This window comes from Dipteris shenzhenensis, chromosome 33, assembly GCF_047967505.1.
Source record: "Dipteris shenzhenensis isolate YYH24624 ecotype China chromosome 33, Dip_SZ_1.0, whole genome shotgun sequence".
Lineage (NCBI taxonomy): Eukaryota > Viridiplantae > Streptophyta > Polypodiopsida > Gleicheniales > Dipteridaceae > Dipteris > Dipteris shenzhenensis.
The window spans coordinates 36,839,308-36,911,396 of NC_141628.1; the positions used below are offsets into that span (position 1 = coordinate 36,839,308).

At 41.4% G+C, this 72,089-nt stretch overlaps 2 protein-coding genes across 2 annotated transcripts; both read right to left on the minus strand.

Moving 5' to 3' along the window:
• Nucleotides 1-30,307: 30,307 nt before the first annotated feature.
• On the minus strand, nucleotides 30,308-31,764 carry LOC147880058 (serine/threonine-protein kinase UCNL-like). Its single transcript, XM_087371648.1, has 2 exons — nucleotides 31,379-31,764; nucleotides 30,308-31,245 (listed from the first exon to the last, which is right to left on the minus strand). Exons 1-2 carry the CDS (start codon nucleotides 31,762-31,764, stop codon nucleotides 30,396-30,398), a joined length of 1,236 nt encoding a protein of 411 aa, XP_087227774.1. The 3' UTR covers nucleotides 30,308-30,395.
• A 9,917-nt stretch (nucleotides 31,765-41,681) lies between these two features.
• Nucleotides 41,682-44,099, minus strand: LOC147880059 (uncharacterized). The gene is made up of 6 exons (XM_087371649.1): nucleotides 43,918-44,099; nucleotides 43,708-43,815; nucleotides 43,473-43,522; nucleotides 42,460-42,649; nucleotides 42,156-42,318; nucleotides 41,682-42,068 (listed from the first exon to the last, which is right to left on the minus strand). The coding sequence occupies exons 1-6, from the start codon at nucleotides 44,097-44,099 to the stop codon at nucleotides 41,682-41,684; spliced, it is 1,080 nt and encodes a 359-aa protein (XP_087227775.1).
• Between the last annotated feature and the right edge of the window lie 27,990 nt (nucleotides 44,100-72,089).

Consider the following 72,089-nt stretch of genomic DNA (forward strand, 5'->3'; position numbering starts at 1 on the left):
TATGACTTGGAACACGGTAGTGAAATGTTGGTTCAGGTTTGTATCACATATTTCATATACATTGTAATTTATACTTATTTTCTTGTGAATTTGTTTATAAGAATTATGTAATCTTTGTTAGGTAGGAGAAGGTGTTTATTGCCCAGAAATGCCACAAGAGTTAGCAACGACTGAAGATCATCATTTTTCAGCATCTAAATCTTTCATGGAGTTATTGCAAGAGACAGAACAGGTTGGAAAATTGATTATCGTTGCCATTTTATATTATATCAGTTGAGTTTAATATGGATATCGAATTAGTATTTTTTAATGATTTAGGTTGAGGATTTGAATCAAACTTGCATTCATGAGACTTCGCTAAATCCTGAGGATATGTCAATTGCAAGAAAGAGCAAGCGCACACCAAAGGTATACATTATACCTCTTTATAACGGGTTTAATGTTAATTCTTATGCATCGTTTTTTTTCATTTGTCTCACATGGGAATCTAGAACTTAATATTTATTCTTCTTTAAAGTGGAGTGAGAAGATGAAAAAAAACATGCAAAAAATGAAGGCAAGTAAAGCTGCTAAAAAGCAACAAAGACTGAAGGTATTTATTATTTTAGTTTTTCTACTTTAAATCATATATCTTACATGTAAAATCATGCATACATATTTGGTAGTTGATTTCCATTTTACGTTATATAAAAGATTACTCTTTACTACTTGTTTTCCTTTCATAGGAGCTTAATGCCATCCATGTCGAGAAGGACCTCGATTTTTGTGTTGATATGTCTTCTCAAGTAAGCTCTTTTTTTAAATATGATGCATTTTTCTTTTTATAAATTAGTAAACAAGGATTATAATATATTTTTATTGCTTCTTTCAGGTTGATGAATTTTGTGAAGAGGATCAAGAGACAATTCTCTTGAAGTTTTTAGAGATACATACTATTAATGAAATGTATGCGTCTCTAAAGACTAACTACAACATTATCAAAAGAGACCCTACTTTCCATGGACACAAAACTGAGCATAGCTTGCCTGCAATGAGGAAAGCTATAGTGGATTGGCTAGTTTTAGAAAAAAAAGTTATTGTAAAGAAGCATGAAGACTACATTTTGAGTCTTGATGATGTACATGTATCGGAATGACATGTGTGCATTTAGAACAATTGGATGAACTCTATTTTTGGATGAACAATTGGATGCATTTTGAACAATTGGATGAATAATTCAGTCTTCATGATGTACATGTATCGGAATGATACATGTGCATTTTGAACAATTGGATGAACTCTATTTTTGTTTCTTGATGTCCAATAAGTATGCAAGTATTCATGTTGTTTAATATTTTTATAAAGTTTCTTAGTAACTAGTTGTTTCTTTCTTTCTTTGAAGATGAGTTTGCATTCTACATCTTGATTATGCAGTTATCTTTAATTCATTCTAAATGTCACTTTACATTTTTTAATACGATGTATATGGAAATTTAATTGTGTGAGTAAAAATTGATTTTGTAATATATAAAATTTATCAATCTCAGCTTTTACTACATAGATAGAGTTACTATAGTGAATCTATTATATAGTAACATTCTAAAGTAAATTTGCTAGTCTATATGAAAAATGCTCAGTTTTACTATATTGCTAAATTTACTAGAATTAGTCTTACTAGTAAACTTAGGATATAGATTTGCTATATAGTAAAAACTTAACTATATAGTAAATTCTTGTCTATATGGAAAATGCTTGGTTTTACTATATTGCTAAATTTACTAGAATTAGTCTTACTAGTAAACTTATAATATAGATTCGCCATATAGTAAAATCTTATCTACATAGATACTCCTTGGTTTTCCTATATGCAAATTTACTAGATATAGTATATCTAGCAAATTAATGTTAATCATTTGCTATATAATAAATTACTTACTATATAGACAATCTAGTAAATGTTCAGAATTTACTATTCCGGAATTTTGCTAGATACGTTCATTTGTATCTAGCAAAATACCTTTTTTTTACTAAATAGACAAAGGTTTAGAGTTCCTTGTGTTAAACCGCAGTGTCAAACATGCGGTCGATCAAAACAACACCCAGGATTGCTGGTTCAATAAGCAGAACAAAGGAAAAGAAAAATCGTGATCTGTGAACTATGCGTCTGATTCTGAGAGTCACGTAAGCACACCGCAGGACGATTTCCCATCAAACGTCTCCGACACATCCAGTATTGAGGATGTCTACCTTGCCTACATAGCCGTTCATCATCCTCCCCTATCCACGCAATCAACCTGGATCTTGGACACCGGTGCAACATGCCATCTAACCTCTCGATTAGATTGTCTTACTAATTACAAAACTCTAGATAAACCTATTGATATACGCTTCGGTGACAACAAAACTCAACAAGCGATTGGTGTTAGTCGCGCTAACATTGAACTTTCTAACGGAAATGTGGTGACAATTGATCAAATCTTCTTTGTCCCTATTAACATTGCAAAGAACTTAATATCCGTTAGCAAAGTCACTAGCGCCGACACGTCTGTTGCATTTCATCACACCCATAGCACAATACATCAGCGCTTACCAGATGGTCGACATTATTCTGTCACCTGCCCAAAGATTGGCCGACTATATTTTCTAGGTCGCACGACCGTACCTGTGATTCATGAAGTCAACAGTGCTGAGGCAGAACCGTCCCATTCCTATAGGACACTTCTCTGGAACTATACACTTGCACACCTGAATCATCAACACATGCAATACATCGTGAATCATCACTTGGCCCTAAACTATGATCTACCGAAACACAGCAATCTCACCATTGGTGAAGGCTGTATATTCGGCAAACTAGCCTGTACTAAGTTCCCCAAGCATACCGCTTCCACAACTCAACCACTACAGTTAGTTCACATTGACCTCTGCGTTCTACCAACACGGTCCTTGACAAAGAGCAGATACTTTATAACGTTCATCGACGACTACAGTCGATTTACAATCTTGACCTTCCTCAAAGATAAAACATCTAAGAGTCCCTAATTCATTCAAAGATTACCGGCAACTCGTTGAAAACCAGTTACTTTACCGGATAAAAGCGTTACAATCTGATAATGGCGGCGAGAATGTCTCCCACCAATTCCACAACTACTGTCTTGTACAGGGTATTCGGCAACGACTAACCGTTCCAGACACACCTGCACAAAACCGTATTACTGAAAGACGAGATCGATCTCTGATGGATTCCGCTAGAAGCATGCTTAAAGTTGCAAACCTTCTCAATTCTTACTTGGAAGACGTGTCTAGACCGCGTGTTACGTACAAAATAGGGTCTACACTCGAATTGTAAAAGCCATACCCTTCACTTTGTGGTTCGGCACTGAGCCAAACTACAAGAACCTTCGTGTTTTCGGTGCGTCCACCTATGCATACGTACCTCCTTCCCACCATAATAAATTAGCCGATCGGGCTCTCAAAACCATTTTTGTTGGTTATGGCGAACCCCATGGCATCAAGGGTTATCGATTATATGACCCAATTCGTCGATGGTTTCTCTACTCTAGAACACTCATCTTCGATAAAGACTCGCTCATCTGCGTTCCTGCACATGCAAACTCGTCGTCCACCCTGGCGTAGTGCTGGAGTTTACACCCACACACACACGCCTTGATCATCCCATAATGGATAACCCTGAACACGTGTCTCCTACTCTATCCATGGATACCCAGCCATCCTGCGACACCATTCCTCCATTGATTCGCCCACTTCTTCTCCCTTTCATTAGGCGAGAATCGGGTTAAAAAGGTCTCATAAGGAATGGATTAAGAAATAGACTAGTCCTAATGAAAGGGCCAAGGTAGGTCTCAAAAAGCCCAAAAGTGACCCCACCTCTTACACAACTCTTACTCCTAGGTGAATTTTGAATTCCCTCCTTTCTCTCTCCTCCCTCCCTCCCTCCCCCTCCTCCCTCCCCCTCCCTCACTCCCTCCTCCCCCTTCCTACTCCTCCCCCTCCCTCCCTCCCTACTCCCCCTCCCCTCTCCTCCCCTCCCCCTCCTCACTCCCTCCTCCCCCTTCTCACTCCCTCCTCCCACAACAAGACAAAGCGCCCACAAACGCGCACACAGATACATTTACTGAACTTAAAAAAAAACTTATGGATGCATCTATTTGCATGTCTAGAGACCTGCGTCTAAAAGCGCGTCTATATAGCAGACAAATGCACATATAGACGCGCATCTAGACTCCTAAATAGATGGTTTGCTAAAAATTTTAAAAAATAAATAGACGCATCCTTAAACGCGTGTATAGACGCATTTATAAACGGTCTTATAGACGCTTTTATAGACGTGCAAATAGATGCTTCCCGAATAGACAGATGCATATATAGATGCGCTTATAGACACACTGATAGATGCACTACCTAATATCCCTTTTTTAATTTACAGAATACTGTGTATGTTGTGTATGCTATATAGTTACAGGAATCCCATTTCCACACTACTGTGTAATTCAATTCTTACAGCTAGCTGCATTTTAATTACAATTCCAAATAAAACATTACAACTGCTCCTCCTTCCCCCTCCCTCCTGCTCCTCCCTCCTCGCTCCCTTCTCCTCCATGCCTACTCCTCACCCTCCACACCTACTGAAGGCTAAGGTTAGCTGGGCACACAAAGCTAACTGGAAGTTTTTCAAGAAGCAATACAGGGACCATCCCAAAATGCTCGAGGATCAGAGGAGGGCTGCGAGGAGATGGTTGGACTCTGTAGGTACTTCACACTTTGGTGCAGGCGGACGGTTGATGTTCGAGGCAACCATTGTAAGTCTACTTCTTGTCATTTAATGTATTGTTCTATTTTATTTTACTACATATTGCATGCACTTTGTATAACTCTCATAAATTGGACCCACAATAAGCTACGATGGGTCATCTTCTGATAGACATAGAGGCGAGACGCGTGTTTCACATAGGAACAAAGCCATGGTTTATTGAGATGGAGGGCATGGGAGCAATGGTTGATTGGGCTAAGGTGGCTGCTTCTGCGGTATAAGTCTACTCCTACTTTTCAAACTGTTTTGTTCTTTAAGTTCCAATCTAATTTCCAATTAATATGGTTTCACTCTTAGAATCAAAGCTCGAATGTCCCATCAGTGGAGGTGAGTGGTGATGACAAGGGATTAGGATTACATGGATTCGACAAGGGCCAGGGATTAGGCACAGCTCATGAGGGCCAAGGATTAGGCCAACGTCATGAGAACGAGGACAAGGATGACAATTCGGTTGAGCAGTAGTAGTAGTATTAGTAGTAGTTTGAATGTACTTTGCCATGTATATGCTTCTGTATGTCGGCTCGTTTGAGCGATTTTGTATCACCCTTTTCAAAAGGGTAATTTTGTAACAAACAATGTTGTATATCTTCGACATGTATATGCTTCTGTCACTCAGCTCATTTGAGCAATTTTGTATCACCCTTTTCCCAAGGGAAATTTTGTAACAAAAAACATTCTTTTGTAATACTAAAAAAAAAACATCTGTGGGGCAAAACAAGGCTTGCTAGTATGGCCCTATTTAGCCCCACTAATGTTTTTTTAAAGCTTCTGTTAATCGTCTCTATATAGCAACATTTACCAGTGTCGCTATATAGCAATGTTTACCAGTGTCGCTATATAGTGACATTTATTAATGTCGCTATATAGCGATGCTTATATAGCGACTGTTCTTTTTTGATGCTTAAAGCGACGTAAATACCGACCTTTATGCCCATTAAAAAAAAACTTTTTAGTGTAAAAAAGATCGGTATTTCCATCAGAAAAGGGCATGTAACTTGTAGTGGTTGCACATGGTTTTAGTCAAGTTGAAGGCCTTCGTTACCATGAAACATTTTCTCCCACCCTTCGAATGGCTTCATTCCGTATTCTCCTTGTACTTGATATGATGCTTGATTTGGTGCTCCATCATCTTGATGTTTAGATAGCATTTCTACATGGGCCATCTACTCGAAGAAATCTACATGCAACAACCTCCCTACTTTGTTGATGCACAACCAGCTTGCCATGTGTGACGACTTCATTGATCTTTCTATGGTTTGAAGTAAAAACCGACGACTCTGGTTTCAAAGGTTCAACAACTTCATTCTTCAAAATGGGTATTATCATCTCCTTTCTGAAGCTAATATTTATATACATCACACATTAAAAACTTTTTTAGTTGTTGCACTCTATGTTGATGACATTCCTCTCATAGGTTCTTCACTAGAAGTTATTCACTAAGCAAAATCTGAAATATCTTCTGCTTTTGCCATCACTGATTTAGGACCACTCACATATTTCCTTGGTCTTCAAGTAACCCGTAATAGACACAATGGCACAATGAGTCTACACCAAACTAAATTTCTTAATGAAATCCTTCATGAGTTTGTTATCATTAATATAAAAACCATCTCCGCACCCATTCCTATCATAAGTAAATTATCATTAGCTGATTCTCCAAGTCATATAGTGATATACAATACATGGCACAATTTCCATATAAACAACTTATAGGAAAACTTCACTATCTTGTTACAAGCACTTACAAGCACACACTTAGATATTTGTCATATTATCAACTATTTATCCAAGTTCATGCATAATCCTGGATATAAACACTGGAAAGCTTTTGCTACTTGAAACACACATGTTATATGGGTCTTACTTATACTCGTACTTCAACTCCATGTCAACTCACCTCAGTTGTTGGTTGGTCTGACTCGGATTGAGGGGGTGAAATTATAGATACTCAAAGATCTTCTACTGGGTTTACTTTTATTCTTGTAGGTGAAGTAGTAACATGGAAATCAAAGAAACATAATTTTGTTACTCTACCATCTACTGAATCTAAATTTGTTGTAGTGGCATTAGCGACTAAAGAAGGTCTTTGGATACAAATGCTAATTGAAGAACTGAAGCTCATTCCAAAGATGACCTTGAATATATATTGTGATAATTTTTCTTGCATATATCTAGCAAGAAATCCAAAGCACTCGGAAAAGACGAAACGTGTAGACCTCAAATATCATTTCATAAGAGAAATGATTGAGGAACATAAGCTACATCTGAAGCACACTCCAATTGAGCTTATGTGGGTAGACTTTCTCACAAAGCCGTTGTCTACATCAAAACATGAATTATGTTGTACAAATTAAGGATTAAAGAGAATTAAACAATTAGAGTATTAGCATTAAGGGGGTGTATAGGAATTAATACTAAAACAATTATTTAATTCAACAAATGTAAAGTAACGAACCGATGTGATCTCAATAGACACACTTGTTCATACAAAGACTATGTATATTCACATTCATTCAATATGACGTAATGAAGGTTTACCCTCTACAAAATTTCTATAATGTAGCCTTTAGTAAGATCACAGGGACTCAATTGGACCCTCACTCTATCCCCTATTAGTATTCTTATGTAGTTACATCAAATTCTTCCCAATATATGAGTTAAGACTTGGCATCCATTATCCGAACATGCTCAAGACATGGCATTAGGCAGTGATTCTGTGACTCTACCTTCCATGTCAATTAGGTTTTTTTCACCACCATTTGGAAGAGATACCCCACCTGTATCACTAATGGATTCTATCAAGAATAATACTAGTTTATTCCCTCTCCTAGTAATTTTAGGAAGAAGAGGTAGAAAATTTATGTAGTAACTGCATGAACTACGAAATGCAACATAGATTTTCCCCCCCAATCTTCCTTCTTTGAGACTCTCAATCCGTCAAAGTCCTTGAGATGTTGGTAGAATTACAATTCCCATGCCGCATAATACTTTCAAAACTCCTCGATGGTCAAAATAGATTCTCAAGTCACGTTTGCTGATATGTTTGAGAATTGAGGCACATGGTTTTCTCCCTCTGCCTTAATATTTCAAGGTCACATCCAGAAAATCCGTCATTTTTTCTCTATGTTCCATAGTATCTTTCACATACCCTCCTGCAATAAGATTTGTGCAATACCTCTAGTAATACCAATAGAAGGTAGTTGTATTGTCGCCTTTCTTCTTACATTCACATTTTATAGGGGAGCAATCATGGTAGAAATGGTATCATTACTCATGACATATCAGTCATCAGTTATTGAGCTAAGGATGAATCTTGATCTTTCTGCTATAACTACCTCACTACTGACCCCATCGTGGGTATATTATTTGTGTCAATATCCTACAACAATTTCACATCCCTCGATAAGAGTTTATAGGTTATAGGTAGATTTTGTTGTTGACGCTAGTGTTACTATTGCTATCGAGTCGAAAGAGAATCGAGATGTAGCTAGTGGGAGAGATTCTACCCCCCACCCCATGCTCCTATGTTGCCGATCTCCCTCCCTTCCTACATTTTTCCTCTCCAAACTACTCAAAGATTCCAGATTCTTAGAGTGTAGATTTCCTTGTGGAAATGGAAAAAAAAATGTCCCAGTCAAAGAGTCACTCCCCATTCTCACGTATTCCATTCCTTATTTGCTCTAATACCTTAGGGGACAGTCAGACTATTTTTGCAAAAACATATTCCCTCAACTCTATAGCTATTGGACCAAAGACTTTAGTTCCTCTAGGATTTCCCTCTTGGTAAATAACGAGTGTCACATTGTCACCAAACCCTAAAATTATTACATTGTCACATTTGATCTCTCTATGGTTACATACCACCACTATTTATATCTGCTTCTGATCTTTTTAAAGACATGTTCAGTACCACTTCTTTAATCACATCTATAGTAGTACCACCAGTGCCTGCATATCTATGATTACTAGTCGTAGCACCCGAATAGACATCGATTTTCTAGCCCCGTTGTTGTCTACTACATTTTGGTAACTCTAAGGTTGAATAATTTCTTAGTCAATAGGGGGGGGAAATAAATCTATCCACTCATTTGCAAGTGAATAGCTACCCGTATGTATTTTCCATTCATCCCATATTTCTTTGGGATAGGGGAAAACCCTCAATCTCCATGTTCCTTGTATCAATTGGAAATGCCTTTCCCATACCATCAAATTTCTAAGAGAGGGGGGAAGAAAAGTAGAAATAAATCTCTATCTGATTCCACCTTCCCCTTCTACTCCCACCCAAATCATAATTCCTTAGTGGTCACCACTTGGGTATGTACAAGCATTATATCTGTAGCTATTTGAATAGCACACTACTACACACGCATCCTATTGCGACGTTTACGTACCGACGATTAGCGCCCGCTTAGCGTTAATCGTCGGTATAAAAATCGGGTGTCGTAAATCGTCGCTATATAGCGACTTTTAAGAATCGTCGCTATATAGCGACGTTAGTAATAGTCGCTATATAGCGACTATGAAAGGTCGCTATATAGCGACTTCTATTAAAGTCGCTATATAGCGACTTTTAAAGGTCGCTATATAGCGACACTGAGACTATATTATAGCGACGTTTTACAGAGAGGTTTTTTTTTTTTTTTAAGTCTTAAAATTTATTTTCTTCCAATGACAAAATTTTTTAAATTTTCATACATGTTTGAGCTCATAGAGAAATAAAAAATGAGAGCATGTACATCAAGCCTTTGAAGCTCATATATTCATGTCCAAGTTGGAGATGAGAAAAATCAAATTAAATAAGAGCATTTACATCAACTGTTTCATCTTGAGCCAAGTCTAAGGCGCCAAGTAAGTCTATCTCCAACTCTATACCGAGTTGATCTCCTATATCATCATCGTACTCTAGCATCGTACGTTCACCTAAAAGTATTTGATCATCTTCTTCAATTAAGCTTAAGTGTGGTGATTGATCTTGACGATTGTTGTCTTCCTCGTCAATATCGTGATCTCCATCCTCCTCCCGTGCGATGTCATTATGCGCATCTTCCTCTTGCCTCATATGGTGATCTACATCTTCTTCGCTAGATTCATCAATTGGATCCGGATTTGGTAGTGGCATCTCCATATCCACATCTCGATCTTCAAAAATCTGCTTACTTCGTGGCGCAACTTGGATCACGTACCACCATCTTGGATCAGAACGATCCGGATGAAAAACCACCTATATTGAAGATGAAAAATCACGTGCCAAATGTCGTCAATTATATATATATCAATGGACTTAAAAAACGAAAGCTTCGACTAATTAAATCATTAGTATGCACCTGCTCACAGTGCTCGGGAAGAACAAAAGTATCACTTTCATCGGTCCAATGTTTGGTGGAGTCTATTGCAAAGAGACCGCTACCATCTTTTCTCACAGTTGCATGGGGACCGTTGTAAGTAGTTCTAAACCATTTTACATCAAGAATGAAAATAGTAAATCGTCTGAAATCAATTTCATAGATGTCGCGTATGGTTCCACAATAATCCAACTGTGAGGAGAGAAGATTGGTATCCGAAGCACTTGCTCGGCTATCTTGTGTGAAGTTAGCCATGACTCCACAATCATACGTGACTCTCTTTGAATCGATGCGTTCTATGCGAAAATGTCGTCCATATGACCATAATGCACTGTACTTTTTGTACTGTAAAAGAGCATCATTAAAACAATGAAGATGCACCTATTTTATAGCATATATTGCCACAAATAATTACTTAATTACATCAAGAGATAAGAAACTTACATGCACCATACATCCAGATGATAACTCCCGCTCGCGCTCGTTTATTGTCTCTCCATCACGTTCGGCTTTACGTATAGCTAGTTGTAGCCAATCAAGTGACATGTGAGTAGGGAGAAGAGCCAGATCTCGTGGATATGGTTGTGATCGCCTGTACATTACTCTGAATCTCGTCCTTGCATTTATTCTTTCTGCTTTGGCCACTTCATATCTCTCAATCCACTTCTGCATCTCAGGGCTATTGAGGATACAAAACTTATTGAATTTCTCCATTTGCTCTTCGCTCATCTTTCTTTCAATCCCTTTTCCTTGGGGGACCTCGCCAATGATGCGATCATCATCCTTGTTGTGCCAAGCTTGCGGCATATCAAGATCCGTGGATGCAAGAAACTCTGTGATATATACTAATGACTCTTGCACAAGCCATCCCTCTGCCATGCTTGCTTCTGGTCTTGCTCTTTATCTTACAAACCCCTTTAAAGTTTTCATAAACCGCTCGAGAAAAAACATCCATCGATTATGAACGGTACCTGCTATAGCCACCTCATCAACTATGTGCACAAGCAAGTGGACTTGAGTTGTCATAATGCTTGAGGGAAAGTGCTTCTCAAGCAAGCATACGGCTTCGATGGATTCCACCCTAGCCTTCTCGATGCTCGATATAGAGATCTCTTTTTGAGATATCCACCTATTTCACATGTCCATGCATATGTAAGATATTTGAGATATCCACCTATTTCACATGTCCATGAAGAAAATAGATAATGCGAATTGATAGTAAGCATACCTCACAATACCACAGATCTTGAATATAGCATTTCTAACATCTTCTTGTAAGCACCCTTTTATTGTAATTGGAAGGATGAACTATCAAAGCAACAATGAAATCATGTCAACAATATAACATAATAATAATTACGCTAATGCATCACTATTATCGGTACACTAATTCTACTTAGAATACCTGTAAGACCTTGTGCCAATCATGGGACTTGAGGCCACTAAGCTTATTGTCCTTTGAAAATGCTCCTTTCAAGCAACGCATGTACCCTGTCGGTGTTTGAAAAGAGGCAATGTCTGCCTTGATCGCTGCCTCCTCCCTCGTAGAGAGGATCCACGTTGCTTTCGGGAGGACAACTTTTCCTGAAGCATGCACTTGGGGCCACAAACGAGACATCCTATTCATAGCACGCAAGTCTTCTCGCACTCCTCTCGAGTCCTTGGAACCAACCAAGTGTGCCCAAATGGTAGCCCCCACATTCTTAAAGATATGCATGGGATCCAAGAGATGATTGATTTGTAACTGACCCCAATAAGGAAGCTCGTGAAAGATCGATAGCCTCTTCATACCAGGAGGAGGTTCCTCTCCATTCTCCCTCCAAGCTTGAATCCAATCACTTGCTTTTAAATATGATGGTGGTGGATCAAGCTGACCTCCACGTGCGAGATGGTCGAGCGGAAGGTATCGAGCATGACCTTCATAAACATTTTTCCTCATGTGTTTGGAGTAGCGTGCAAGCGATTTCAGAGCGGGTCCACAAACAGGACAAGCATGGTACCCACTTGTAGCAAGCCCTGCACGCGTGCATGAATATGTTAGTACAAGACATGCGTGCAAAAGAGAGTAAAAAAAGCATAATCCCTCATTGTACATGTAAAGACATAACCACGTACCTGCGCACTCTCCATATCCTGGGTAGTCATGCATGGTCCACATCAAGATACCCCTGACGGAAATATCATTGGTATGCCTAGGAGCTCTGGAAATATCAAAGACCTGCACTCCTCTCCATAATATCTGTAACTCCTCTATCAAAGGTGCCATGTACACGTCCATGTTTCTTGCCTTGTACTTTCCTGGTACAAGTAGTGCAAGCATGAGGTGTCCCTTTTTTATTGTTAGCCATGGTGGGATATTGTAATTCACCACGACTATGGGCCATGTCGACCAAGATGTCGAGCGTAACCCGAAAGGATTCACGCCGTCCATGGCTAGCCCAAGATGTAAGTTGCGTGGCTCTCTCGCAAAGTCCGGCCACTGATTATCTATGTGCTTCCAAGCCGCACAATCTGCGGGAATCCTCAATGTGTGATCAGTGGACCGATGAGATGCATGCCATGTCATCAACTCCGCTATGGATTTGCATCGAAACATGTGTTGTATTCTTGCAATGATGGGAAAGTGTCTTAAGACCTTTACCGGTATCCTCTCACCCTGCAAGTCATCTCTATATCGTTGTTCCCCACACTTTGGACAACTAGCCAAATCTCCATGCTCACGACGAAAGAGAATACAATCATTACGGCAAGCATGGATGGTATCATAATCCATACCCACCATTGTTAGCATCTTTTTCGCTTCATCTCTTGATGCGGGCATGGTATTTGGTGCAGGCAACATCTTTTGGAGCAACCTATGACAAAGACACTATCCAAATGATGATTCTCAAAACAAACAATATCCAAATAATGAGTCAATCAAATTAATGCAAGGGCTAACCTCATTAAGGTCGAGACACTTGTATCCGACCACCCATACTGTACTTGTAGATTCAAGATTGAGAGACAAGCACGTAGTTTAGACATCCTGGCACCCTCGTACAATTGTGTTGATTGCAACTCTCGCATTTTCACCTCAGACTCTGACATCACGTGTACGTGGGATGTAGTGCCCCTAAAAATGGAATCCATCATGTCGACCATACCCTCGTCGTCATCTGGGAGACTATAGTCTTGTTGAAAGTGAGAAGGTATATGTGTACCCTCGTCACCCTCGTCATCCTGTCATAAGCTCATTCGTGTAAATAGAAGATCTTCTAATTCCGGGTATACAATAAGATTGCGAACTTAAATAGCTTTGACTTACCGATGATCCATCAACATGTGCAACACCAACGGGGGGTACTGGTTCCGGCTCCTCCCCATACATCCGCAAGTGGCGCATGATAATACGATGTTGATGTCGTACTTCTCGCTTGCAATGAGTGCAATGACAATATAACCTCTCCGTAAGCCACTTCGTGCTCCCGGGCGTTGGCGCATCATCGGATGAGCTTCCACTCGTCCCTTCCATCTACACTTATAAAACCAAAACATAAGCATGAAGAGGAGATGTACACAATTATGAGCATAGCATGTTTAATTTGAGCTTCTCTTGAGGCTATATAAAAAGAATGACATCGCTATATAGTAAGGATTGAAACAAAAAATCCTATATAGTAAGGCTGTGTAGTAAGAGGAGATATTGACAATTATAGGCATAGCATGTTTGAGTCACAAGAGGCCTCATTAAAAAACAAACAGTAAGCGTCGCTATATAGCGACGCTCTGTTCCGTCGCTATATAGCGACGATTTTAATTGAAAGCGTCGCTATATAGCGACGTTTTCAATTAAAAACGTCGCTATATAGCGACGAATAAGCGTCGCTATATAGCGACGCTGTGGGTTAAAACCCGAAACGCCGAAACCCGCGGCGTTTTGCTCAAAGCTTTCCTAATCTCTAAACTAAGCTCTCCAAAATCTCCTCCCACCTATTTTCACTGACCTCCCATCTATTCCAAGCAACCTCCTACCCTATTTCCCACTCCTCACCCTCCTCCTACCTCTTGTGCACCCTCTCTCTCCTCTTTCCCTCTTTGGTTTCCAGAAAGAAAGTTCTTCAAAAGGTGAGTTTTTTTCAACAATGTAGGTTGTTTGTTTGTTAGCTTTGGTTTTCTGAGTGTTTCTACTTGTATTGCTAAAGTTTTAAACTAGTTTTCATGCTTGATTAGAAAGGATTCAAACAAAAAACGAAATTTCAAGAAAGAAAGAAAGAAACTCACCTCTTCTTTCTGTATTTCTCTTCCTTCTCTTCCTTCTCTTCTCCTCAATCTCCTCCTTTCCTTGTCTCCTCAATCTTCTCTTTCCTTGTCTCCTTTCAAGAAGTTGCTTTTGTGATCTCCTCTTTCCACTAACATCTTATTTGAAAAAATGGGTTGTTTTCTCTCTTTTGTAGGGCCAGTCCACTACACCGAGCGGGACATAGTCTCTCTTTTGTGGGCCCAGTCCACTACACCGAGCGGGACATACTTTTACAGGTAAGTGCTTCCTCTTCTTTCCATTTAAGCTTTTTGTTATTTGCATTTGCCTGCAGCTAGCGCCTTAAGCGCTAGCTGCAGTGATGGGCGTAGGAACCCTCTCTTCCCCCTTCTCTTTTTCTCATTTTCCCCCTTCTCTTTTTTCCCTCTTCTCTTATTCTCTCTTTCCCCCTCTCTCTTTTCCCTTCTCTCTTTCCTTTCCCCCTTATTCTCTATTTCCGCATCCCTCTTATTCTCTTATGCTTATGCTTCTCTCATTCCGCATAAGCTCCTCCTCTATTTCCGCATGAGCATAAGCATGAGCTTATGCTTATGCTTATGCATAAGCATAAGCATAAGCATAAGCTCATGCTTATGCTCATTCATGAGCATGAGCTTATGCGTAAGTTTCCGCAAGAGCTTATGCGGAAATAGAGAATGAGAGAAGCATATGCTTCTCTCATTCTCTTTTTCCGCATAAGCTCCTTCTCTCATTCCGCATAAGCTCCTTCTCTATTTCCGCATGAGCATAAGCATGAGCTTATGCTTATGCTTATGCATGCATATGCATAAGCATAAGCATAAGCTCATGCTTATGCTCATGCGGAAATAGAGAAGGAGCTTATGCGGAATGAGAGAAGGAGCTTGTCATGAGCTTATGCGCAAGTTTCCGCAAGAGCTTATGCGCAAGTTTCCGCAAGTGCTCTTTCTCTTTTTCCGCATAAGCTCTTTCTCTCATTCCGCATAAGCTCCTTCTCTATTTCCGCATGAGCATAAGCATGAGCTTATGCTTATGCTTATGCATAAGCATAAGCATAAGCTCATGCTTATGCTCATTCATGAGCATGAGCTTATGCGTAAGTTTCCGCAAGAGCTTATCCGCAAGTTTCCGCAAGTGCTCCTTCTCTTTTTCCGCATAAGCTCCCTCTCTTTTTCCGCATGAGCATAAGCATGAGCTTATGCTTATGCTTATGCATAAGCATAAGCATAAGCTCATGCTTATGCTCATTCTTCCGCATGAGCTTATGCGTAAGTTTCCGCAAGAGCTTATGCGGAAATAGAGAATGAGAGAAGCATATGCTTCTCTCATTCTCTTTTTCCGCATAAGCTCCTTCTCTCATTCCGCATAAGCTCCTTCTCTATTTCCGCATGAGCATAAGCATGAGCTTATGCTTATGCTTATGCTTATGCATAAGCATAAGCATAAGCATAAGCTCATGCTTATGCTCATGCGGAAATAGAGAAGGAGCTCATGCTTATGCTCATGCGGAAATAGAGAAGGAGCTTATGCGGAATGAGAGAAGGAGCTTGTCATGAGCTTATGCGCAAGTTTCCGCAAGAGCTTATGCGCAAGTTTCCGCAAGTGCTCCTTCTCTTTTTCCGCATAAGTTCTTTCTCTCATTCCGCATAAGCTCCTTCTCTATTTCCGCATGAGCATAAGCATGAGCTTATGCTTATGCTTATGCTTATGCTTATGCATAAGCATAAGCATAAGCTCATGCTTATGCTCATTCATGAGCATGAGCTTATGCGTAAGTTTCCGCAAGAGCTTATCCGCAAGTTTCCGCAAGTGCTCCTTCTCTTTTTCCGCATAAGCTCCCTCTCTTTTTCCGCATGAGCATAAGCATGAGCTTATGCTTATGCTTATGCATAAGCATAAGCATAAGCTCATGCTTATGCTCATTCTTCCGCATGAGCTTATGCGTAAGTTTCCGCAAGAGCTTATGCGGAAATAGAGAATGAGAGAAGCATATGCTTCTCTCATTCTCTTTTTCCGCATAAGCTCCTTCTCTCATTCCGCATAAGCTCCTTCTCTATTTCCGCATGAGCATAAGCATGAGCTTATGCTTATGCTTATGCATAAGCATAAGCATAAGCTCATGCTTATGCTCATGCGGAAAAAGAGAGGGAGCTTATGCGGAAAAAGAGAAGGAGCACTTGCGGAAACTTGCGGATAAGCTCTTGCGGAAACTTACGCATAAGCTCATGCTCATGAATGAGCATAAGCATGAGCTTATGCTTATGCTTATGCATAAGCATAAGCATAAGCTCATGCTTATGCTCATTCTTCCGCATGAGCTTATGCGTAAGTTTCCGCAAGAGCTTATGCGGAAATAGAGAATGAGAGAAGCATATGCTTCTCTCATTCTCTTTTTCCGCATAAGCTCCTTCTCTCATTCTGCATAAGCTCCTTCTCTATTTCCGCATGAGCATAAGCATGAGCTTATGCTTATGCTTATGCATAAGCATAAGCATAATAAGCTCATGCTTATGCTTATGCATAAGCATAAGCATAAGCTCATGCTTATGCTCATGCGGAAATAGAGAAGGAGCTTATGCAGAATGAGAGAAGGAGCTTGTCATGAGCTTATGCGCAAGTTTCCGCAAGAGCTTATGCGCATGAGCTTATGCATGAGCTTATGCATGAGCATGAGCTTATGCATGAGCTTATGCTTATGCTTATGCATAAGCATAAGCATAAGCTCATGCTTATGCTCATTCATGCTTATGCTTATGCTTATGCTTATGCTCATGCTTATGCTCCTTCTCTATTTCCGCATGAGCATAAGCATGAGTTTCCGCAAGTTTCCGCATGAGCTTATGCGTAAGTTTCCGCAAGAGCTTATGCGGAAATAGAGAATGAGAGAAGCATATGCTTCTCTCATTCTCTTTTTCCGCATAAGCTCCTTCTCTCATTCCGCATAAGCTCCTTCTCTCATTCCGCATGAGCATAAGCATGAGCTTATGCTTATGCTTATGCTTATGCTTATGCATAAGCATAAGCATAAGCTCATGCTTATGCTCATTCATGAGCATGAGCTTATCCGCAAGTTTCCGCAAGTGCTCCTTCTCTTTTTCCGCATAAGCTCCCTCTCTTTTTCCGCATGAGCATAAGCATGAGCTTATGCTTATGCTTATGCATAAGCATAAGCATAAGCTCATGCTTATGCTCATTCTTCCGCATGAGCTTATGCGTAAGTTTCCGCAAGAGCTTATGCGGAAATAGAGAATGAGAGAAGCATATGCTTCTCTCATTCTCTTTTTCCGCATAAGCTCCTTCTCTCATTCCGCATAAGCTCCTTCTCTCATTCGCATAAGCTCCTTCTCTCATTCCGCATAAGCTCCTTCTCTATTTCCGCATGAGCATAAGCATGAGCTTATGCTTATGCTTATGCATAAGCATAAGCATGAGCTTAAGCATAAGCTCATGCTTATGCTTATGCATAAGCATAAGCATAAGCTCATGCTTATGCTCATGCGGAAATAGAGAAGGGGCTTATGCGGAATGAGAGAAGGAGCTTGTCATGAGCTTATGCGCAAGTTTCCGCAAGAGCTTATGCGCAAGTTTCCGCAAGTGCTCCTTCTCTTTTTCCGCATAAGCTCCTTCTCTTTTTGCGCATAAGCTCCTTCTCTCATTCCGCATAAGCTCCTTCGCAAGTTTCCGCATGAGCATAAGCATGAGCTTATGCATGAGCTTATGCTTATGCTTATGCATGAGCTTATGCTTATGCTTATGCATAAGCATAAGCATAAGCTCATGCTTATGCTCATTCATGCTTATGCTTATGCTTCTCTCATTCTCTTTTTTCGCATAAGCTCCTTCTCTTATTCCGCATGCAATTTTCCGCAAGTTTCCGCATGAGCTCCTTCTCTTATTCCGCATAAGCTCATGACAAGCTCCTTCTCTCATTCCGCATAAGCTCCTTCTCTATTTCCGCATGAGCATAAGCATGAGCTTATGCTTATTCATGAGCATGAGCTTATGCGGAAGTTTCCGCAGGAGCTTATGCGGAAATAGAGAATGAGAGAAGCATATGCGGATCTCATTCTCTTTTTCCGCATAAGCTCTTTCTCTCTTTCCGCATAAGCTCTTTCTCTTTCTCTTTTGCGTGAGCATATGCGGAAATAGAGAATGAGAGAAGCTTATGCTTCTCTCCTCCTCTATTTTCGCATATGCGGAAACATGAGCATAAGCTCATGCTCACCCATGAGCATAAGCATAAGCTCATGCGGAAAAAGAGAAGGAGCTTATGCGGAAATAGAGAATGAGAGATGCTTCTCTCCTTCTCTTTTTCTGCATAAGCTCCTTCTCTTTTTCCGCATGAGCATAAGCATGCGGAAACTCATCCTTCTCATGCTTATGCTCATGCATGTGCATGAGCTTATGCTTAAGTTTCCGCATAAGCTCATGCACATGCGTGAGCTTATGCGGAAATAGAGAATGAGAGAAGCATAAGCTCATTCTCTATTTTTGCATAAGCTCATTCTCTATTTCCCACTCTATTTCCCCCTTCTCTCATTTCCCCCTTCTCTCATTCTCTATTTTCCCTCATCTCTTTCCCTTTCTCTCATTCTCTATTTCCTCGTTCTCATTCTTTTCTTTCCTTTACATCTTCTTTCCCTCTTATCTTTCCCTCTTCTTTCCCTCTTTCCTTTCCCTCTTCTTTCCTTTCCCTCTTCTTTCTTCTTGCCTATGCCTATGCCTATGAGAATGCTCATGTTTGTTTATTTGTTTTCTGTTTTCGTGTTTGTGTCTATGTTAGACATGGGATCACGTCGCTCATCCGACGACTACGGACAGCCTCGCAGGAGGAGAGCTCACGATCTATATGCTCCAGAGGACTTTGATTCCTCTCAGGCGACTACCGCGAGGACTACCCCTGGTCCGACTCCTCTCGGTCCTAGCACTGTGACTACCCCTGGTCCGACCCCTCTTCCACGTAGCACTGCCACTACCCCTCAGGGGACTCCTTTGCTAGCCGCGCATGGATTTGTTGGGACTCCCGACGAGTTTGTAGCGCAGATGAGCGATGAGGAGGCAGCGAGATTCTTCTCTCTGCTCTCTCAGAGGACCTCCGCAATTCCTTCCCCTACACCGACGGGTGGACGTACAGCCCAGCCATCCCCTCGCGCCCCTTCGACCGCGGGATCATCACCTGCGCATGCCTCCCGCAAGGGAAGGAAGAGTAGGATGGGCGGCTCATGTTGTGCTGACTCAGGAGATGTAGACGAGTCAGCACACTCACGCTCCTTTAGGTCTCCACTTGGTCCGGAGACACAGTATCAGTCGGGTCCCTTTCCCTCTCCTACTCCCACAGCTACTCCTCGATCCGGAAGCGGTCGCGCAGCTTCCACTCCTTCAGACTCTGCTACCGTCAGTCCCCCTTACTCATCAGGGGATCTCTCCTATCAAATCACATTTGCCGGAGAGATAATAGAAGACAAAAAGGGCAAAGCAGTGATGGCCGCCATGAGGCGGTTGATGAGTCATCACTTCAAGAGCGGCATAAATATCGATTGGCGGTATCAAGATGGCCAAAAGAAGCAGGCGGTGATCGATGAGTTAAAACTCAGATTTCCTAATCCGCCAAATGTGGAGTTTAATAACAGTTATATGCTCGAGCGCATGGGTTTGGTCCTAAAGCATCGCAGATCAACCATGCGTACTTCCATTACAAAGGGGTTGTCTAAACCCAGCTGGGCAGACAAAGCTGATTGGAAGTTCTTGAAGAAGCAGAATAGGGACCATCCTGAAATGTTCGAGGGTCAGAGGAGGGCTGCGAAGAGACGGCTGGATGTCATAGGTACTTCGCACTTTGGTGCAGGTGGACGGTATGCGTTCGAGGCAACCGTGGTAAGTTTACTTCTTTCCATTTAATGTATTGTTCTATTTGTTTTACTTACATATTACATGCACTTTAGCTAACTCTAACTCTCGTAAATTGGATCCACAGCAAGCTGCGATGGGTCGTCTTCCTATGGATGCAGAGACGCGGCGCGCATTTCGGATAGGAACCAAGCCGTGGTTCATTGAGCAAGAGGCAATGGGAGCGACAGTCGATTGGGCTGAGGTGGCTGCTCGCACGGTATAAGTTTACTCCTGCTTGTAATCTCACTTTTTAATTTAAGTTCCAATCTAATTTTCGATTTATTTGGTTCAGTCTCAGGGTCAAAGCTCAAGCGTCCCATCATCAGAGACGAGCGATCAACAGGGGCAAGGATCGGACGCAGGTGCCGATGACGAAGGAGAAGACGCAGGTGTCGGGGACGAGGGAGAAGATGCAGGTGCCGAGGACCAGGGAACAGCCCAACAAGACGATTCGGATTCGGATTCGGATTAGTAGTGGTAGTAGCATTTTTCATATCCGCTCGTTAGAGCCATTTTGTATCGCCCTTTCACAGGGTAATTTTGTTTCAAACACAGTTGTATATGTATATGCATTTCTTCCTCATCGTTCACAAGAACAATTTTGTATCACCCTGCAAGCAAGGGAAATTTTGTTATAAAAAACTTTCTTTTGTAATTACAAAAAAAAAAAAATGGTTAGTGGGGCTAAACAGGGCTTCCTTTTGGCCCTGTTTAGCCCCACTAACCATTTTTTTTACCTTCTGTTAATCGTCGCTATATAGCGACGTTTACCAGTGTCGCTATATAGCGACGATTAACAGAGTCGCTATATAGCGACGTTTATATCGTCGCTATATAGCGACGTTTACATCGTCGCTATATAGCGACGATTAACAGCGTCGCTATATAGCGACGGTTTATAGCGACGCTCCTTTTCCGACGATTATAACGACTTTTATAGCGACCTTTGCGCCCGTGAAAAAAAAAAATTTTAATGTAAAAAGCGTCGGTATTTCCGTCGGAAAATGGCCTATGCCTTGTAGTGGCAGTTCGAGCTATGCATCTCGATACTCCGCTTATTTCATGAGGTATTGGGCCCGGTTTAACCATAAATACCCAATATTCTGGACATCCCTTTCTTGATCCCATACGTGTTTCCACGGGTCTCATAGTGATTGGTTATCGAGAAAGATGTGTATCCATAACTTACCCCTCCACTGGGCATAACATGTTATTGCTCTCTTGCCCACCTCTATATATCTAGATGTGACCCACGAAGGTTGAGGGCCTGTGAGGCAAACTTTCCAAAATGAGTGGAAATTCCTTTTAGTCTTCCTCTATGTTGTTTACAAAATTTGGATCATTTGGGGTCACAGTCGATAGCAGTGAGATCATTCTATCTCTCATACAGAACTCAACGTGAAAGTTTTCCCTCACCCGACTCCTCATGAAGTCAATATTGTTTCCCCTTGTTTTGGAGATCTTTCAATTTTGGGAAGAGACAAAGTAGGAGAATTTGCCTAGGTACCAAAATGATTTTTGTCTTTTTACTCGTTTACCTACCCCCCCTCTGTATGATTCTCCCATTCAAAGCAATTAGGATATTAGTCGGTAATACAACCATGGGTTGATATCAACATGATCTAGCTCATCTTCATTAGAATTAGCTATTTCATATGTCATTTAGATGAGGAGTGGGTTTCCCCCGCCATCCCATTCACCAAATCGCTGATAGTGAAACAATCGATCACCTCAGAAGGCTCCATCATTTCTATAGTTCCCCTCCATAAATGCTTGGGTTATCTCTCTACAATGGAGCCTCTCATTTGCCTCATAAGTCCCTATTGTGAGTAATCTCCATTAGTGTTCATTGAATCAAGGCTCCCCCCCCCCATCAGAGAATACTTAGTCGATAGTTCCAAGACCACGTCTCCGTCATGCTATACCACACTGCTTCCTACGAGTCGAGTCGTGAATAATACAATCGCATGAGATTATTGATTCAATCTTACTTCCCCCCCTAGATCACTAAAGAATCAATATGAGTTTATGCTTCAATAGTGAGATTTCCCTTCTTGAGGACAAAGAGTTTGTGTTGATATGGCTACAAACCATAGTTGACATTCCAGTTCTTAGTAGTGGGGATCCGCCTACCAATCCATTTTATCTATAAATAGAGGAGAATCATTCAGTCGAGTCACACACCAGGCATAGCAAAACTTTATCGAGACATTACTATATGCTCCCCCTCTATGGAATTGGAATAGAATAAGCCTATGGGTGAGATGAGGATCATCCTAGACCACGAAATAATTATGCATTTCAATATGTATTATTTTCAACTCCTCGAAGAAGCAAGACAGGGGGAAATGGGAGGGGTTCGGGGTCGGAAGTAGGAATAATTATTACATATCCCGTAATACCCAAATCCTTATGCCTAAAATCCCATAGATGGTTTGAGTTGGGTGGTAGCAATAACCAATACGATCTGCCCCGATAGTTTGGAGGGGGACTTTACCTTCTATGGCCCACTCAATGCGAGCCATTTCATTACCATTGAAACTCCCTGCTATTTGTATTCTAACGCCCCCACTATTAATTTGTGTAATTAGTTCAATAGTGTTTTTCATAGTCCTACTAAAAGCTACTCTATTCTTTAATTGTGGAGCAATACGTTTCACAGCTAGAGGATATTATTTAGGATTATTTGAAGCTTATGATTCCCAAAACCTAATTATTCTTCCATACTCACTTTCAATTGGTCAATTCCTAGGCTACGTCCCTCAATCTCCCCTCAATCAATAGATTTGGAAATCTCGTATGAATTTTTGCCTGAATTAGGTCAATCTTTTGCTAGATCTCTATATGTGCAATTCCCCCATAATTTGAGGAATCCCTTACATACCCCCTATCACAAGTAATATTCTCTCATCTTCCTCGGGGAATCTCAAATAATCTTTCGGTTGCGTGAACCAATGGGAATAATGCCTCTAATTTATGCCAAGTCAAAAACCAAGTGGATGATTCTTTTTCCCTATAGATGTTTTCCTGTATTTCAATACCAATATCTACCTAGTATATATACATATGTCTATATATATACAACCCTTCCCCCACTTCTACTTGTCAATGTGTAATTAGTATCTACTCTACCTTTTGATCTTTAATTTAGCAATCACGTGACAGGTAGGTTTTCTGATTTGGTTGTTTAAGCCAAAATTCAAGTAGTGCAAGGGATTATTCATATGAGCAATTCCAAATGTGATTAATGACTCATCGTACATTGGTAGATGACATATTAGCACATCTAGACGAAGCTTGTGCCTCCTTTACCTTTGGTTCTTTCTCGGTTTCAAAGAAATCTGATTCCCCAATTATCAATGAGATTTTTAATCGCTTCTGGCATGTCCCCATAAACTCCGGGTCGGTACAAATTCACCCAGTTTGTGACCCACCATACGGTAATTTATATCAATGGGCCCATTGTAAATAGTAGTGGTATGAGCGATCATGATAGGAGTTGTTTCGAAAGCATAAGACGATGTTATTATTATCTTTTTCTCCTTTGAGATATTGAGAATTTTGTTTCTTATTATTGGATCATTAGCTACAAAAGGACCCTTCTTCAGTGGACAAGTCGTAGTTAACTACCCTCCACCCAGTCTTTCTACCAATTAATTACTTTTAAGGTGGTGAAGGATGAACATATTGTTGTATCTATCGCTTTTGCGACTCCTCATTCTGAGTGATGTACAAGCCCATGGAGTTAATGGCTTCTTCTTATCGATGGGTGTTCTTCCTCTGCCCCCCCTCCTCCCCATGTAGATGATCGATGGAATTCATAGCTGCACCCCTCACTTTCGGATGTTTACCTAACCACCATGTAGATCCATCCTTTTGGAAACCCTCATTATGGATGTCGATGTTTTTGACTCATCCCACAGTAGCTAAACAAATTTGAGATACTAAACGAACTTCGTCAAGGGGTAATCTTAATGTAGCCAATCAACCTTCCTTTGCAATCACTCTTGCCGTAGCACCAGCTACTCTAACTAATCATCTATCTTTCCCGGGAATTGTTTCTATGTTATGTATGACTGTACCTAGAGGTATCTTGGTTGAAGTAGACCTTTTACTCCCTCAATCAACGAGTATTTAGGAAGAATCTCTTCTCAAATTGTATGAGCCCTTTTCAAAGAATGCATAACTTCCTAGGCTATGGCGAGTGTTCAGGTAGGCATTGAGCTTTTAATTATGAATAGGCAATCAACGTGGCATCGAGAACCCACCTTGCTTACAAAATTGTGTCTATTATTTAGGTCTCAATACATCGGGTTACCATTCATGTCCTGTTTGTGGTCCTTTGCTAGTTGCTTCATGGGGGCCAGAGGACTTGAATAAGGTCATCTATGAGAATCACCATCAATTTCTCCCACCTAATAATCCTAGATATGTCACCCCTTGGAATGAACTCCCCCCATAGTCACTCACTATAGGAGATTGCAAGAAAATTTGGGACCTTTTCATGACTCCTCCTCCACGTGGCAATATGGATTGTAACTATTGTTTGCTATATTGAATGGAAATAAAGGTTGCACACTAACACCATCATTTGTTTAGACACTCTATCTTTTATCAGCTATCATATTGAACACTATTAAAGATGAAGTGAAAACATTGCATGGCATCTCAAACAAAGATTCTGTTAAAAATCCAAGGACTTTTGGCAATTTTTTAAAAGTATTTTATTTTTCAATAGGTCCACCTCCAAAAACGATCGATTTTACAAAAGAGCACAAATTTATGCAATGCAACTTTTTAAGATGAACTAGATCCATATAGTTAGGTTTTCATACTTGAATACACATGAATATCATCTTCAAAACACATGTTGGATTATGAATTTTTTTAAAGGTTGCAAGAAATATTTTCCATCCACAAAGTTGCTCTAAGATTTCATCATCAATCATGGTATAGAATTTTAATTCAAACCAAATGAATATGAAAGATATTATTATTTATAATATAACCAAGAAACCATATGAAGTACATGAGAAATACATACCAAATGGGAACTCCATATGACAAATAGAACACAAATTCATATAAATATCTTAAAATGTGTCCATATGTCAAAATTTATACGAAAAACCAAACTCCTAACTAAACATCAACACACTCTATGCTTGTCTCATCAACAATCCCGGTAATAATCTTGCCTTCTTGTACAATAGTTGAACATATTCCAATTTTGTCAATAGCTTCATGCTCTATCTCAACAAATTCACGAGCTCATCATGAAGAGTAGGTTAACGCTCTAATGATGATGCTTGCACCTAATTATAATTACTACAATTTTTTTATGCTTGAGATTAAAAAGCAGGCTTGGAAGATCACAGGCAACTCTCTAAGAGAGACTTGGAAGACCATAGGCAATTTTTATGTGGCTGAGATTAAAAATCAAACTCAGAAGAACTTAGGCGACTCTGTAAGAGAGGCAACTAGGGAGAAACCATGCAAAAAAGAAAGGCGATTGGGAAAAACTTGCAAAAAAACTAATTTTCAACATGGTCTTGCAAGGCAATTTTTGCGCAAAAAGTACCGTATACCCTAAAAAAATTTGCCATAATTTGAAAATATCATCGAGCATGTCATAAAGTTAACCCTAAATTTGATGACAGCATCGAGTTGCAGCAAATGTTATGATGAAAGTCGATGATATCATCAAATTTTGGCATGATTATGATAGTAACTCGATAACATCATCGGGTTTGGTCATAACATTAGGAGAGAAATGGGGTCTCAAAAGGGCCTCATAAGAATGAACTAAGATATGGATTAGTCCTAATGAAAGGGTCAAGCTAGGTCCCAAAAAGTCCTAACCCCCTCTCACCTAGGTCAGTTAAGCCCAAAAGTGACTCCATCTTTAACACCTCTTACACAACTCTTCCTCCTAGGTAGGAACCAGCAAATTCAAAATTCAAAATTCAAATTTTGAATTCCCTCCCTCTTCTCTCTCAACCCTCCCTCCCTCCCCTTGCCCCCTCCCTCCCCCTCCCCCTGCCCCTCCTCACTCCCTCGTCCCCCTCTCTCCTCCTCCCCCTCCCTCTCCTCACTCCCTTCTCACCCCCCCCTCCCTCCTCCCCCTTCCTCCTCCTCCCCCTCTCTCCCTCCTCCACGTTGACTCCTCCTCCCCTCCCCCTCCCTCCCTCTTCCATTCCTGCTTCTCCTCCCCTCCCCCTCCTACATGCCTGCTCCTCCTCCCCCCTCCCTCTTTCTCCTTCCTCTCTCCTCCTCCATGCCTACTCCTCCTCACCCTCCACACCTGATGGTCCACTCCCTTCCCTCCTCTTCAATAGCTGGTCCTCCCTCCCCCATACCTCCTCCTCCTCGCCCTCCCCCTTCCTGCATGCAACTCCTTCAAGCCTGCTTCTTCACACCTTCTCCTTCTCTACACTCTTTTACTCATGGCACTATTCGAGGATGTCTCCAACAAGTACCAAGTTCACTTAGAGTTGGAGATTCAATATGCAAGCACATGTAGTTTGGGATTGACAAGGGCTTCCAAAATCCACGGTCTTTGTTCTCAAGGAAAGAAGCATCTCAAACTTTGGGTGGAAGGATCCTTGTATCCTTTAGATCGTGCCAACCAAAAAATTCCTCCTTTCCATACAATGCATGAGCTAGTTCGGTTTGTTGGAAATGGACATGCAGGATTGCTTTGTTATTGCAATCAGTAAACAATGCTTAGTCAATGGCTATGCAAGCAAGCAAGATGCAAAGAGCCCAAGTAGAGCAGTTAGCACATTTAGGAAATAGCACCATTGTTGCAATGCATAACTCTATGTAGGATCTCTAAAGGAAAAATGAGGATCTTCATGATAAAGACAAAGCATTGGACTTGGAGCAAAATGCATTGGACTTGGAGTGACAGAAATCACAAGACTCACTCTCATGATGAAACCCTAAACGTAATTAAAAGGGGTGTCAAAAGATGTCTTGAGATGTCGAGCTCTACTCATGATATGCCAGGGTGATCATTATGCATTTATGTCACTGACTTGTTAGCTGTAGATGCATTTGGTACACCGCCCATGAATAATAGCTGGATGATAGCTATCCTTATCTACTCTAGTTTGTGGCTCAATTAGTATGCCACCTTAGTTAGCTGAGTTTTGTTTGAGACCCACATATAGGATTCTTCTATTTCTTTGTACTAGAGTTTTTTTGGCTTTCACAACTAAGAAGAGGAAAATTGTTTTCAGCCCCCACCTTTATGTGTATTACCCCATTGTGTATGTGAGAAAGCCATAAGTGAGACTCCTTCCTGCTCTCCCACTATCTTCACATGGTATCAGAGCCTGGTTCGTGGTAAGGAGCTCAAGAAAGCAAACCAAGTTCGCGGTATCCTGGTAAGAGGACCAGTGTTGCTTTCCTTTTTCGAGTTTGGGAGCAAATCTCTATAGGTAGCACAGTCAGAAAGTGCAAGAGTGCATTGTCTCAGATTAAAACGTCCTTTGCAGTGTGGCAAGAGGGCAATATATGCTGCAGGAGTGGGCAAAGCCTTTGGTGACTTTATTTTTCTGATTCGAAGCCATTTTGGGGCCCATTTTAGAGGCATAAGTTCTCTGTAAGCACTAAGAAAAAGGCCCTGTTTTTGCTGTGCGACCATTGCTCCGTAGGTCGGTGAAAAGTTGCCACAGAAATTGCATTTATGCCCGTGCGCAGAGATATTGGGACTCTGATGTGTGGACTACTAAAGGTGCATCTATTGGAGGCTGTCATTACTTTGTCACTTTTATTGATGACTGCAGCAGAAAATTTTGAGTGCATTTTATGAAAAAGAAAAGTGAAGTGTTTGGGCATTTCAAAGCTTTTAAAGCTATGGTTGAAAAAGAAACAGGCCTGTAAATAAAATGCCTAAGGTCAGATGGAGGGGGAGAGTACCTCTCAAATGAGTTTGCAAGGTTCTTGCAGGAGCATGGCATAAAGCAACAATATTCACACAGGCATATTCCATAGCAAAATGGACTTGCAGAAAGGGAGCAGAAAGGAAAAACAAGCATATTGGAGAGGTATCTCAGGCCATGCTAAATGAAAAAGACCTACTAGATTATTATTGGGCTCAAGCAGTTGTTACAACAGTTTACATAATGAACAGGACTCCCACTGCAGCAATACATGGCATGATGCTAGAGGACATGTATACTGGTAGGAAACCAGATATTTCTCATTTGAAAAATTTTGGTTGCATTGCCTATGTTCATGTGCCAGATGAGTTGAGGTCCAAGTTGGATCCAAAAGCTGAGAAGTGCATCTTTATTGGTTATTCTCTATAGTAGAAAGGGTATAGATGCTATAACCCTTCTACTCATAAGTTTACAGTGAGCAGAGATGTTTTTGATGAGATGAGTAGCTGGTATAAACCAATAAATGTGATTGATGATATAGATGTACAAAATGGTAATGCTGCATAGAATTCATAGCAATAATCACAAAATATTAGCGGACCTACAGTGTCCTCTAGCAGTGGTTCACATACTTTGCCATGGATAGGCAGATTGAGATCAGGAGAATCTCCTCAAAGCAATGTAGATAGTGGTATGCCGGTATCACAAAAAGGAAAAGAGTAGGTAGATCAACCCATGTTTGATGTGAATACAGGTCACTCTTATGTGGATGGTGAATCTAAGAACAGAGCATTGATGATGAGTTGGGTATTCCTTCTATTGCTACACCTGGAGTAAGGAAGACCAGGGATGTTTTGAGAGCACCTGGAAGTGAGCCTATTTTGTGCAGGTCTACCAGAGATAGGTATCCTGTGGATAGGCTGAAATATGATGGATTTATAGGCCTTCACTATGCCTATATGGTCAAAGTGATACAAGAACCAGAACCCACTTCTTTTGAGCAAGCCATGGGAAAAGAAAAACGGGAGAAAGCCATGGATGAAGAAATGGATGCCTTGGAAGTAAATGCTACATGGGAATTGGTGCCTTTGCCTAAAGACAAGAATGCAATTGGCTGTAAGTGGGTTTATAAGGTGCAGCACAATGCAGATGGTTCTGTGAACAGATACAAGGAAAGATTAGTTGTCAAGGGCTATGCACAGACATATGGCTACATCAAAGGGATGGTCTTTACATTAGATGGATGTAAAGAATGCCTTCTTGCATGGTGATTTGCAAGAAGATGTCTTTATGGAGCAACCACTAGGTTATGTTCATGCTGTTCATCCTGAGTTTGTTTGCAGGTTGAAGAAAGCCTTGTATGGCTTGAAGCAAGCACCTAGAGCATGGTCTGACAAGATAGGATAATATCTTGCCACTATTGGCTTTCAGATTTCCAAGGCAGATTTCTCACTTTATGTGAGAAAAACTGAGAAAGGTATTATGCTGCTTGTCATTTATGTTGATGATTTGATCATCACAAGTGATAGTGATGAAGATATCCTTCATGTGAAAATGCTATTGAAGCAGAAGTTTGAGATGAAGGATTTGGGAGAGCTATATTATTTCTTGGGCATTGAGGTGATTAGATCACCAAGTGGGATACGGCTATTGCAAAGGCAATATGGATTGGACATGCTGTCCAAATATGGGATGACAGGCTGTTACCCTATTTAATTCCTTTGGAGTAGAATCTGAAGCTGAGCACAGATGCAGGTGAGCTTCTAGAAGACCCTACTATGTATAGATGTAGAGTAGGAAGTTTATATGACTATTACCAGGACAGATTTGAGCTATGTTGTTGGATTGGTAAGTCACTTTATGCAAGCTCCAAAGAAACTGCATTTGGATGCAACTAGATGCATACTCAAGTATGTGAAGTCCACATTGCAGTATGGACTATTTTATGAGGCTGGGTTCAGATACAGTTGCATGGATACACTGATGTTGATTGGGCTGGGTTTGTAAAAGAGGAGTTGTTTTTGGGAGATAATGTACACATTTTCATCGTGCAAATATCAATACAAGTTCCTCTAACATGTCAATAGGATGAAGCCTTTAGTTCGCAAGCATGGTTTGTAAAAGAGGAGTTGTTTTTGGGAGATAATGTACACATTTTCATTAGGTGTGAACCAAAACGAATGCTCTTAAGGGAGAACTTATGCTACTTAAGGTCGAGCACGTCTTCGGTTAGCCATCTCAGTGCGCTTCCTTGCAGCTCTTTCGGCATCTCGAGCGCCTTCCACTTTTACCAAATGTTCCTTCAGATCAAAATCCGTGGAGAACAAAATCTCTTCTTCAGGAATGAAGGGCGGCCTTAGCACATCCTGCAAAGCATCCCATTGTACCCCCTGGAAGTAGGCGTGCGCCTTTATTTCTTCTGATCCGGTTTTAAAGCCAAGCCTTTCTTGTGGCTGTTTTGCGAGCAGCCTGCGGATCAGATCTTGGAGGAGATTCCACGATCCACTGAATTCGATTTCCTTGTTGAGTATGTTTTTGAAGGTTTCCTTAGCGTTTGAGCCTTTGAAGGGAGTTTTTCCATACGTTACCTCGTAAAGAAGAACGCCCAGTGCCCACCAGTCTACAGCAAATGCGTGGCCTGTACCTATGATCATTTCGGGCGCAACGTATTCCTCAGTGCCGACGAAAGAATAAGATCGCTCGATCGAGGTGGACGTATCTACATCCGCCATTGGCGTCACGCGATGACTAGATGGTAGCTGTGGCTTATATAGTTTCGTCTTTCTTTTGATAGGCCTGTCTCTCTTGGGAGCGAGGCGGAGGTTTGGACTCCAAAAAGCACTCATGCAACCAACGGAAGTCGGCTTTTGCTTGGAGACCAGCTCCGTCGCTACACGATTTGGGGTTTTTGGCGGCAGTGCCACAGATAGATCGAAGTCCGTAAGCATCACATGTCCGTCAGAGGATATAAGTATGTTTTCTGGCTTCAGATCCCTGTACACAATCCCAGTCTGGTGCAGGTGTTCCAAAGCGAGCACAATCTCCGCAGCGTAGAATCTGCGGCGCATTACATACAATTAGCAAAATAGAAAAGCACAAGAGACAGAAATTGATAAGCAAGGACGAGCGAAGGAACGAAAGCTGAGTAAATAAAGAAGCACGCAAGACGATCGATCGAGTCCGCGCGTACCGGACAGCTGCCTTGGAGAAGATGTTATCGGGTTGTGAAAGTCTCAAAGAGTTCAAATCCCCACCGGAACAATAATCGAGCACGAGGAATCGGTGAAAGCCGTGCTGGAAGCAGCAGTGCAGCGTAGGGAGGAAAGGGTGGTGGAGGCGGGAGAGGAGGCGTTCCTCATTGAGGGAGCGGAGGAAGGAATCGGGGTGGGAGGTGTTGAAGGCTTTGAGGGCGAAGGGGAGGGAGGAAGGGAGGTGGAGGGAGAGGAAGACGACACCGGTGGAGCCATGGCCGAGGGGAAGCAAGGGGAGGTAGTCATGGAAGGGAGAATTGGAAGCCACAGTAGCAGGAGGAGGAGGAGAGGAAGAAGAAGGAGACGGCGACGACGAGCTGATCATGAACTAAATGACGACGAGCTGATCATCAACTATGACCGAGAACGGAATGGCTTTAACGTGCCCTTTTGCACTTAGCTTGCAACACACTCATATCATATGAGAAGCTTCCTACCTTCTTTCCCCTTTGAACCTCACCTGTGACCTCATTCATTAATCATGTCTCTTTCCGTTTTGACCTTCGGCCTTTTCCATGCAAGATGTCATTTTGCTCACCATTTTTGTTGTCGTCATCACTCATGCACCCCTGCTCCCGCGGGGGGTTGGGGTAGTAAAAGAGGGGGTGCAACCACATGTAGACCCCCGAGCATCCAAAATTGGGAGGTTTGGATCCATTAACGGTAGAAGAGAAGAGCCACCAGTGTGATTTTGGGCTACATGCATACGTCTGAACCGGTTAGTACCACCTGCAAAATTTGCACAGAGCTTTTAGAGGGTTTTGCAGGGGTGGGGTGGGGGGAGGGGGGGAAATTGCCAAAGGCTACAGGAAAGGCGTAAAGTGAGGCACTAAACTCTCTGCCAAGGCTTTGGAGAAGACTAGGCGAAAGCACATGGTCAAGTATTACAGTAGCCATTTTTTGTGTTAAGATGTGCAACTTGTTTGAGCCCTAGCTTATGAGTGACTCAATGAAATTTGACAAACTCGGTATCCAAAGTAATCTTATATGAGATCAAAGCATTTCTTTTAAAATGTGATCACTAAACCATTGTAAATGCTATTTTTGCATGTGAAGTATGTATCTTAGATTATATAGGACATTCAAATTTATCCCCAAAAACATTAATAACAGTTATGCATCTTAGATTTTGGGATTTGTTTGATTTTTCTTTCTTTTAGTGAGTTGCCATGTGTGTTTGTGTGATGGTTAACCCACTACTACACATGGATCCTATTACGACGTTTAAGTACCGACGTTTAGTATGCGCGGGGCATTAATCGTCAGTATGGAAAGCACGTTCCATAAAGCGTCGCTATATAACGAATTTAGGCAAACGTCGCTATATAGCAAAAGTCGCCTATTAAGTGTCGTTATATAGCGACACTGAGATACTATTTTATAGCGACGTTTTTCAAAGAAGTTTTTTTACTCATATAGGCCTTAAAAGTTAGTTTTTTCCAATGATAATTTTTTTAAAATTTTCATACATGTTTGATCTTTTGAGAGAATAAAAGTATGAGAGCATGTACATCAAGCCTTTGAAGCTCATATATTCATGTCCAAGTTTGAGATGAAAAAAATTAATGCATCAACTCTTTCATCTTGAACTAAGTCTAAGGCACCAAACAAGTCTATCTCTAACTCTATACCGAGTTGATCTCCTATATCGTCATCGTACTCTAGCATCGTACGTTCACCTAAAAGTACTTGATCATCTTCTTCAATAAAGTGTGGTGATTCTTGATGATCGTTGTCTTCTTCCTCAATATCGTGATCTCCATCTTCCTCCCATGTGATGTCATGATGCGCATCTTCCTCTTGGCTCATATTGTGATCTTCATCTTCTTTGCTAGATTCATCGGGATCAATTGGATCCGGCATTGGTAGTGACATCTCTATATCCACATCTCTATCTTCAAAAATTTACTTACTTCGTGGTGCAACTTGGATCACGTACCACCATCTTGGATCAGAACGATCCGGATGAAAAACCACCTATATTGAAGATGGGTGCTAAATGTCATCAATTATATATATGAAATTATGCTCAAGTACATGTATCAATGGATCTTTAAAAACGAAAGCTTCGATTAATTAAATCATTAGTATGCACCTGCTCACAGTGCTCGGGAAGAATAAAAGTATCACTTTCATCGGTCCAATGTTTGGTGGAGTATATTGTAAAGAAACTGCTACTATCTTTTCTCACTGTCGCATGGGGACCATTGTAAATAGTTCTAAACCATTTTACATCAAGAATGAAAATACCAAATCGTCTGAAATCAACTTCATAGATTTCGCGTATGGTTCCACAATAATCCAACTGTGAGGACAGAAGATTGGTATCTGAAGCACTTACTCAGCTATCTTGTGTGAAGTTAGCCATGACTCCACAATCATACGTGACTCTCTTTGAATCGATGCATTCCACGTGAAAATGTCGTCCATACAACCATAATGCACTGTACTTTTTGTACTGTAAAAGAGCATCATTAAAACAATGAAGATGCATCTATTTTATAGCGTATATTGCCACAAATAATTACTTAATTACGTCAAGAGGTAAGAAACTTACATGCATCATACATCCAGATGATAACTCTCGCTCGCGCTCGTTTATTATCTCTCCATCGCGTTCAGCTTTACGTAGAGCCAGTTGTAGCCAATCAAGTGACATGTGAGTGGGGAGAAGAGCCAGATCCCATGGATATGGTTGCGATCGCCTGTACATTACTCTGAATCTCGTTCTTGCATTTATTCTTTCTGCTTTGGCCACTTCATATCTCTCAAACCATATCTGCATCTCAGGGCTATTGAGGATACAAAACTTATTAAATTTCTCCATTCGCTCTTCGCTCATCTTTCTTTCAATCCCTTTTCCTTCGGAAACCTCGCCAATGATGCGATCATCATTCTTGTTATGCCAAGCTTGCGGCATATCGAGATCCGTGGATGCAAGAAACTCCGTGATATATACTAATGACTCTTGCACAAGACATCCCTTTGCCATGCTTGCTTTTGGTCTTGCTCTTTGTCTTACAAATCCCTTCAAAGTTTTCATAAACCACTCGAGAAAAAACATCCATCGACTATGAACGGTACCTGCAATAGCCACCTCATCAACTATGTGCACAAGCAAGTGGACTTGAGTTGTCATAATGCTCGAGGGAAAGTGCTTCTCAAGCAAGCATCTTGCAAGCATACGGCTTCGATGGATTCCACCCTAGCCTTCTGGATGCTCGATATGGAGATCTCTTTTTGAGATATCCACCTATTTTACATGTCGATGTAAGATATTTTCATAATCAGTCTATGGATTAATCAGCTTAAATTGAAGAAAATGCAATCAATGCAATTTGATAGTGAGCATACCTCACAATACCACTGATTGCAATATTCATCACCACCCAAAATGTTTCCTAGAAGGACCTTCTGTAATCCAATCTCGACTACTCCCTCGATACTCATGGTAAAAACGAACTATACTAGTTAGGAATCATTGTATTTGTCCACGACAAGTATTCCAATTCTTGAGAAGATTTGTATCCTAGACATAATATGGGAACAATTCATGGTTGTCATCATTGCGCTTGTACACCAACATAGTTGATCCTACACTTGATTTTCCTTCACAAAGGTAGCCCTATAGAAAAAAATATCTTGCACTTTAAATGGGTAGGTGTTCCTCAGTTCCGCAAGACCTTGTGCACTATCGTTTGGAAGATTTCGAATATTCGCCGTACAAAATGAGCATAGCATGTTAGCACTGATACAAATTGATCCAAACCACAACACACCAGAAAAGATATCCAAACACTAACTCACTCTTGCAGCAGGCTTGGAAAGCCACTGCTTTGAAGCTTGATTGAAACTTTCTTGGGCGATTGTCAATGCTTGGCCCCTCCCTCTGAGTCTTCTTCACTTGAGAAGGGTCCATAGGAATGCAAATAAGTCTAGTAGGTAGTGACATTTGGATCATGCAATTAGCAGTACAGGAGACGATTCAAGCTGCGAGTACAAACAATGAGCCTTCTAACAACAAGTCCATGAAGCCACAGGCTTGGGGCATTCACATAAAAAAATTTACTATACCACGTGCATTCAAAAGGAGGTGTATTTTAATCCAACTTTTTGGAAAATTTTAACAGAATTACAATAATAGGAGGGGTTTTTTAGTTTAATTTTTGAAACCATTCATTTAGTATTTTTATTGTGGGAGAAATTTTAGTTGAGGGGTTTTTTTAATACCCTTTGAGTGCACTTGATACATAGGGTTTCTTAGTAGTGCACCCCCCAAGGCCATAGGGAGCTAGATATTACTCACCAATCTTTGAACTGATAGCACATTAGATGCACCTTCCGCCCTTGCCTCTACAGATGAAACTTTATCCACACATGACTCGACTATTGGCTTCCCGAATTTTTCAAATTTTGCACACACAACGAACCTTGTGAGATGAAGCAATTTGCACTCAAACAGGAAATACATATCATGACATGTATCGCTCGAATGGATTTATTGATGCTAGAGATGTTGATAGAAGCAAAGGCAGAAAATAGATGGGATTTAATGTGGCATGTATAGAGACCAACCACGCAAGTGAGTTGCAATCACGGACGAAGTTGTTTGAGTGTAGAAATGGAAGTGAAATATCAATAGACACATAGTGTGAATGCCATAGTGCACCTTGAGTGAAATTTCCACGCCCAGTATCCATGGATTCGGCAGGGGAAGTTGTATCAACAATCTCTTCATTGCCAAAACAAGCCATCTTGTCTAGTGCCTTGCATATGTTCGCAACACAAATCGTCCTTAGTTTCAACTGTGTGACTTTGTTCTCTGCAACACATGTGCTATGCCTTTATATATACGACCGCCAAAGACGTAATTGGAAGCGGTAGATGAACCACATATTGCATTGGGTATTCCCTAAGAAAACAAGTCCTCGATTTGGTATAGACCCCCTTAAAGACAAACTTGGATAGATTCATAAGACTATGCAGATCTCTTTTTTCTGGGGAGAGGACTCCAAAATCTCCAATTTCAAATGGTCCATGCATCAAACCTAAAGAGGAAGGTCATTTGGGTGCCACTACAAGGTACAAGCCATTTTTTGATAGAAATACCGACCTTTTTTACACTAATTTTTTAAAAAAAACAGGTGCAAAGGTTCTTACTTTTTTCGCTATTAACATTGAAAAACACGCATCGCTATATAAGCGTGGGTATATAGTGACACTAGTAAAGGTTGGTATATACCAACACTGGTAAAGCATCCGTATATACCAACCCTTAACAAAACAGCCTATGTATGTTTGAATTGCGATAGAAGATGTTGCTTGCACCAAATACCATGCCCGCATCAAGAGATGACAAAGATGATGCTGACAATGGTGGGTATGGATTATGATACCATCCATGCTTGAAGTAATGATTGTATTCTCTTTTGTCGTGAGCATGGAGATTTGGCTAGTTGTTTGGAGTGTGCACTGTGGGGGGAACAATGATATAGAGATGACTTGAAGGGTGAGCAAATCCTAGTAAATGTCTTGAGACACTTTCCCATCATTACTAGAAAACAACACATGTTCCAATGCAAATCCATAGCCGAGTGGATGAATCGGCATGCTACACATCGGTCCACTAATGACACATTGAGGATTCCTACAGATTGTGCTGCTTGGACGCAGATAGACAATCAGTGTTGGCTGGACTTTGCAAGGGAGCCACACAACTTACATCTTGGTCGACATGGCCTATAGTCTTGGTCTATAACAATATCCCACCATGGCTATTAATAAAGAAGGGACCTAGACATACCAATCACATTTTGGTCAAGGGAATCTTGATGTGGACCATGCATGACTACCCAGGATATGGAGAGTGTGCAGGTATGTGGTTGTGTCTTTACATGTATAATGATACTTTTATGACTTTCTTTCTAGCGCATGTCTTACACTAACACATTCATGCATGCATGCAAGACTTGCAATAAGTGGGTACTGTTAGCCGAAAAAGAAATCAAGACAAGAGGCTAGAGGATAAGTATGGCGACACTCAAGGGCCATAGAGGAATAGGGAACGTGAGGGGAGAAGTGTTAACCTAGGTGGGGAAAAGAGACTAAGAGGGGAGGGAATGAAGAGGGAGACTATGACACAAGGGGAGAGAGAGAGGGGAAAGAAGAGCATGCATGATGGGAGGAGGAATGTAAAGATGGAGACATCAAGGGAAGAGGGCCACGCTTTATTTGAAAGGAAGGGAAGGGGGAAATCAAAGTACTAGCTAGGTGGCTTTACAAGAATGAGTGTGTCTCATCAAGGAATAGCCCCCTCCACATCCTCCTCCAAAGGACTGGTTTTCTTGAGTTTGCTGCATATTCCGATTTCTACCACGGCCTCCAGATCGGCCTCCTCTACCTCTGCCTCTACCTCTTCCAGCATTTGAGTAGAAGATAGTTTCTTTTGAAGTTTCTCCTGAAGAAGATGCACCACCATTTCTGTGCTCTTCATAAATTAGAAGAGCAAACAACTCCTCAAAACCAAGAAATTTTTCACGGATGGCAATGGATGTCCAGACCTGTGCATAATCCTTTCCTAGACCCATTCAAGGTCACAGAAACTAGATCATCATCGTCCACTGGCGACCCAATGGAAGCAAGTGCATCTGCAATTTTGTTCACCTTCATGTGGTAGTCATTGATGCTCATATTTTCTCTCTGCACATTATGCAACTCTTTCTTGAGCTGCATTTTCCTGGCTTGCGTATTTGTGCTGTACATTTTTGCCAAATTATCCCATGCCTCCTTTGGCGTACTTGCATCCTGAATATGCACAATCATAGAATCCAAAATACTGATAGAAAGCTAGTACATAACTTTTCTGGCTCTCTCATGCCATCCTTTAAATGCCTGCATTTCCTGTTGATTGGGAAGATTAGGAAGAACTGGTTCTTCTTCATTTCCTATAATGAACTCCCAATAGCCTTTCCCCATAAGGAAATTTGTCATTCTAAACTTCCATGCCTGGAAGTTGTTCTTGTCAAGATTTTCAGTGACAATCTGTGAAAGAGAATCAGACGCCATTACAGAACACTGCAAAATATTCTGTCACTGCAAAAAACACAGCTTTTGCCTCACACGGGCAGATTTGCAAAACTGACAAAAGTGGTATTTGACCACACAGTCACTTCCTAGTGATGATTTTGCATCAACAGGCAACAAGGATGATTTTGCAACTCCCAATATCTTTGCGCATAGGCATACGATGCAATTTCTGCGGCAACTTTTCACCGACCTGCAGAGCAGTGGTCGCACAACAAAAAACAGGGCCTTTTTCTAAGTGCCTGCGAAGAACTTCCGCCTTCAAAATGGGCCTCAAAATGGCCTCAAATCAGAAAAATAAAGTCACTGAGGGTTTTTTCCCCTCCCGCAGCATATACTACTCTCTCGCCACACTACGAAGGGCGTCTCAATATAAGACAGTGCACTCTTGCACTTCTAGTTGTGCTACCTGCAAAGATTTGCTCCCAAACTCAAAAAAGGAGAGCAACACTGGTCCTCTTACTAGGACACCGTGAACTTGGTTTGCTTTCTTGAGCTCCTTACCATGAACCAGGCTCTGATACCGTGTAAAGATAATGGGAGAGAGGGAAGGAGTCTCACTTGCGGCTTTCTCACATACACAATGGGGGAATAAACACAAAGGTGGAGGCTGAAAATAGTTTTCCTCTTCTTAGTTGTGAAAGCCAAAAGAACTCTAGTAGAAAGAAATAGGAGAAGTTCCCTATATGTGGGTCTCAAACCAAACTCAGCTAACTAAGGTGGCATACTAACTGAGCCACGAACTAGAATAGATAAGGATAGCTATCATCCAGCTATTATTCATGGGCGGTGTACCAACTGCATCTGCAATTAACAAGTCGGTGACATAAATGCACAACGGTCACCCTGGCATATCACGAGTGGAGCTCGATATCTCAACAATTTGATGGTGATGCATGTCCTTATGCCACTAGGAGGTGAAGGAATCTACTAGCTAAAAATGTAACAAGGTGAAGAAGGGTGAGAATTGCTCTATAAAAGAGACCTCTCTCCTCCCTCTCCATCATCTAGTTCTTCCCTTCATAGTTATGCCATCACTTGTATCTAGCTTTGCCTATCTTTTTCCTTTTCCCTAGAGCATTAGACTCTCACTTTGTACCCCTCTTCTTGCTTTTGATGTTTTGAATAAATTTCATGCTTCCTTTTCCTCATCCTTCTTCCATCTTATATCAGAATCTTTGTCTTTTTGATATCTATGTTTTGTCCCAACCGTCCCATTTAGCCAGATCAGCCCTATCCATTCACACCTTTCACATCAGTTCACATTGTGTTGAGTCAAAAGATGTTCTTCCAACAACGGCTCGCCCTTACTTTTGGGGCTAACCGATTAGCTCAAATCAATACTTCCCCTCAGCCTTTCTTATTTCCAATGCTAGAGTACAACCTCACCTTTGATGTCTATATCTTTGTTTTGATCTGATAAGATAGAGAGTGTCTCTTTAAGCTTCATCTAATGCCCAAATCTCTTCTCTCTTCTTCAATTTGTGGGTTGGGATGTGACCAAAAATCCAAACTGCTAGTTTTGTGTCACATCTTTTGGTGGAGACGCTGACTGCAAAAAATGGTAGAGCTAAACTATGCCTTTGTACTCCCTATAGTATCTTCCTTTTGCTCATCCAAAGCACCAAACAGAGACTAAACCTATAGATTGACATTCCAGGGCCTAATAAGAGATTGACACAATTCCATATGATCTCTACACAGCAGAGACAAATCCATTTCACTTTTTCCTGCAGTTCCTATGCCTGCTACTGACCAAGGACTCTCTTCATGAAGTCGCCGTGCTTCCTGCTTCACCAACATGCAAAATTCAGCCACCTACCTGGCAAAAATTCAGGTCACCCTGCTGTTTTACACTTCTTGGCTCTGTTTCAACTCTGCTTCATGATTCCTCTACCTCCCTCCTAGTCTTTTCTCACTTCTAGCACCTGTTTTCAGCAAAATCTCACTATTCACCTTACCTAACACCTAAGAGCAGCAAATTTGAGCAACTTCCCGTGATGGAATTTCTCTCCCTGCCAAGTACTTGCTATCCACAACCTCCACCCTGCAAGTCTAGCACTCTCTGCTCGAAAACCTCAGTCCAAGCTCTCTTGCAAGTTGCTCTGGTTTTGGTTCTTGCTCCCTTCACTACGAGCTCCCTCGTTCCATATCGGTAGCCACCCCTCGACCCTTTTTCATGCCCTCCACCAAGCATCAATAGACCTCCCTCGTTCACAGTTCTCCTCTTCCATCAAGTGACCCTTCGATCTCTGCCCCTTTGACGGACCTTCAGGCCTTCAATTGTGACCTTTCAACCCGAGAGCTCTCCACAGCACAGCAACAGTCCACTAGAAATAAGCACCAGCAAGGGAAGCCCACGTCCAAGGCTTTAGTCTTCCAGCAAGAGTCTGTCGGATACTGCCTCCACCTCTGGTCTTGAAACTCCCTTCTGTCTTCTTCTAGCTCACGGTTGGCCACCAAGCCACAATCCTCCTTTCCCCATTTCGCCTGAGCCCTGCTGCCCACCGCCTCATAGGTCCTTTTCGAGCTCCCTCTTCCAGAATCCCCTCTGCCACCTCTTCTTTCCTTCTTCGGTCATCCCGATTCTCTCTCAAGCTCACGATCACCTCCCCCTCAATCCTCCAGAAGCCTCCAGCTCCTTTTTTACGTAGACACCTCATGCATGCCTTTTTATTAGAGCCACATCATCACGTGAAATTCACCACTCTCCATAAAAAATGCATACACCTTCCAAGGCACATTTTGGACCTTTTGGTCACTCAATTCTCACACATATCAACATGCACCTTAAGACTTGTATGCACCCATGTACACGCTCATGAAGAGCCCCTTGGCATGGACATCAGAACATATCAAATTCTTGTAACATGCAAAAACTTGTTGACTCAGGAAAATGTTTAAAAAAAACCCTCATGACTTGACTTCATAAGACCCCGAAAACATTTCACCTGACCACACACTGGACGCCCTTGCTCTGGATGTCTAGTACAATCACATTGCTTTCCATCATCTCCCAAAAGTCTCTGTAGAAGTTTCTACCATCTGTACATGAGTGTAGAGTCCTTTTGGGAGTGTCCAGAACTCAATGCCACCACCAACTAGCTATATACATAGCTATGCACCTACCCATCAACATGCAATAAGTAAAAAACATATTTACATTTTTGTCCACAAATCTCTAGCAACCCTTTCTTCTGCTATGACATTCATGTCCAGCAGTGAGCCAAAAAGAGATGATAGATCCAAGTTTTCTTCTTCTTCACTTTGCACTGACTTCCATTGATTCTGCCACTGCTCATTATCTTCATGATCTTCTTCTTTCAGTGCTACCATCAACTGTGCAAAGTATCTCTTCAACCGGACACCATTGAATCTCTTCTTATGTTTTTTACCATCTAAATCAGTCAATTGATAAGTTCCATTTTCAAATTTCTTCTCCACTCTGTATGGACCTTCCCACTTGGTTTGAAATGCAGTATGAAATGTACTATCCAATTTTCTATTGTATATGAGAACCAAGTCTCCATCTTCGACTTCTTTTTTCTTGATTTTTACATTTTCCAATTCTTGCCTCCGCAGTTGCACTCTAGCATAATGCCCAAAAGCCAAATCCCTATCTAACTACATTACCTGCAATGCTAGTAATCTCTCCCTGTAACTGTCTACAGGCTCATATCCCTCTTCAACTAAAAATTTCAAAGCTGTTATCTCTACATCCACCAATGGCAAAATTGCTTCTTTCCCATACACCAAATGAAATGGAGAGAATTGAGTGCCATGTTTCACTGCTACCCTGTATGCCCACAAAACTCTATTCATCTCCAAATCCTAGTTTTTGGTGTGGCTCCCAGTCATCTTAGTCATCATCAATTTGAAATCCCCATTAAAATTCTCATTCAATCCATTGCACCGAGGGTAGTATGGGGTGATATACTTGTGATTTATATTTAGCTTGCTGCATAAATAATCTGTCACTTCTCCTCTGAATCCAGGACCACTATCTGAAAGTAGCTCCAAGGGAATCCCAAATCTATAGCATATGTGTTCATATATAAAATCAGCAACCCCTTTGCTATCCACTCTCTTTACTACCTTCACCTCTGCCCATTTTGATAAATACTCCACTGCAGTCAGCATACTACTGCAGTCAGCATATAACATTTCCCTCTGGCAGTTCTGGGTAGAGGATCAACTACATCTATCCCCCATCTTTTAAAAATATCATAAACCAGCATAATATTTCTTGGCTCCATTTTAAGAATTCTTTTTCCCATCCTCTGACATTCATGGCAGGATCTGCACCAATGTTGCACATCCTTCTGTATTAAAGGCCACACATAACCCTCCAGAAGTATTTTCTGCAGTGTAATCTTAAAAGCATAGTGTCATTGACAAGCTCCTTCATGACTGGATGACAGTATATAATATATTTCTTCTCTCCAGGGCACTCTTCTCAAGATTTGATTAGCTCCTCTCATGTAAATCTCATCATCAATCATCATATACTGTCTGCTCTTTCGTATGAAGTGATATTTCTGATTCTTCTTAAGCTCCCGAGGTAGATGTCCAGTAAGTAAAAAATCCACTATTTGAGCCAGGAATTCTCTCCCTCTGTACAGTGGATCTTCAAGCTTTGCTATCACTGGATCTTGGTCACTCATCTCCTGAGCCAGTTTATGTGCCATTTGATTATCCTCCCTTCGCACATGCTGGATATTCCATGCTGTAAATTGTTGAAGTAGCCTTTTTACTTTGGCTAGATACCCTCTCAACCTTGGGTTTCTTGCTTGCCAACTTCCTAGAACCTGCTCTACAACAAGTAGAGAATCTCCCTTGATCATTATCTTCTGAATCTTCAGCTTAGCAACCCCTCATATAATGTTGCATACTCCGCCTCATTATTACTTCTGGCTTCCAGATGGACTCCCTTCTTCTAAATCAGCTTGCCTTCTGAATCAGTAATCACATAGCCTCCATTAGCTTGATGTAAACTCTTCCTGTATGAGCCATCAAAATGCAAGATAGATGCTCTTGGAATGATAGCATGCTCCTCTTTATCTATCTTCTTCTCTTCTTCCTTTACCAAAATGGGACACTCTTTGATGTTAACAGATCTGCCAATGTGGCTCTGGAAGTGCTCTCCACCAGAAATGAGAAAGTATATTCTTGTAGCTCAACTAACCATTTCATCATGCTTTGAGAAAGTGTTGAATTATTAACAAGCTGAGACAATAAAGAGTAGCAAGTCAAAACCACAAATGGCTTTGAGATCAGATATGCCCTGAACTTCCTGCAAGCATACACCAAGCTTGACAAAATCAGCTCTGCCGCTATATATCTCCTCTCTGCTTTTGTTTTGACTCTGCTAGCATAATACACAGGCCTCATATACCAGGACTCCTCCCCTTTCTGCAATAAAATGGCTCCCACAGCATCAGGTCCAAATGAAGGGTTCACATAAAAGGTCTGAGAGAAATCTGGAACTTTCACACAAGCAATCTCTCCCAACACTTCCTTCACTCTATTGAACACTGCTTCACAATCCTCACTCCATTGTAGAGGTTCTTTTTTCATAGCTTGTTGCAAAGGATACAACAGCTGAGAGACTAAATGTATGAATCTTGTCATATACTTCACTTTTTGCATAAAATTCTGCAACTGTTTTGATGTAGAGGGAGCTAGAAGTAAGATAAGGGCTTTTACCTTCTGTGGATCATGCTCAATGCCATTTTGGGATACTATATGTCCCAATAGCTTCACTTTGGAGCATCCCAAATGACATTTCCGTGGGTTGAATTGTCCTCCTGCTTCATCCATTCTATGGAACACTTGATCCAACCTCCATGCATGCTCTCTCTTGGAACTATACACACATATATCATCCAGAAATGCTCTCACAAATTTATCAATGAAAGGAGCTAACACTTCATCAGTATTCTCCTAATACCATGCCGGTGCATTCTTCAATCCAAATGGCACTACTCTGTAACAAAAGCAACCCCAGGGTGTGATGAATGTAGTTTTGATTTGATCCTCCTCAACAATTGAAATCTGGAAATATCTAGAGTATCCATTACACACACTGTATTTCTCATACCCTGCCACTCTATCCAATATATCATCAATAAAAGGAAGAGGATAATGATTGCTTTTAGTTACTGCATTGAGAGGCTTGTAGTCAACACATATTCTCCATCCTCTTGTGTGCTTAGGAATGATTACCACTGGACTGCCCCAATTTGAATGCTCCATTGGATATATTAGCCTAGCCTTGAGTAGATTATTCAACTCCTCTCTCAGCATGGGCAAAAGCTCTCTGTGTGTCCTCAACTTCTGAAAAACAGGCCTGCTACCTTCTTTTAGCTCAATGTGCATTGGCTCACATCTGAAACCCCTGATCTCTTTATGTGAGGTTATAAACAACTTTGGATACTAATGAATAACTCCCATATACTCCTTTTCCACTTCTTCCAAACTGAAATTCAGCATGGACAGCAATATCTCTTCTCGTTCTGTCTAGGAAGGTGGGGGTTGCATCAAAATATCCATATCTTCAAGCTTACTCTCTTCCTTAGCTTCTTGTATCTCTGCTGCCTGCAAATATGCATCAGACTCCTTCAACAGAAATGATACTTGGCCCTCCTCCTCAGATGTAGTACTTTTTTCTTTAGTCTCAATATCTGACTCCTCCTCCATGCTTGTTTCTTCTGGTTCTTCTTCCATTTCTCGTCTGCTGCTCATATCAAATTTCTTGGCCTTTCCCTTCTTATTATGCATTGTAATTGTACCCATCTTCCAATTTTGTATTGCTCCTACCTGTTTGATCCAAGGTTTGCCCAAAATCAATGGGTATGCTCCCAAACTAACAGGCATAATGTGGCAATTAATGCAATAGGATACTCCAAAAGCATCCACTACTACTCCCGTGCATATACCCAGACACTTCACCTTCGCATGGTTTTCCAATCGGAGTCTAAAATCTGAATGAGCATTCAATTTTAGCCCCAACCTCTCCACACATGCCTGAGTCATAACACTTATCTGTGCACCGCCATCAACATATGCCTCTCCAACACTCATACCCCCACACCATGCATCCACTGCTGGGCATAAATCTGGAAGATCTTCCATAGACATCATCTCCATCTCCATCTCTCCTCTTGTAGGATCCTGCTCATTACTTTTCCTGGGATTAGCCAACTTCTTCCATTCTCTTTTGAGCTTCGGGCACAATCCAAGTAACTGTGCAAAAGTTATATTAGCTGTCCTCCCCTTCAAATCATTCATCAATTTGTATTCCTCTTGTCCTTGACCCATATGCAAATCTAAAGTCTTGTAATGTTTCCTGGGCCTCCGACTCTTCTTTGTAGGAGACTAAGGGATGAGATCAAACTCCACATGCTTCCCTTTTTTTGCAGAAGGTTCATTCTCTCCTATTGCACTCCTTGTTCTCTTTGCTACTGGCATGATCTCTAGAATAGTCTCCACCCTAATTAGGCTGATTGCCTTCCCTTTTCCTTTATCATCCCATTTGACTCCACTGGTAGAGGGCTGATTCAAATCCTTCACTTCCACATTGAAGTCTCTTGACCTATCATTCGTCTTCTGCATCACAGGATAAACTTCTCCACCTACTCTTGCTGGCTTATCATAGTGAGGGATGATATGTCCCCACTCTCCACAATTCTAGCACTTCACATTGCTCATGTATCCCCGTCCTTTACTTGTTCCAGCTGTATTTCCTTCATTCCCAGCCTGTACATCTCTCTTGTTGTTTTGCACACCTCGGCCTCTTCCTCTTCCTGTAGTCTCCATCCAATTTAGACTGAGTGACTTCATAAGCTCTACAACATCATGCAAGTCCTTCCTTAGGGAGTCATCCTATACAGGAATAGACACCGGCTCTCTCTCTACATATGCCTTGATCATTTTTGGCCTGTTGACTAGGGTCTTAGGCTCCTCTTGCATGCCAAGCTGCCTCAGTCTCTGGACTTTCCATTCTTTCTCCCTGGCCACTCTAAGAGCATCTTCAAACTATCCAGATTCTTTAGCTCCACTTTTAATCTGAGTGTTAGCTTTAGGCCAACTATCAAACGATCATGCTTGATCATTTCAGGTGGTACTTCTAGAATAAGAGATTCGCACCACAAACTCCATAATCTCCCAAACTGGATTATGTACTGATTCACATCTTGTTCTTCCTCCTGTCTCACTGAGTATAGCTCTTTCCAGACTTCATTAGGGCTCCTAGCTTGTGCAATCCATACAAGGAAAGCTGCTCTCACCACTGTGTACTCTGGATTTTGTTGCTAAGGATGTGCAGCCCTAAAGGTAGCAACTTGAGTCTGCAACCATGCTTTTGCATCTCCTTGCAAGCAATAATTCAAAATCTGAAATAGAATCTCAGGGGTTGCCCTATCTTTCATAAGTGTTGTAAATTCCATCTTCTCCACGAATCTTACTGCATTCTCATACAGCATCCCCCAGAACTCTGGAAAATCTTGAGCCATCCTCACAATCTTTCAACTGTCTCACCCTCGCTTCCTCAACCACAACAAAATTGGAAGGCAACAAAACAAACACACTACTGAAGGAAGCTCACTCTGCATCCAAAGAGCATTCTTTTTTTTGCGGGCAAGCACTTTCAGAGCTCTCTGCACTCTGGCTTGGAGTCGGATCACACGTAGCTGGACCTCAATGCATCTGTCCTTCCTGTGACCACATTCTCCACACCACTCACCTCGGGGGGGTCAGTCATCATATGTAACCCTGTCACGTGAGTTCAACAGAAGGATATTTTTAATATCTAAATTTTATAGAAATTAATTTACATAAGGGAGTTTTTTAAATGATTTTGGGAAAATTTTACAGATTTATACAGAAAAAGGGTACATTTTATTAATGGAAAAGTTATAGATAAGGGATTTTACAAATAGGCCTTGAACGCACGTGATATTGAGGGTTTATACATAGTGACCCCCCCGAGCCACTCACACTGTATCACTCTCATGTGTGGATTTCTCCTCATTGCTTGCAACACATCTCAAAACATCTACTCCTCCAATCTTGTAAATTGAAGTGAACTGCCTCCGTGGAGGCACCAAAAGATGACTGCAAAAAACGGTAGAGCTAAACTATGCCTTTGTACTCCCTACAGTATCTTCCTTCTGCTCACCCAAAGCACCAAATAGAGGCACTAGACTTCCTATAGACCCTGGAAGTCACTATCTCTAGTTCAAAACAAACACATCATCTAACTCTAGTCTTGTTGATGGTAAAGGCAAATCGTTCCGCTCTTCCTCTCTCATATAAGCCAACACAGACCCGATATGCTTATGCACTTCTGAATACAGGATTTCAACATGAATATTTGCACCAAATTCTAGCCTTCCAATAGATGGACCAAATTATAGAATCAGATACATAAAACCACACTCTTTATTTTTCTTTCTCTCTATTGACATGGCATCATCAAGCTCCTCATCAGTACATAAACAAAACCAGTAAATATCCTTTGGTAAATCACTGTCACTAGGCATCTCCATATCATTCCACTCATCCTCATTTACATTCAATATGAGGTACCACATATCTCTGTCTCTGACATCAAATATAACCTCATATTCAAAAACCCAATCAAAGACTATAACCTGTATGTCTGAATCTATGTCTATCACAAGGTACATTGCAGATTTCTCAACTCAGAACAATATATACAAAATGTCTTTAATTCTCAGCTTCCTATTTACTAACAAAAAATCCTATCTAGAGTCACACTGCCTCAGTAGAACTTGTGCTCTGGTATCAGGTCTATGACATAAAATAACTCTCTGGGCCATTTGCTGCGAGGAAACTCTAGTCTTGCTGCTTAGTCTGTGATCTACAAAATTAGTATCCACCTGTCCTCTGTGATGGAGTTTCTAACCATCACGTATTGAGAGTCTCTTGGTACTATTATTGCTTCCATATCCATGCTCATCTCAAAGACTAGAAACATCTCTTTGCTGCAGATTTGGACAGCTCACCAAACTGCTTCTTTTCCTGCTACTGCTCTACAAAAAAACCTTATAAAACATCTCTCCCTGATGCCCACAACTGTCACACAACAAATTAGGTCTATTTTTACAGATTTTAGCAATCCTCATGAGGCTAACTCACTTCTACAACTCCTATCTTCTCAGGACACAGTAGCCACATACTTTTCTTGATAAAATTCAGAGAAAAACTCTTGTTTTTTGCATTTTTTCCCCTTCCAGATATCATATTCCAACAAATCCAAACAACAGATAGCAAAAAACAAAAAATCTGAAATTGATTTCACTTTTTGCTGTAGTTACTATGCCTGCTACTGACCAAGGACTCTCTTCATGAAGTCGCCCTGCTTCTTGCTGCACTAGCATGCCAAATTCAGCCACCTACCTAGCACAAATTCAGGTCACCCTACTGTTTTACACTTCTTGGCTCTATTTCAACTCTGCTTCCTGATTCCTCTGCCTCCCTCCTGCTCTTTTCTCACTTCTGGCACCTATTTTCAGCAAAATCTCACTGTTCACTTTACCTAACACCCAAGAGCAGCAAATTTTAGCAACTTCCCATGATGGAATTGCTCTCCTTGCCAAGTACTTGCTGTCCACATCCTCCACATAGCAAGTCTAGCACTCTCTACTCAAAAACCTCACTCCAGGCTCTCCTGCAAGCTACTTTGGTTCTGGTTCTTGCTCCCTTCTACTACGAGGTCCCTCCTTCCATATCGACAGCCACCCCTTGACCCTTTTTCACACCCTCCACTGAGCATCAATAGACCTCCGTCGTTCACAGTTCTCCTCTTCCATCAAGTGACCCTTCGATCTCTGCCCCTCTAATAGACCTCCAGGCCTTCAATTGAGACTTCTGAACTCAAGAGCTCTCCACAGCAATAGTCCACCAAAAATAAGCACCAGCAAGGGAAGCCCACATCTAAGGCTTTAGTCTTCCAACAAGAGTCCGTCTGATACACCCTCCACCTTTGGTCCTGAAACTCCCTTCTACCTTCTTCTAGCTCACAGTTGGCCACCAAGCCACAATCCTCCTTTCCCCCTTTCACCTGACTCCTGCTGCCCACAGCCTCAAAACTCCTTTTCGAGCTCCCCCTTCTAGAATCCCCTCTGCCACCTCTTCTTTCCTTCTTTGGTCATCCCGATTCTCCCTCGAGCTCACGATCACCTCCCCCTCAATCCTCCAGAAGTCTCCAGCTCCTTTTTTACGTAGACACATAATGCATGCCTTTTTATTAGAGCCACATCATCACGTGAAATTAACCACTCTCCATAAAAAATGCATATACCTTCCAAGGCACATTTTGGACCTTTTGGTCACTCAATTCTCACACATATCAGCATGCACCTTAAGACTTGTATGCACCCATGTACACGCTCATGAAGAGCCCCTTGGCATGGACATCAGAACATATCAAATTCTTATAACATGCAAAAACATGTTGACTCAGGAAAATGTTTTACAAAACCCTTCATGACTTGACTTCATAAGACCCCGAAAACATTTCACTTGACCACACACTGGATGCCCTTGCTCTGGATGTCTGGTACAATCACATTCCTTTCCATCATCTCGCAGAAGTCCCTACAGAAGTTTCTACCATCTGTACATCAGTGTAAAGTCCTTTTGGGAGTGTCCAGAACCCAATGCCACCAACAACTAGCTATATACATAGCTATGCACCTACCCATTAACATGCAACAAGTAGAAAACATATTTACATTTTTGTCCACACAATGCTAGGTAGGTTTTGCCTAGGATTTTCCTATCATAACCTCATGATCTCATCCTATTTACAAGCAAAGATTTTCTTCTTTGTGCTCATTTTCTGTGCAAGATGTATGACCTTCCAGTGTTCTATGGATCAAAAGGAGAAGACCCGAGGAGTTACCTTCAGGAATTCAATCGAGCATGTCGCTTGACTGGTTAGTCTATGAAGGAATGTGCTGAGATACTTCCATATTTCTTGAAGGGTGTGGCCTTAACTTGGTACGAGGCCTTGCCAAAAGATACCAAGGATGATTGGGAAAGCTTGGTCGAGGCAATGAAGGAGAGATTTGGGACATTGGAGTCACCAAATTCCTTATTATTGTAGCTGGAGAAGATTTCCCAAAAGTAAGGAGAGTCACTTTCGACCTTCGCTATGAGGTATGAGGATTTCTTCATCAAGTACCAACAAGCTGCTTTGCATATGGTTGAGTCTTCTTCATCTTCTACGGGAGATTCTAAAGGTTCATGGGCAATGGAACATCTCAAGAGAGAAAATTTGTTTATGGTTTGGATTCTACCTTGCATGGAAAGTTTCTAAACAAAAATCCCAGTAATTTCAAAGAGGCTCTTCACATTGCTTTAAAGAAGGAGGCGGCCCATCAAATTGAGTCCACATTTCAGCCATCTACAAGTGTCATGACTCCGGCACATCGGGTAGAGGTAGCCTCAACATCCCAGGTATCTGCTCCCGCACTGGGTCATAATATTGCACAATTGATGGCAGAATTTGCTGATTTGAAGTTGCACTTAGTGAGTGCCAAGCCACCTAGGGCTCCACAAACTGAGGATAAGCCTAGGGATAAAAGCAATGTTACCTATTATGAATGTCAAGAGAAGGGACACTATCATCCCGCATGTCCAAAATTGAAAAAAAGATAAGACAAGAGCGTAGTACTCTTAGAAAGATACATGTTCAGAGGAGGAAGATGAGGAAGAAACTTTGATGCCATTGATGACAAGAAGTCATAAAACTAGGAGTGACGAGGAAGAGGAGGAAGAGAAAGAATAGAAACATAAGAAAAAAAAATCATCCCGAAGAAAGATTGGACAATCTAATTTTCCTCTTGGACAAGGGACTCTTAGTTATGATCTATTGACATACCTTAGAGAGAAGACTACAAAATCACATTTGGGCAGCTTTTGGCACTCTCTCCAAAACTTAGGAAGAATGGAGTTAATTGGCTAGCATAGGGAGTCCAAAAAAAAGAAGAAAAAGGATAATGGGACACCTATGGCACAAAAGGTAGACATAGATGTGGGAGGTGATGTACCTATTGTTGATGTCATCATAGATGGCTAGACTATTTCTAATGCATACATTGATGGGGGTGCATCGATAAATGTCATGAGTGAAAAGACAATCAAAGATGCTGATTTGAAGTTATCTTCTCTTAACTCTCCTTATCGCATTAAGTTGGCTGATAATACTAGAGTGAAAACTCTAGGAGTTGTGAAGAATTTGGCAGTGGATGTGTGTGGAATTTTGGTACCTAGTACAACATTTCAGGTTATTCCTACAAAACCAAATGCTAGGGCTTACCCATTGATCTTGGGAAGGCCTTGGCTCCGTCAAGTGAAGGCAGTACAGAAGTGGGAGACAGGTGATCTTATTCTCCAAGAAGGGAATAGGAAGGTCCACTACAACATCAAGAGTCACCATAAGAAGGTGGTAAAGGAGGAAACTTCACTACTACACACGCATCCTATTGCGACGTTTACGTACCGACGATTAGCGCCCACTTAGCATTAATCGTCGGTATAAAAATCGGGTGTCGTAAATCGTCGCTATATAGCGACTTTTACTAAGCGGCGTCGCTATATAGCGACGTTAGTAAAAGTCGCTATATAGCGACTTTTAAAGGTTGCTATATAGCGACACTGAGACACTATATTATAGCGACGTTTTACAGAGAGGTTTTTTTTTTTTTTTAGCCTTAAAATTTATTTTCTTCCAATGACAAAATTTTTTAAATTTTCATACATGTTTGAGCTCATAGAGAATTAAAAAATGAGAGCATGTACATCAAGCCTTTGAAGCTCATATATTCATGTCCAAGTTTGAGATGAGAAAAATCAAATTAAATAAGAGCATTTACATCAATTGTTTCATCTTGAGCCAAGTCTAAGGCGCCAAGCAAGTCTATCTCCAACTCTATACCGAGTTGATCTCCTATATCATCATCGTACTCTAGCATCGTACGTTCACCTAAAAGTATTTGATCATCTTCTTCAATTAAGCTTAAGTGTGGTGATTGATCTTGACGATTGTTGTCTTCCTCGTCAATATCGTGATCTCCATCCTCCTCCCGTGCAATGTCATTATGCGCATCTTCCTCTTGCCTCATATGGTGATCTACATCTTCTTCGCTAGATTCATCAATTGGATCCGGCATTGGTAGTGGCATCTCCATATCCACATCTCGATCTTCAAAAATCTGCTTACTTCGTGGTGCAACTTGGATCACGTACCACCATCTTGGATTAGAACGATCCGCATGAAAAACCACCTATATTGAGGATGAAAAATCACGTGCCAAATGTCATCAATTATATATATATCAATGGACTTAAAAAACGAAAGCTTCGACTAATTAAATCATTAGTATGCACCTGCTCACAGTGCTCGGGAAGAACAAAAGTATCACTTTCATCGGTCCAATGTTTGGTGGAGTCTATTGCAAAGAGACCGCTACCATCTTTTCTCACAGTCGCATGGGGACCGTTGTAAGTAGTTCTAAACCATTTTACATCAAGAATGAAAATAGTAAATCGTCTGAAATCAATTTCATAGATGTCGCGTATGGTTCCACAATAACCCAACTGTGAGGAGAGAAGATTGGTATCCGAAGCACTGGCTCGGCTATCTTGTGTGAAGTTAGCCATGACTCCACAATCATACATGACTCTCTTTGAATCGATGCGTTCTACGTGAAAATGTCGTCCATATGACCATAATGCACTGTACTTTTTGTACTGTAAAAGAGCATCATTAAAACAATGAAGATGCACCTATTTTATAGCATATATTGCCACAAATAATTACTTAATTACATCAAGAGATAAGAAACTTACATGCACCATACATCCAGATGATAACTCCCGCTCGCGCTCGTTTATTGTCTCTCCATCACGTTCGGCTTTACGTATAGCTAGTTGTAGCCAATCAAGTGACATGTGAGTAGGGAGAAGAGCCAGATCTCGTGGATATGGTTGTGATCGCCTGTACATTACTCTGAATCTCGTCCTTGCATTTATTCTTTCTGCTTTGGCCACTTCATATCTCTCAATCCACTTCTGCATCTCAGGGCTATTGAGGATACAAAACTTATTGAATTTCTCCATTTGCTCTTCGCTCATCTTTCTTTCAATCCCTTTTCCTTGGGGGACCTCGCCAATGATGCGATCATCATCCTTGTTGTGCCAAGCTTGCGGCATATCAGGATCCGTGGATGCAAGAAACTCTGTGATATATACTAATGACTCTTGCACAAGCCATCCCTCTGCCATGCTTGCTTCTGGTCTTGCTCTTTGTCTTACAAACCCCTTTAAAGTTTTCATAAACCGCTCGAGAAAAAACATCCATCGATTATGAACGGTACCTGCTATAGCCACCTCATCAACTATGTGCACAAGCAAGTGGACTTGAGTTGTCATAATGCTTGAGGGAAAGTGCTTCTCAAGCAAGCATACGGCTTCGATGGATTCCACCCTAGCCTTCTCGATGCTCGATATAGAGATCTCTTTTTGAGATATCCACCTATTTCACATGTCCATGCATATGTAAGATATTTGAGATATCCACCTATTTCACATGTCCATGAAGAAAATACATAATGCGAATTGATAGTAAGCATACCTCACAATACCATAGATCTTGAATATAGCATTTCTAACATCTTCTTGTAAGCACCCTTTTATTGTAATTGGAAGGATGAACTATCAAAGCAACAATGAAATCGTGTCAACAATATAACATAATAATAATTACGCTAATGCATCACTATTATCGGTACACTAATTCTACTTAGAATACCTGTAAGACCTTGTGCCAATCATGGGACTTGAGGCCACTAAGCTTATTGTCCTTTGAAAATGCTCCTTTCAAGCAACGCATGTACCCTGTCGGTGTTTGAAAAGAGGCAATGTCTGCCTTGATCGCTGCCTCCTCCCTCGTAGAGAGGATCCACGTTGCTTTCGGGAGGACAACTTTTCCTGAAGCATGCACTTGGGGCCACAAACGAGACATCCTATTCATAGCACGCAAGTCTTCTCGCACTCCTCTCGAGTCCTTGGAACCAACCAAGTGTGCCCAAATGGTAGCCCCCACATTCTTAAAGATATGCATGGGATCCAAGAGATGATTGATTTGTAACTGACCCCAATAAGGAAGCTCGTGAAAGATCGATAGCCTCTTCATACCAGGAGGAGGTTCCTCTCCATTCTCCCTCCAAGCTTGAATCCAATCACTTGCTTTCAAATATGATGGTGGTGGATCAAGCTGACCTCCACGTGCGAGATGGTCGAGCGGAAGGTATCGAGCATGACCTTCATAAACATTTTTCCTCATGTGTTTGGAGTAGCGTGCAAGCGATTTCAGAGCGGGTCCACAAACAGGACAAGCATGGTACCCACTTGTAACAAGCCCTGCACGCGTGCATGAATATGTTAGTACAAGACATGCGTGCAAAAGAGAGTAAAAAAAGCATAATCCCTCATTGTACATGTAAAGACATAACCACGTACCTGCGCACTCTCCATATCCTGGGTAGTCATGCATGGTCCACATCAAGATACCCCTGACTAAAATATCATTGGTATGCCTAGGAGCTCTGGAAATATCAAAGACCTGCACTCCTCTCCATAATATCTGTAACTCCTCTATCAAAGGTGCCATGTACACGTCCATGTTTTTTGCCTTGTACTTTCCTGGCACAAGTAGTGCAAGCATGAGGTGTCCCTTTTTTATTGTTAGCCATGGTGGGATATTTTAATTCACCACGACTATGGGCCATGTCGACCAAGATGTCGAGCATAACCCGAAAGGATTCATGCTGTCCATGGCTAGCCCAAGATGTAAGTTGCGTGGCTCTCTCGCAAAGTTCGGCCATTGATTATCTATGTGCTTCCAAGCCGCACAATTTGTGGGAATCCTCAATGTGTGATCAGTGGACCGATGAGATGCATGCCATGTCATCAACTCTGCTATGGATTTGCATCGAAACATGTGTTGTATTCTTGCAATGATGGGAAAGTGTCTTAAGACCTTTACCGGTATCCTCTCACCTTGCAAGTCATCTCTATATCGTTGTTCCCCACACTTTGGACAACTAGCCAAATCTCCATGCTCACGACGAAAGAGAATACAATCATTACGGCAAGCATGGATGGTATCATAATCCATACCCACCATTGTTAGCATCTTTTTCGCTTCATCTCTTGATGCGGGCATGGTATTTGGTGCAGGCAACATCTTTTGGAGCAACCTATGACAAAGACACTATCCAAATGATGATTCTCAAAACAAACAATATCCAAATAATGAGTCAATCAAATTAATGCAAGGGCTAACCTCATTAAGGCTGAGACACTTGTATCCGACCACCCATACTGTACTTGTAGATTCAAGATTGAGAGACAAGCACGTAGTTTAGACATCCTGGCACCCTCGTACAATTGTGTTGATTGCAATTCTCGCATTTTCACCTCAGACTCTGACATCACGTGTACGTGGGATGTAGTGCCCCTAAAAATGGAATCCATCATGTCGACCATACCCTCGTCGTCATCCGGGAGACTATAGTCTTGTTGAAAGTGAGAAGGTATATGTGTACCCTCGTCACCCTCGTCATCCTGTCATAAGCTCATTCGTGTAAATAGAAGATCTTCTAATTCCGGGTATGCAATAAGATTGCGAACTTAAATAGCTTTGACTTACCGATGATCCATCAGCATGTGCAACACCAACGGGGGGTACTGGTTCCGGCTCCTCCCCATACATCCGCAAGTGGCGCATGATAATACGACATTGATGTCGTACTTCTCGCTTGCAATGAGTGCAATGACAATATAACCTCTCCGTAAGCCACTTCGTGCTCCCGGGCGTTGGCGCATCATCGGATGAGCTTCCACTCGTCCCTTCCATCTACACTTATAAAACCAAAACATAAGCATGAAGAGGAGATGTACACAATTATGAGCATAGCATGTTTAATTTGAGCTTCTCTTGAGGCTATATAAAAAGAATGGCGTCGCTATATAGTAAGGATTGAAACAAAAAATCCTATATAGTAAGGCTATGTAGTAAGAGGAGATATTGACAATTATAGGCATAGCATGTTTGAGCTTCACAAGAGGCCACACCAAAAAATAAACAGTAAGCGTCGCTATATAGCGACGCTCTGTTCCGTCGCTATATAGGGACGATTTTAATTTAAAACGTCGCTATATAGCGACGCTTTAAATTAAAAACGTCGCTATATAGCGACGAATAAGCGTCGCTATATAGCGACGCTGTGGGTTAAAACCCAAAACGCCGAAACCCGCGGCGTTTTGCTCAAAGCTTTCCTAATCTCTCAAGTAAGCTCCCCAAAATCTCCTCCCACCTATTTTCACTGACCTCCCATCTATTCCAAGCAACCTCCTACTCTATTTCCCACTCCTCACCCTTCTCCTACCTCTTGTGCACCCTCTCTCTCCTTTTTCCCTCTTTGGTTTCCAGAAAGAAAGTTCTTCAAAAGGTGAGTTTCTTTCAACAATGTAGGTTGTTTGTTTGTTAGCTTTGGTTTTGTGAGTGTTTCTACTTGTATTGCTAAAGTTTTAAACTAGTTTTCATGCTTGATTAGAAAGGATTCAAACAAAAAATGAAATTTCAAGAAAGAAAGAAAGAAACTCACCTCTTCTTCCTGTATTTCTCTTCCTTCTCTTCCTTCTCTTCTCCTCAATCTCCTCCTTTCCTTGTCTCCTCAATCTTCTCTTTCCTTCTCTCCTTTCAAGAAGTTGCTTTTGTGATCTCCTCTTTCCACTAACATCTTATTTGAAAAAATGGGTTGTTTTCTCTCTTTTGTAGGGCCAGTCCACTACACCGAGCGGGACATACTCTCTCTTTTGTGGGCCCAGTCCACTACACCGAGCGGGACATACTTTTACAGGTAAGTGCTTCCTCTTCTTTCCATTTAAGCTTTTTGTTATTTGCATTGGCCTGCAGCTAGCGCCTTAAGCGCTAGCTGCAGTGATGGGCGTAGGAACCCTCTCTTCCCCCTTCTCTTTTTCTCATTTTTCCCCCTTCTCTTTTTTCCCTCTTCTCTTATTCTCTCTTTCCCCCTTCTCTCTTTCCCCCTCTCTCTTTTCCCTTCTCTCTTTCCTTTCCCCCTTATTCTCTATTTCCTTTCCCTCTTATTCTCTTATGCTTATGCTTCTCTCATTCCCCCTTCTCTATTTCCCCCTTCTCTCATTCGCATAAGCTCTTTTTCCGCATGAGCATGAGCATATGCGTAAGTTTCCGCATAAGCTTATGCGGAAATAGAGAATGACAGAAGCTTCTCTCATTCTCTTTTTCCACATAAGCTCCTTCTCTCATTCCGCATAAGCTCCTTCTCTATTTCCGCATGAGCATAAGCATGAGCTTATGCTTATGCTTATGCTTAAGCATAAGCATAAGCATAAGCATAAGCTCATGCTTATGCTCATGCATGAGCATGAGCTTATGCGCAAGTTTCCGCATAAGCTTATGCGGAAATAGAGAATGAGAGAAGCTTATGCTTCTCTCATTCTCTTTTTCCGCATAAGCTCCTTCTCTTTTTCCACATGAGCATAAGCATAAGCTTATGCTTATGCTCATGCATGAGCATGAGCTTATGCGCAAGTTTCCGCATAAGCTCCTTCTCTTTTTCCGCATGAGCATAAGCATGAGCTTATGCTTATGCTTATGCATAAGCATAAGCATAAGCATAAGCATAAGCTCATGCTTATGCTCATTCATGAGCATGAGCTTATGCGTAAGTTTCCGCATAAGCTCCTTCTCTCATTCCGCATAAGCTCCTTCTCTATTTCCGCATGAGATAAGCATAAGCTCATGCTTATGCTTATGCTTAAGCATAAGCATAAGCATAAGCTCATGCTTATGTTCATGCATGAGCATGAGCTTATGCGCAAGTTTCCGCATAAGCTTATGCGGAAATAGAGAATGAGAGAAGCTTATGCTTCTCTCCTTCTCTTTTTCCGCATAAGCTCCTTCTCTTTTTCCGCATGAGCATAAGCAAGCTCATGCTTATGCTCATGCATGAGCATGAGCTTATGCTTATGCTTATGCATAAGCATAAGCATAAGCTCATGCTTATGCTCATGCATGAGCATGAGCTTATGCGCAAGTTTCGGCATAAGCTTATGCGGAAATAGAGAATGAGAGAAGCTTATGCTTCTCTCATTCTCTTTTTCCGCATAAGCTCCTTCTCTTTTTCCGCATGAGCATAAGCATGAGCTTATGCTTATGCTTATGCATAAGCATAAGCATAAGATCATGCTTATGCTCATTCATGAGCATGAGCTTATGCGTAAGTTTCCACATAAGCTTATGCGGAAATAGAGAATGAGAGAAGCTTATGCTTCTCTCATTCTCTTTTTCCGCATAAGCTCCTTCTCTCATTCCGCATAAGCTCCTTCTCTATTTCCGCATGAGCATAAGCATGAGCTTATGCTTATGCTTATGCTTAAGCATAAGCATAAGCATAAGCTCATGCTTATGCTCATGCAGGAGCATGAGCTTATGCGCAAGTTTCTGCATAAGCTTATGCGGAAATAGAGAATGAGAGAAGCTTATGCTTCTCTCATTCTCTTTTTCCGCATAAGCTCCTTCTCTTTTTCCACATGAGCATAAGCATGAGCTTATGCTTATGCTTATGCATAGGCATAAGCATAAGCATAAGCATAAGCTCATGCTTATGCTCATGCATGAGCATGAGCTTATGCGCAAGTTTCCGCATAAGCTTATGCGGAAATAGAGAATGAGAGAAGCTTATGCTTCTCTCATTCTCTTTTTCCGCATAAGCTCTTCTCTTTTTCCACATGAGCATAAGCATAATCTCATGCTTATGCTCATTCATGAGCATGAGCTTATACGTAAGTTTCCGCAAGAGCTTATGCGGAAATAGAGAATGAGAGAAGCATATGCTTCTCTCATTCTCTTTTTCCGCATAAGCTCCTTCTCTTTTTCCGCATGAGCATAAGCATGAGCTTATGCTTATGCTTATGCATAAGCATAAGCATAAGCTCATGCTTATGCTCATTCATGAGCATGAGCTTATGCGTAAGTTTCCGCAAGAGCTTATGCGGAAATAGGGAATGAGAGAAGCTTATGCTTCTCTCATTCTCTTTTTCCGCATAAGCTCCTTCTCTCTTTCGGCATAAGCTCCTTCTCTCATTCTCTTTTTCCGCATAAGCTCCTTCTCTATTTCTGCATAAGCTCCTTCTCTATTTCTGCATGAGCATAAGCATGAGCTTATGCTTATGCTTATGCATAAGCATAAGCATAAGCTCATGCTTATGCTCATGCGGAAATAGAGAAGGAGCTTATGCGAAAATAGAGAAGGAGCTTATGCGGAAAAAGAGAATGAGAGAAGGAGCTTATGCGGAAAGAGAGAAGGAGCTTATGTCATGCTTATGCTCATGCATGAGCATGAGCTTATGCGTAAGTTTTCGCATAAGCTTATGCGGAAATAGAGAATGAGAGAAGCTTATGCTTCTCTCATTCTCTTTTTCCGCATAAGCTCCTTCTCTATTTCCGCATGAGCATAAGCTCCTTCTCTCTTTCCGCATGAGCTCCTTCTCTCTTTCCGCATGAGCTCCTTCTCTATATCCGCATGAGCATAAGCATGAGCTTATGCTTATGCTTATGCTTAAGCATAAGCATAAGCATAAGCTCATGCTTATGCTCATTCATGAGCATGAGCTTATGCGCAAGTTTCCGCATAAGCTCCTTCTCTCTTTCCGCATAAGCTCCTTCTCTATTTTCGCATGAGCATAAGCATGAGCTTATGCTTATGCTTATGCTTAAGCATAAGCATAAGCATAAGCTCATGCTTATGCTCATGCATGAGCATGAGCTTATGCGCAAGTTTCCGCATAAGCTTATGCGGAAATAGAGAATGAGAGAAGCTTTTGCTTCTCTCATTCTCTTTTTCCGCATAAGCTCCTTCTCTATTTCCGCATGAGCATAAGCTCCTTCTCTCTTTCCGCATGAGCTCCTTCTCTCTTTCTGCATAAGCTCCTTCTCTATATCCGCATGAGCATAAGCTCATGCTTATGCTCATGCATGAGCATGAGCTTATGCGTAAGTTTCCGCATAAGCTCCTTCTCTATTTCCGCATGAGCATAAGCTCCTTCTCTCTTTCCGCATGAGCTCCTTCTCTCTTTCCGCATAAGCTCCTTCTCTATATCCGCATGAGCATAAGCATGAGCTTATGCTTATGCTTATGCTTAAGCATAAGCATAAGCATAAGCTCATGCTTATGCTCATGCATGAGCATGAGCTTATGCGTAAGTTTCTGCAAGAGCTTATGTGGAAATAGAGAATGAGAGAAGCTTATGCTTCTCTCATTCTCTTTTTCAACATAAGCTCCTTCTCTCTTTCCGCATATGCATGAGCATATGCGGAAATAGAGAATGAGAGAAGCTTATGCTTCTCTCATTCTCTATTTCCGCATATGCCAAAACATGAGCATATGCTTATGCTCACCCATGAGCATCCGCATAAGCTCATGCAGAAAAAGAGAAGGAGCTTATGCGGAAATAGAGAATGAGTCTCTGCATAAGCTCTTTCTCTTTTTCCGCATAAGCTCTTTCTCTTTCTCTTTTGCGTGAGCATATGCGGAATGAGAGAAGCATAAGCTTCTCTCATTCTCTATTTTCGCATATGCTCACGCAAAAGAGAAAGAGAAAGAGCTTATGCGGAGACTCCTTCTCTATTTCCGCATATGCCGAAACATGAGCATAAGCTTATGCTCACCCATGAGCATCCGCATAAGCTCATGCGGAAAAAGAGAAGGAGCTTATGCGGAAATAGAGAATGAGTTTCCGCATAAGCTCTTTCTCTTTTTCCGCATAAGCTCTTTCTCTTTCTCTTTTGCGTGAGCATATGCGGAAACATGAGCATAAGCTCATGCTCACCCATGAGCATAAGCATAAGCTCATGCGGAAAAAGAGAAGGAGCTTATGCGGAAATAGAGAATGAGTTTCCGCATAAGCTCTTTCTCTTTTTCCGCATAAGCTCTTTCTCTTTCTCTTTTGCGTGAGCATATGCAGAAATAGAGAATGAGAGAAGCTTATGCTTCTCTCCTTCTCTATTTCCGCATATGCGAAAACATGAGCATAAGCTCATGCTCACCCATAAGCATAAGCATAAGCTCATGCGGAAAAAGAGAAGGAGCTTATGCGGAAATAGAGAATGAGTTTCCGCATAAGCTCTTTCTCTTTTTCCGCATAAGCTCTTTCTCTTTCTCTTTTGCGTGAGCATATGCGGAAATAGAGAATGAGAGAAGCTTATGCTTCTCTCCTTCTCTATTTCCGCATATGCGGAAACATGAGCATAAGCTCATGCTCACCCATGAGCATAAGCATAAGCTCATGCGGAAAAAGAGAAGGAGCTTATGCGGAAATAGAGAATGAGTTTCCGCATAAGCTCTTTCTCTTTTTCCGCATAAGCTCTTTCTCTTTCTCTTTTACGTGAGCATATGCGGAAACATGAGCATAAGCTCATGCTCACCCATGAGCATAAGCATAAGCTCATGCGGAAAAAGAGAAGGAGCTTATGCGGAAATAGAGAATGAGAGAAGCATAAGCTTCTCTCATTCTCTATTTCCGCATAAGCTCCTTCTCTTTTTCCGCATGAGCATAAGCAGGCGGAAACTCATTCTCTATTTTATGCATAAGCTCCTTCTCTCTTTCCGATGCCTATGCTTAAGCATAAGCTCATGCTTATGCTCATGCATGTGCATGAGCTTATGCTTAAGTTTCCGCATAAGCTCATGCTTATGCATGAGCTTATGTGGAAATAGAGAATGAGAGAAGCATAAGCTCATTCTCTATTTCTGCATAAGCTCATTCTCTATTTCCCACTCTATTTCCCCCTTCTCTCATTTCCCCCTTCTCTCCTTCTCTATTTTCCCTCATCTCTTTCCCCTTCTCTATTTCCCCCTTCTCTCATTCTCTATTTCCTCATTCTCATTCTTTTCTTTCCTTTACATCTTCTTTCCCTCTTATCTTTCCCTCTTCTTTCCCTCTTTCCTTTCCCTCTTCTTTCTTCTTGCCTATGCCTATGCCTATGAGAATGCTCATGTTTGTTTATTTGTTTTCTGTTTTCGTGTTTGTGTCTATGTTAGACATGGGATCACGTCGCTCATCGGACGAGTACGGACAGCCTCGTAGGAGGAGAGCACACGATCTATATGCTCCAGAGGACTTTGATTCCTCTCAGGCGACTACCCCGAGGACTACCCCTGGTCCGACTCCTCTCGGTCCTAGCACTGTGACTACCCCTGGTCCGACCCCTCTTCCACGTAGCACTGCGACTACCCCTCAGGGGACTCCTTTGCTAGCCGCGCATGGCTTTGTTGGGACTCCCGACGAGTTTGTAGCGCAGATGAGCGATGAGGAGGCAGCGAGATTCTTCTCTCTGCTCTCTCAGAGGACCTCCGCAATTCCTTCCCCTACACCGACGGGTGGATGTACAGCCCAGCCATCCCCTCGCGCCCCTTCGACCGCGGGATCATCACCTGCGCATGCCTCCCGCAAGGGAAGGAAGAGTAGGATGGGCGGCTCATGTTGTGCTGACTCAGGAGATGTAGACGAGTCAGCACACTCACGCTCCTTTAGGTCTCCACTTGGTCCGGAGACACAGTATCAGTCAGGTTCCTTTCCCTCTCCTACTCCCACAACTACTCCTCGATCCGGAAGCGGTCGCGCAGCTTCCACTCCTTCAGACTCTGCTACCGTCAGTCCCCCTTACTCATCAGGGGATCTCTCCTATCAAATCACATCTGCCGGAGAGATAATAGAAGACAAAAAGGGCAAAGCAGTGATGGCCGCCATGAGGCGGTTGATGAGTCATCACTTCAAGAGCGGCATAAATATTGATTGGCGGTATCAAGATGCCCAAAAGAAGCAGGCGGTGATCGATGAGTTAAAACAAAGATATCCTAATCCGCCAAATGTGGAGTTTAATAACAATTATATGCTCGAGCGCATGGGTTTGGTCCTAAAGCATCGCAGATCAACCATGCGTACTTCCATTACAAAGGGGTTGGCTAAACCCAGCTGGGCAGACAAAGCTGATTGGAAGTACTTCAAGAAGCAACATAGGGACCATCCCGAAATGTTCGAGGGTCAGAGGAGGGCTGCGAAGAGACGGCTGGACGTCGTAGGTACTTCGCACTTTGGTGCAGGCGGACGGTATGCGTTCGAGGCAACCGTGGTAAGTTTACTTCTTTCCATTTAATGTATTGTTCTATTTGTTTTACTTACATATTACATGCACTTTAGCTAACTCTAAATCTCGTAAATTGGATCCACAGCAAGCTGCGATGGGTCGTCTTCCTACGGATGCAGAGACGCGGCGCGCATTTCGGATAGGAACCAAGCCATGGTTCATTGAGCAAGAGGCAATGGGAGCGACAGTCGATTCGGCTGAGGTGGCTGCTCGCATGGTATAAGTTTACTCCTACTTGTAATCTCACTTTTTAATTTAAGTTCCAATCTAATTTTTGATTTATATGGTTCACTCTTAGGGTCAAAGCTCAAGCATCCCATCATCAGAGACGAGCGATCAACAAGGGCAAGGATCGGACGCAGGTGCCGAGGACGAGGGAGAAGACGCAGGTGTCGGGGACGAGGGAGAAGATGCAGGTGCCGAGGACCAGGGAACAGCCCAACAAGACGATTCGGATTCGGATTCGGATTAGTAGTGGTAGTAGCATTTTGTATATCCGCTCGTTAGAGCAATTTTGTATCGCCCTTTCACAGGGTAATTTTGTTTCAAACACAGTTGTATATGTATATGCATTTCTTCCTCATCGTTCACAAGAACAATTTTGTATCACCCTGCAAGCAAGGGAAATTTTGTTATAAAAAACTTTCTTTTGTAATTACAAAAAAAAAAAAAGGGTTAGTGGGGCTAAACAGGGCCAAAAGGAAGCCCTGTTTAGCCCCACTAACCCTTTTTTTTAACTTCTGTTAATCGTCGCTATATAGCGACGTTTACCAGTGTCACTATATAGCGACGATTATCAGAGTCGCTATATAGCGACGTTTGCATCGTCGCTATATAGCGACGATTAACAGCGTCGCTATATAGCGACGGTTTATAGCGACGCTCCTTTTCCGACAATTTTAACGACTTTTATAGCGACCTTTGCGCCCGTGAAAAAAAAATTTTAATGTAAAAAGCGTCGGTATTTCCGTCGGAAAATGGCCTATGCCTTGTAGTGCTTCAACTTCTGAGAGCTTAGAGTACGAGTCATCCGATCATGAGACAAGTGGCATTTCCGAGGAGTCCATCTCAGAAGGAGAGGTGGAAGGAGTGGTGTTTGGTCTTTGCCTTGGTGTTGATTGCGGGGACAATCAAGGAAATGGAGCTTCAGAAGGAGAATCATCTTCAATCATGTATGAGGAAGTGGTGGATCACACTAGTCTTCGCCAACAAAATGAGATTCTTCTTGATGAGACTATAATAGGTACTGAAAGAGATGAATACCTAGAAATGCTTGATGGGTTTCCTAATCTGTTTGCAAATAGTTACTTACAGGTGCGCCAAGTGACCTTAGTGGAGCATAAAATTGACTTAAAGCCTCAAAGCAAGCCAGTGGTGCAATGGCTTAGACAGTTGGGAGTGGTACAAGCAGAAGTGCTCAGGAAGGAGGTAACTAACTTACTCCAAGCTAGGTTTATTTTTACAGTTGAGTGGGTTTCTCCAGTGGTGGTTACTCCCAAGAAAGGAAAGAAATGGCATGTTTGTGTGGACTTTTTCCCTCTCAATGCATGCACAAAGAGGGATTATTTTCCTCTACCATTTCAGGATGAGATATTGATCAAGTTGTAGGCCATGAAATATATTCAATATGTGATGGGTACTCTAGATACTTCCAACTTTGGATTTGTGAGGAAGATCAAAGGAAGACTTCATTTGTTACACCATGGGGGGTGTATGCATATAGGGTGACGCCATTTGGTTTAACTAATGCACCAGCAACTTTCCAATGTTTCATGAGCCACGTATTTGTACCCTACTTGGGAAAGTTCATAAGAGTGTTTTTGGATGAATTTTTGTATTTATAAAAGAGCGATGGAGTTAAAGGAAGCTTTTGAGTTTTGCAAGTTTGTGCATATTCAAAGAAAAGATAATCATCAAGCTGATGAGATGGCTACTAAAGCTATGGCTTCTTTCATTGAAGTTAGTCTTGCATTGATAGATACAAGTTGGCCAGAGCTCCAAGATGTTCAATATTACTTGGATGAAGGACATTTTTCTCATGGATTGACCCCTCAACAAAGGCAGAGGATCATAAGGAAGGCTCGTCCTTATACAATCCTTGGGGATGTTCTATATAAGCAAGGTAAAGATAAGGTTCTTAGGAGGGTAGCGAGCTTGGAAGAATCTAAAAGGATTATGGAGCTGTGTCATGAATGTTCAGGTCACTTTGCTTCAACTAGCACTACTCGAAAGATCCTTAACATAGGGTATTATTGGCCCTGACTCAACAAAGATGTCCATGAGTGGTGCCGAAGTTGTGAGGTGTGCCAAGCATATGGATGCAAGAAATTGGTTCCTGGGCCCTTGAATCCCATTCCAGCATATGGTCCATTTGAGAGGTGGGGTTCGGATTTTGTTGGGCCCCTTCCTCGTTCTTCATAAGGGAAGTCTTATATATTAGTTGCAACTGATTATGCAACTAGATGGGCGGAAGCAAAAGCGACTGTCAACAACAAAGTAACAACGGTGGCATCATTTCTCAAGGAGTTTATATGTGCCCGTTTTGGTTGCCCTTTGGAAATGCTTACAGATGGAGGGAGGTCTTTTAGGAATGACTTGATTGAATCTTTGGTGCACGAATTTAAAATAAATCATGTCATATCAACTCCATATTATCCCCAATGCAATGGTCTTGTGGAAAAAACTAATGGTTTGCTTTGTGGGTCCTTGTCTAAGCTAGTAGACACCATGAAAAGGAAGTGGGATGTGCATATACCAGAGGTTTTGTGGGCTTATAGAACCACTCATAAGCTCTTCCTTGGTTTCACACCTTTTCAGTTAGTTTATGGAGTGGAGGCCATCTTGCCAATAGAATTGGAAATCTCAAGCCTTTGCACGTCTTTTTCTCAATTGTGCAATGAAGAAGAAACACATGCCCAATACCTAGTATAGTTGGAGACCTTGGATGAGAAGCGGCTTCAAGCACTTCAACATTTGGAGGCGGCACAACAATGCCACAAAGCAAGGTATGATTCTCTTACCAAGAAGAAGAAGAAGCTAGAACTCAAAGAAGGAAGCTTGGTCATGAATTGTGATGGTTGTGTGGAGAAGCGGCTAGATAAGAAACTCCTTCGACGCTAGGAAGGTCCCTTCAGGGTGAAGAAAAAGTTCAAAAATAGCACTCATCTTTTGGAGGATGCAAATGGTCAAGAGGTCCCTGGACGTGCCAATGAGTACCGGTTAAAAGTGTTTTATCTGCGGATACCATGGCCAGTATACCCCCATGCCAAGCACGGGGATCTGCTAGAGGGGAAAAGATGTGACAACAAAAAATGATATTTTGTTTTGAAACCTGTGGGAGGATTTGTGGGGCCCGCAAGGTGACAAAAGCTAGCCATGGAGACAAAGAACCAAGAAGCGTGATGGAGAAGTTAGTGGTGAGAGACGGCTCTTTATGGCTACTCTTGTTGTGGCTTGTCAATCTTTTGATGTTGACTACTTTATTTCATATAATCATTAATGTGCATTGACATTGATTAGAACAATTAGTGAAAATGATTGCAAATGTGATTATGAGTGGAGTTCTTCATTGTAAATACGGTCACGGGTATGAATTATAAATACCTTGGTATAGGGATAGAATGGTTTAATAAATATATTATTTGCTTTGGGAAAATAGAAATGAGTCATGTATTTTGAGTGGGCCAGATGACTGCATGGCCTCCATAAGGTACTAAAATAATATGGAGAGCACATGCCAAGCACATGGAGGGCATGTGGAGGAGTGTGGAAGAGTGTATATTCAAGAGGAATCCTTCTAAAATTCCAAGGTGGTATATGGAGGATGTTGACATATGGAAAAGAGAGGGGTCCCTATGGGCTCCAAGAGGAAAGACTCTTGACTTTCTCAATATTTTTAGAGTCATGAGGATCTTGTGATGGGACACTTGTCAAAATGTGCCCAAAAGGACATTTGATGGTGACCCATGTCCTTATGTCACCAGGGGTTGAAGGAATCTACTGGCTGAAAATGTAACAAGATGGAGGGTGAGAATTGCTCTATAAAATAGACCTCTCTCCTCCCTCTCCATCATCTAGTTCTTCCCTTCGTAGTTATGCCATCAATTGTATCTAGCTTTGCCTATCTTTTCCCTTCTCCCTAGAACATTAGGCTCTCACTTTGTACCCCTCTTCTTGCTTTTGATGTTTTGAATAAAGTTCATGCTTCCTTTTCCTCATCCTTCTTCCATCTCCTCTCTCCTCGCTCTAAAGCTTAGTGTACCCACATGAGTGAGTCATTTCTAGATCTATGTTAAGGGTATTCTCTACTCCCCTGGGCAACCTCAATTTGCCATGTATCTGAGAAGATACTTCTCTGCTGAAGGAGATCGTTGCCCTTTCCATAACTATAATCGGGTATGGACAGTTTTGACAGTCTTCCGTAAAATGGCCATAACTTTGAACTCCGAGCTTTGTTTTGAATGAAACTTATATCAAAATCTTTGTCTCTTCAAGATCTATCTACTGATGTATTCAAATATTTGTTTCATTTGGTAGAATAAAAGTTATTATTGTCTGACTAGTCAGATATGTTGTCTGGAGCAGTTTTGAGAACCTTTCATAAAACCGTCATAACTTTCTATTCCAAGCTCCGTTTTGAATGAAACTGATATTAAAATTCTTTTTCTTTTCAAGATCTATCTACTAATGTATTCAGATATTTGTTCCATTTAGTAGAATAAAAGTTATTATTGTCTGAGTGGTCGGGTCTGTTGTTTGGAGTAGTTTTGAGAACCTTTCGTAAAACCGTTCATAACTTTCTGTTCCAACCTTCGTTTCGAATGAAACTGATATTAGAATCTTCGTCTTTTTGAGATCTATGTTTTGTCCCAACCATCCCATTCAGCCAAATCAACCCTATCAATTCATACTTTTCACATCAGTTCACATTGTGTTGAGTCAAAAGATGTTCTTCCAACAATGGCTTACCCTTACTTTTGGGGCTGACCGATTAGCTCAAATCAATGCTTCCCCTCAGCCTTTCTTATTTCCAATGCTAGAGTATAACCTCACCTTTGACATCTATATCTTTGTTTTGATCTAAGAAGATAAAGAGTGAGTGTCTCTTTCAGCTTCAGCTAATGCCCGATTTTTGTGGGGCGAAATGGGACTAAAATAGGACTAAAACACACCCAACTATTCCATGAAAAGGAAATATTTTGGGAACATAGCGTTGGTGCCCAATGCATATATTAATGTTGTTAGTTTCCATCGAGGCCCATCGTATACACCAATGAGATCATCTAGCGGACATATAATTAGTGCCTATAGCAATGTTTTCATTTTCACATTTAGGGGAAAAAATTATTTTTTATGTACTTTGCATTGGAATACTTGTCAAAAACTTGAGTATAAATTGTAGTGTTGTGGCATAAGTCTAACCAAATCCCAATTATTTATTTCTTATTATTTTTATTTCTATCAAAGACCAAGATCTTCGTCAAGAACATGTTTGCTAGAGAATTTGTTTCTTGTTAGCCTATAGATTTTGTTGAAGCTTTTCTATTCTTGTACTGAACTCGATAAGAGTGTTGACACGATAGACTAGTATGGAGAGTTGGAAATTGAGTTTATATGTAGATTTCCATTTCCAAAAAGTGCAATCCCATCATGTTTTATGATGAATTATTGGACTGTGCTCTATCATTTGATTGTGCATGCATGTGTTGATTTATGTGTCTATGTATCTTTTGTACCTTACCTCCCTAGGAATTGAATGTCATCACCAATTGAATGTATTTCATTTGTGACTAGATTGGTAGATAGATCTTTTTGTTGATAAACATTTGTAATTGATAACCTTTTGTGTCCCATTAACTACAACGTTTATGGGACAAGGGGGGTCTCAATTTTCTTGAAGCATATTTTGGGAATCCTTGCTCAACTTAATCTTCTATCCAATTATTTGACATTGATAAGGGTACAAAGTAATACATATAATTTTTTGTATCAAATTAGATTTTATCCATGTTTAACACCTATTTCATTAATTTTGGACTACTGCACTATCCAAATTCGTTTTGTGAGATAATTTTGGATAAAGCATTTAAAAAAAAGAGGCTCTTATAAAACAAAACTTTGAGTCAAGAAGTAAGATTTAAAAAAATCAAATTAGAAAAAATGACGTGACATGTTATTAAAACTAGAGTACTGTGACATGAAGTTGGGGGTAATAAACTTCACACACCTCTTCACTTCCTGCAGCATTTGAACTGACTGCCAAAGATACTTATCATTGAGAATGAGACATTAGAAAGAAGCTTTTATGCCAAGATACCACACCATACTTTCCTCCCTTAGATGAGAATGAAGATGGTAACATCCCAAGTGATGTTGTAGTCAAGCATAGGGAGAAGGAAAGGATCAGCAGAGGCCATAATCTCAGTGAGCTGGTCTGCACCAAAGAGAAGAGCGATACTTTGTTGAAAGAAGATCTTGTAGCTCAACATGACATGAACTGATATATATCGAGGAGTTTGAAGGGGCTGATTAGGTCGGATGGGTAGATTCCGAGGAAACATTGCACCTCCTTCATAGACACCTTTATACTTAGCTCAAAACACTCTACAAACTGTCATTAGACACAGAGGCCTATAACTTTCAGTAGAGACATGATATCAAAGATTCAAGTACACAAAGAGATGCATCTTGAGATGGGCTTCGCGCTGATATAAGTTTCATTGAAAACAGATAAACGGTTGAAGAGATATGGACAGTTTACTAGAAGGGGTAAAAACTGTCATGAAAACAGACTGTCAAATACAGAGACTCATAACTTTTTGCAACAGTATCTGATTCAGGACCTGATTATATAGGAACGTGCGCCTTGAAGAGACTTTGTGCTGATATAATTTTCATTACAATCGGACTACCGAGCAGAAAGTTATGAGCAAAACACTAACAGGGGGTCAAACTGTCATGAAAACTACTCTCCACCCAGGCTAATTTCGCCTGAGCAGGATGCTCCCTCAAGACTCCACCTTCATCAACGATCCACCCCTCATAGATTTTGCCTAGAAGAGGGGAAGAAGTTTTCATAGTGGCTCGGGAAACAAATGGACCATGTATGCACAGTGAGCAGCCGAATAGAAAGAACTTTTAAGGCTTTGAAAGAAAGAAAAGGGAAGAGACACTCAAGAGAGAGAGAACCTGAAGTGACCTTCATTACAAATAGAGTGAGAATCCACCTCAACACTACAAACACAAGGGAGAAGAAGAGGTTTCATACATACAAAAGGGAGCAGAAGCTCCAAGACTACTCATAGAGAGAGAATAAACTAGAGAGAGAAGGACTCAAGAGTCTACATAAGAGAATATCTACAAGAGGAAGAGAAGGCTCATGGAAGAGGCTTGGGGAGACTAGAACTACAGCAACATAAGGCCTAATGGTAGAAGAGATTCTGATGAACAAGGGAGAGGAGGGCTCCTTTTATAGAGATTTTGTCACCCTCCTTCACCCATTTACAATTGCTGCCTGTAGATTCCTTTCCCCATCAATCACATAAGCACGTATGTCACCATCCATGTCCTTTTTGGCTACTCTTGCCATGTGTCCCATCAAAAGATGCTCAAGACTCTTAAAATATTGAGAAAGTCAAGAGTCTCCCCACATGGAGCCCATAGGGACCCTCTCTTTTCCACATGTCCACATCCTCCTTATTCCACATAGGAGTTCTAGAAGGATTCCTCTTGACTTCACACTCCTCCACATGCCTTCCACACGCTTGGCATGTGGCCTTTCTTATATTATTGGAACACATGGACATGAGCCCACCTCTTTATATGACTCACTCTTTCTATTTTCTAAAAAACTCATAATATCCCATACACAAATAACTCTCACCCCATACCAAGGTCTTTATAATTCATACCTATGGTATTTACAATGAGCCATTCCACTCATCCTCTCAATCCCATACAATATCATAGAAAATAGAAATAAGTGAGAGCCGCTAGGCTATCACTTGATACTCAAACCCTTATCAAACATAGAGAAAAACAATATCAATGCCAAGTAAAAAATATCAATTTTTGGTGTCACATCTTTCCCCCCCCAGCAGATCCTCTCTAGTACAGAGAGGGTCTGCTGGCCCTTAAGGTGGTCGAGCATAGAAGAATTTAAGGCGATACTCATTGGTGCATCCGAGTATCACCATGCCATCAACATCCTCAAGCTGAAAGGTTCCATTTGTGACATTCATATACATCCTTATGAAGACGTGGCCAAAAGTAACCAATCTCTG

Excerpts from the sequence above, each read along its gene's own strand:
- LOC147880058 (XM_087371648.1), bottom strand. The coding sequence starts at position 31,764 with ATGATCAGCTCGTCGTCGCCGTCTCCTTCTTCTTCCTCTCCTCCTCCT. Across the intron at positions 31,246-31,378 it reads TTCTCCAAGGCAGCTGTCCG|ATTCTACGCTGCGGAGATTG; the intron begins GTACGCGCGGAC and ends AATGCGCCGCAG.
- LOC147880059 (XM_087371649.1), bottom strand. The coding sequence starts at position 44,099 with ATGAAAAAAGAACCTCTACAATGGAGTGAGGATTGTGAAGCAGTGTTC. Across the intron at positions 43,816-43,917 it reads CAGAAAGGGGAGGAGTCCTG|GAAGTTCAGGGCATATCTGA; the intron begins GTATATGAGGCC and ends GTATGCTTGCAG. Across the intron at positions 42,069-42,155 it reads AGAGATTACTAGCATTGCAG|AAAAAAGAAGTCGAAGATGG; the intron begins GTAATGTAGTTA and ends GTAAAAATCAAG.